General features: G+C 39.8%; 5 protein-coding genes across 8 annotated transcripts; 4 read left to right on the top strand and 1 right to left on the bottom strand.

Annotated features, from left to right (window-relative positions):
• The first annotated feature begins 16,748 nt into the window (after positions 1-16,748).
• On the top strand, positions 16,749-46,171 carry LOC122012155 (probable CoA ligase CCL8). 3 transcript variants are annotated; one of them, XM_042568604.1, is made up of 17 exons: positions 16,752-16,964; positions 18,134-18,312; positions 18,490-18,687; positions 19,350-19,551; positions 19,789-19,877; positions 20,712-20,781; positions 20,996-21,048; positions 21,308-21,415; positions 22,016-22,114; positions 23,684-23,776; positions 23,927-24,004; positions 24,527-24,631; positions 25,370-25,460; positions 26,360-26,433; positions 45,074-45,253; positions 45,642-45,695; positions 45,804-46,171. In XM_042568604.1, exons 1-17 carry the CDS (start codon positions 16,796-16,798, stop codon positions 45,846-45,848), a joined length of 1,887 nt encoding a protein of 628 aa, XP_042424538.1. In that variant the 5' UTR covers positions 16,752-16,795; the 3' UTR covers positions 45,849-46,171. The 3 variants fall into 3 exon arrangements, with proteins under 3 accessions (XP_042424540.1, XP_042424538.1, XP_042424539.1); XM_042568605.1 differs by lacking the exon at positions 16,752-16,964 and adding an exon at positions 16,991-17,122; XM_042568606.1 differs by lacking the exons at positions 45,074-45,253; positions 45,642-45,695; positions 45,804-46,171 and adding an exon at positions 39,629-40,068 and having other exon boundaries at positions 16,749-16,964.
• A 757-nt stretch (positions 46,172-46,928) lies between these two features.
• Positions 46,929-48,599, top strand: LOC122012156 (auxin-responsive protein IAA21-like). The gene is made up of 5 exons (XM_042568607.1): positions 46,929-47,268; positions 47,749-47,981; positions 48,099-48,243; positions 48,382-48,449; positions 48,532-48,599. The coding sequence occupies exons 1-5, from the start codon at positions 47,039-47,041 to the stop codon at positions 48,567-48,569; spliced, it is 714 nt and encodes a 237-aa protein (XP_042424541.1). The 5' UTR covers positions 46,929-47,038; the 3' UTR covers positions 48,570-48,599.
• Positions 48,600-52,067: 3,468 nt separating this feature from the next.
• Positions 52,068-54,780, bottom strand: LOC122012152 (E3 ubiquitin-protein ligase SINAT5-like). The gene is made up of 3 exons (XM_042568601.1): positions 54,397-54,780; positions 52,897-53,283; positions 52,068-52,640 (listed from the first exon to the last, which is right to left on the bottom strand). The coding sequence occupies exons 1-3, from the start codon at positions 54,589-54,591 to the stop codon at positions 52,278-52,280; spliced, it is 945 nt and encodes a 314-aa protein (XP_042424535.1). The 5' UTR covers positions 54,592-54,780; the 3' UTR covers positions 52,068-52,277.
• Positions 54,781-55,258: 478 nt separating this feature from the next.
• Positions 55,259-60,994, top strand: LOC122012153 (50S ribosomal protein L12, chloroplastic-like). 2 transcript variants are annotated; one of them, XM_042568603.1, is made up of 2 exons: positions 55,259-55,945; positions 60,833-60,994. In XM_042568603.1, the coding sequence occupies exon 1, from the start codon at positions 55,340-55,342 to the stop codon at positions 55,901-55,903; it is 564 nt and encodes a 187-aa protein (XP_042424537.1). In that variant the 5' UTR covers positions 55,259-55,339; the 3' UTR covers positions 55,904-55,945; positions 60,833-60,994. The 2 variants fall into 2 exon arrangements, with proteins under 2 accessions (XP_042424537.1, XP_042424536.1); XM_042568602.1 differs by lacking the exon at positions 60,833-60,994 and adding an exon at positions 56,293-56,472 and having other exon boundaries at positions 55,260-55,945.
• Positions 60,995-65,460: 4,466 nt separating this feature from the next.
• LOC122011356 lies at positions 65,461-66,507 on the top strand. Its single transcript, XM_042567737.1, has one exon. The coding sequence runs from the start codon at positions 65,529-65,531 to the stop codon at positions 66,414-66,416; it is 888 nt and encodes a 295-aa protein (XP_042423671.1). The 5' UTR covers positions 65,461-65,528; the 3' UTR covers positions 66,417-66,507.
• The last annotated feature ends 5,119 nt before the right edge of the window (positions 66,508-71,626 follow it).

Here is a 71,626-nt window from a genome sequence, read left to right as displayed (position 1 = left end):
TTGTATCCACCTCACTCCACGGGTATTCGGGAGTTGAGAAATTGAGTCAAATCTTATGCTGATCGGCAGGTTAGTTTTTCAGATATAGTTTCTTTCGGACATAAAATTCATCGTAATTTGCCGGAAGAAGGCCCCGAGCCATTCGGCCGGAGGTATAATATCCGAGTCAAGCGCTCGATAATGAAGGCCCCGAGCCGTTCGGCAGGAGGTATAGTATCCGAGCCAAAGGCTCGACAATGAAGGCCTCGAGCCATTCGGCCGGAGGTATAGTATCTGAGCCAAGCGCTCGATGCCGAAGGCCCCGAGTCGTTCGGCCGGAGGTATAATATTCGAGCCAAACGCTTGACGATGAAGACCCCGCGCCGTTCGGCCAGGAGTACAGTATCTGAGCCCAGCGCTCGACAAAGAAGACCCCGAGCCGTTCGGCCGGGAGTATGTTATCCGAGCCAAGCGCTCGACGAAGAAGACCCCGAGCCGTTCGGCCTGGAGTACGTTATCCAAGCTGGGTGAAAGGTGCGCTAAATGTAAATTTATATACATTTCAGTCGCCTATGTCCTTGTAATGCATGAAGCAAAATTATAAAGATGGCAAATATCTTCGTCGAGCGGCTATGTTAAAGTTAGCCTTTAAGGCCGTCGAGCTCCGACGTTAAATATCGAGAGACGAGCCGGCATCTATAAACTTCCGAGCGGAAGACCGTCGAGCTCCGACGTTAAAAATCGAGAGACGAGCCGGCGTCTATAAACGTCCGAGCGGAAGACCGTCGAGCTCCGACGTTAAATATCGAGACGAGCGGCGTCTATAAACGTCCGTCGGACAGTAGCTCAAGTTAAAATCGAGACGAGCCGGCGCCTATAAACGTCCGAGCGGAAGACCGCCGAGCTCCGACGTTAAAAATCGAGAGCGAGCCGACGCCTATAAACGTCCAAGCGGAAGACCGCCGAGCTCCGGCGTTAAAATCGAGACGACCGGCGTATAAACGTCCGGCGGAAGACCGTCGAACTCCGACGTTAAAAATCGAGAGACGAGCCGGCGTCTATAAACGTCCGAACGGAAGACTCGAGCCCGACGTTAAAAATCGAGACGAGCGGCGTCTATAAACGTCCAAGCGGAAGACCGCCGAGCTCGACGTTAAAATCGAGACGAGCGGCGTCTATAAACGTCCGGCGGAAGACCGTCGAGCTCCGGCATTAAAAATCGAGACGAGCCGGCGTTTATAAACGCTCGGAGGAAGACCGTCGAGCTCCGACGTTAAAATCGAGAGCGGCGGCTATAAGCGTCCGAAGCGGAAGACCGCCGAGCTCCGGCGTTAAATATCGAGACGAGCCGGCGTCTAAACGTCCAAGCGGAAGACCGTCGAGCTCGACGTTAAAATCGAGAGACGAGCCGGCGTCTATAAGCGTCCGAGCGGAAGACCGTCGAGCTCCGACATTAAAAATCGAGACGAGCCGCTTATAAACGCTCGAAGCGAAGACCGCCGAGCTCGACGTTAAAATCGAGACGAGCCGACGCCTATAAACGTCCGAGCGGAAGACCGTCGAGCTCCGAGCGTTAAATATCGAGACGAGCCGGCGTCTATAAACGCCCGAAGCGGAAGACCGTCGAGCCGACGTTAAAAATCGAGACGAGCCGGCGTCTATAAACGTCCGAACGGAAGACCGCCGAGCTCCGACGTTAAAATCGAGAGACGGCGTCTATAAACGTCCGAGCGGAAGACCGTCGAGCTCCGACGTTAAAATCGAGACGAGCCGGCGTCTATAAACGTCCGAAGCGAAGACCGTCGAGCTCCGGCGTTAAAATCGAGAGACGACCGGCGTCTATAAACGTCCGAGCGGAAGACCGTCGAGCTCCGACGTTAAAATCGAGACGAGCCGGCGTCTATAAACGTCCGAGCGGAAGACCGCCGAGCTCCGGCATTAAAAATCGAGACGAGCCGGCGTCTATAAGCGTCCGAACGGAAGACCGTCGAGCCGACGTAAAAATCGAGACGAGCCGCGTTTATAAGCGTCCGAGCGGAAGACCGCCGAGCTCCGACGTTAAAAATCGAGACGGGCGGCGTTTATAAACGCCCGAGCGGAAGACCGCCAAGCTCCGACGTTAAAAAGAGACGAGCGGCGTCTATAAACGTCCGAGCGGAAGACCGTCAAGCTCGAAGTTAAATATCGAGACGAGCCGTCGTCTATAAACGTCCGAGCGGAAGACCGCCGAGCTCGACGTTAAAAATCGAGACGAGCCGGCGTCTATAAACGTCCGAACGGAAACCGTCGAGCTCCGGCGTTAAAAATCGAGACGAGCCGGCGTTTAAACGTCCAAGCGGAAGACCGTCGAGCTCCGACGTTAAAAATCGAGACGAGCCGGCGTCTATAAACGTCCGAGCGGAAGACCGTCGAGCTCCGACGTTAAGATCGGAGACGAGCCGGCGTCTATAAACGCTCGAAGCGGAAGACCGCCGAGCTCCGACGTTAAAATCGAGAGACGAGCTATAAACTCCCGAGCGGAAGACCGTCGAGCTCCGACGTTAAAAATCGAGAGACGAGCCGGCGTCTATAAACTCCCGAGCGGAAGACCGTCGAGCTCCGACGTTAAAAATCGAGAGACGAGCCGGCGTCTATAAACCCGCCGAGCGGAAGACCGTCGAGCTCCGACGTTAAAAATCGAGAGACGAGCCGGCGTCTATAAACTCCCGAGCGGAAGACCGTCGAGCTCCGACGTTAAAAATCGAGAGACGAGCCGGCGTCTATAAACTCCCGAGTGGAAGACCGTCGAGCTCCGACGTTAAAAATCGGGAGACGAGCCGGCGTCTATAAACGCTCCGAGCGGAAGACCGTCGAGCTCCGACATTAAAAATCGAGAGACGAGCCGGCGTCTATAAACGCTCCGAGCGGATAGCCATCCACGTGATACATTCCGGCGGTAAGAGCCGACCGACGACAGAGCCTGTTCTTTAAGGCCAGCATACGGTCGAGCGGCTCGCTTAGCAAAAGTATGGGGAAAACCCCTTTGAGGTAAGGTGCAAAGCAAAAGATAGTTAATAAGAATTAAAGATGTGAGCACGTGAACGAATGACGTTCGCTCGCAGAGCGGCTATGCAGTCGCATGGCGAAAGACATTTTTCGAAGACAATCGGCTTGAGCTCATGTTAGAATATGAAGCCGAGCGGAGGAGTTTTAAGGAACACTTTAAACATGACGAAAGAAAAATTTCTTGCCAAAACAAAAGTTGCAAGAACAGAAAGATGATCTATTTACGCCAAACGCTGGGCAAACAAAAGAAGTTACAGCAAAAGTAAGTTGTGCCGAACAGCAAGAGTACAAAAACATAAACACTCCTCACGCGTCAAAATCAAAAAGAGCATCAGGAATGGCGCCCATCACGGTAGCCAGATCCTCTGGGGGGATGGTCAGCTCGGCGGGAAGGTGGCCTTTAGCCTTCAAGTAATCCACCGCCGCCTTGATCGCCTCTTCAAAAGTGAGGGAAATCTTGTCGGTGAATTTCTCTCCGAAATCATCCGAGCGGACAAATGCCTTCCTCACTTCGGCAGAGCGGGCCGACTCCCCATCCTGATACCCTCGGAGAGCGGCTCGAGAAGCATCGTTGGCGGCATGGAGATCCTTCAAGTCTCCTTCAAATTTGAGCAGATCGGCCGAGCGGCTCTCCTTCTCGGTGGCCAGAAGGGCATCCAGATCCTTGATGCGTTGCTCCAGCCCTCTGATCTCCACCTTCATTAGGTCCATGTCATCAATGGACTGGCGCTTCCGAGAGGTCGCCGTCTTGATCTCTTTATCCCGTTGTTTGACCACAACTTCAAGCCGAGCGACCTCGCTCGCCAGATCGGAAGCTCGTTTCCGTTCGGCTTCCAAAAGCTTTTTGCTTTTCTCCAGAGCAGCAGTGGATTGCCCTTGGTTCGCCTCCGAAAGTTTGAGTTTTTTCATTTCGTCCTCCAGCTTAGCCAGTCAATTGCTGACCGCAATCTGCTCTACCCAACTCTGCGAACAAAGGCAGTTAAGTTAAAAGCTAAAATAAAAAGTATCAGTAAAACAGAAAGGCATACCCCGGTCGCCTGCTGCAGGTTGTTGTCCCCTAGCTGACTGGGGGACATGAGCGCAACGCGTACACGCGCGTCCTCCCAAACTTTGGCGAGCGGACCGGTGAGGGCGATCTGCTGTTCGGGAACTGATGGCCGATCGGCGGCCAGTAGGTATTCCTCCGAGGGAAATCTTAGGACAGTTTTAATCACCCTCGGGCCGCTCGAGTCATCTTGAGATGCAGCAGCATGGCCAGAGGACTCGCCGATCGGGACCGGATGGTCGCCCAGTCGCCTAAGACGATGTAGAGTCCGAGAGGTGGAAGGTTGCGCCTCAAGGATGGTCGGCGGCAAGTCAAGCTGAGTCGGAGTGCGCTCCGAGGAGACCGCCTCAAGAACCACATGAGCATCATCGCTCCGCTCGGAAAGCTGCTCTCCTGGTGGAAGCTGTTGAGCGGCTTGCTCTAGCCGATGACGTTTACGAGTCACCAGAGGGATTTCATCAGCCGATCGGCCCTCCTCCTCGGCACGATCAGTAGTAGTAAGATCGAGTGCGGTGTCATCAGTGGAGATAGGGGCGGCCGGATCAGTGGGAACCATCTGAGTCCCCCCATCCCCTTCAGTTGTTGAGCCGGCCAGAACCAAACCCCATTCGGCTGCCTCTTTGTCCTTCACCGCCTCAATATTGGCGGCTTTCAGCTTGAGCTTTTCGATTGCCTTAGCACGCCACATAACTTCAGCTGCAGAAACAAAGAATAAATCAGTTAGCACAACATAAAAAGGGGGATAAGAATCGCTTACTCATGCTGCAAGGCAGATCGGCTGGGATGGGAGACAAGCCAAATATGTACATTACTCCAGGAAGGAGCAACTTGTCGATATCGTAACGTTGGCCGACCAGCTGGTTGGCCGCATGAAGATACGCCGGATGGCTCTTGAATTTGCCGAAACCCGGTTGATTCGGCACCGCCGTCTGCCACTTCGTTCGGAAGGCCGGCCGTTCGGGGAGACGCATAAAAAAGAAATGCTTCTTCCAATGCTTATTGGAGCTCGGCATGTTGGTAAATAGGATGAAACCCGACTGATCCGGTGGTCAAGGCAGGGGACCCCATTGCAAGAGGTCAACGCCACGTGGAGATTAAAGGGCCGGTGGGGTCCACCGGAGGAGGATGAGCCGACCGGATTCGGGAGAAAAGGACAGACCGATCGGCTAAGCCGAGGAGCATCCAACAGTAAAAGGTGCCCTGACCGGGGTCGGGGTTCCGACGCTCAGTTGAAACAATGTCTGAGAGCCGAGCGGAGGGCACTCGCCCGGAAGTCTCCCCAGCATATCAATGCAAGTGACAGGCGAGACATGAGGGGCGTGCCGCCCGGCCAACGCAGGGAATGAAGGCCGTCCGGACGACGGTCTCCGTCCAGCCGGCCGGACGGACGTCCCGGCCGGCGGCGGGTAAAGGAGAACAGGAACATCTTCTGACAACCGTCAAATCCTATGGTTAGGCCATACTCCCAGTCTGACAACAAGGTGTTCTGCTGTCCCATCGAAGACGTGATTGGACTGTAGCAGTATGGCATCAGGTAAGCATTCTGACAGACACATACCGAAGTATGGGCTACGGACATGTATGTGCCTCGGTGGACGCACAGGAACCTTTTCACCATCCTATATAACGAGCCTCATACTTTGCCGGAGGTACGCGTGAGACATCTTTGGAGCTACTTTTTCCACCATCTGCTTACCTGACTTGAGCGTCGGAGGGTCGCCGCCGGGAGCCCCTTCCCGGCCCGACTTCTGTGCAGGTTCGACGGAGGTTCGTGCGACCAGTCGAAAATCCACGCCAGCTGCCGGAAGCGCTACGTGCCCAGCGTCCGTTGATTCGGCATTCGGACAGGATCATCGACCTAGATTGAAATATGAAGGTTCCCCACTCAGATTGTTTGGGGTAGAAGAAATAGTGGAAGACTTGGGGTTCAAGGGGATATCATTCAATTTGAAAAGGACTATCACCCCGCTCAGCAACCTAATCGAGTTCGGGACTAATTGGCCGAGCGGGAGGTGAAAGTGGTTGCATATTTTGATGATGAACGGATGTGGAGGAAAGCGCAGCCCGGCCAAAAATTGATCACGGAAGAAGCAAATGGTGCCGGGCGGCGGGTCATTAGGCCGATCGGAAGGACTAGCCACAACTATCTCATGGTCAGCCGGAATTTCATACGTTCGAATGAGACGCAGTGCGTCTTCTTCATCGAATCGGCTCTCCATAGTCGTATACCAGAGACTAGGAGCGCCGACTGTAGGCGTAAAAGTACTCGCCATGGTCGAAACAGAAGAGATATGAACAGAAAAACTAAAAGAAAATGCCGACAGAATGAAAAAGAAAGCAATACAGGAGGAGGGAAGCTGAAAAGGAAGGCTTGCAGGTACGAGAAAGATCGAGAAAAGGAAGAAGATGGCGAGCATACCAAACAGGCGGGGAGTAAGGATCGCCGGAGCAGAAACAACAGCGGGGGGTCGAAGGTCGATGAAGAAGAAGGCGGCGGAGAGAGGGGGCCGCGAGATTTATAACGTTTGCCCCGTACGACCTTAGCCGTCCGATTCAGGTCGTGAAGAACGAGGTCATCATCCAGCCGTTCATTTCAAACGGCGACTGTCCCATCGGAGGTGACGCCACCGCCATACCCTGACAAAAGAAAGATTGCCACGTGTCAGCAAGATACGGGTTACATTTAATGAGCGCCCTGTATCGCACGCAACGCACGTGGTTGGTAGTAGAGAAGAAGATTCGGCATAAATTCCCAGACAATACAAGGCACGGGCAAGATATCGCCGAACGGATGAGCATCCCTGAGCCTGGCCGAGCGGACTAATGCATCGGTCATTACTCAGTCAGATCGGCAGTCCAGTCAGTCGGACTTCGCCTCCTTCGACTAGACTTGAGGGGGAGGCAAGTGATCCGGCGGTTAGAACAGGGGACCCCATTCTGAGGGGTCAATGCCACGCGGGAGTCAAAAGGCCAGGTGGCATCTCCCGGCCGGCCGACCGGTGAATAGCCGATGGCAAAAGTCGCCCCGACAGAAGTCGGGGTTCCGACGCTCAATTGAACAGTTGCAAAGAGCCGAGCGGAAGGCCTAAGAGAAGGTGACATACTGCTAAACAGTCCCTACATAACACCCTACCGAAAATATCCCCAGCATATCGATGCCAACGACAGGCCGGACGTGATGTGAGTGCCGTCCGGCCGGCGCGTAAGATGAGGGCTGGCCGGACGGACTCCCCGTCCAGCCGGCCTGCCGGACGCCCCGGCCTGTGGTCGGTAGTGAAGGACAAGAACATCTTATGACAGCTGTCAAGTCCTATGGCTAGACTATACTCCAAGTCTGACAACGAGGTGTTCTGCTGTCCCATCGAAAACGTGCTTGGACTGTAGCAGTATGGCGTCAGGTAAGCTTTCTGACAGACACATACCGAGGTATGGGCTACGGACACGTATGTGCCTCGGTGGACGTGCAGGAGCTCTTTCACCGCTCTATATAAAGAGCCTCAAACTTCGCCGGAGGTACGCGTGGGACACCATTGGAGTCACTTTCTTCACTACTTGCTTGGCTGACTTGAGCGTCGGAGGGTCGCCGCCGGAACCCCTTCCCGGCCCGACTTCTGTGCAGGTTCGCCGGAGGTTCGTGCAACCAGTCGAAGATCCACGTCAGCAACCGGGGAGCGCCACGTGCCCAGCGTCCGTTGATTCAGCATTCGGACAGGATCACTATATATATATATATATAGGGTCGACCCTAGAGTTTGAAAGGTCCGGTGTAAGAAAATAAATCTTTTATATTCATATTAAAAATAATAAAATCGTTGCTATAAAAAAAATTTGATTAACAAAACACATAAATTAAATTTGTGTTTAGAGATTTTTTCTTAAGACATTTTTATAAAAGTGTTTTAGTATTTACTATTATATTTTAACCCATCCTTTAAAAAGTGGGCCCGTCGGAGGTGGAGATCGGTGCACTAATCCAACTTAACCATCTAAGATAGAGTCTGTATATATAAAACGCTTTAATATGCATTCCACTGTATGTTGTATACCTATGCACACTTAGTATATATTTTTTTAAAACTTAGGCTAAAGCTTTAAAGTTTAGGGTTTAAAATTTAAAATTTATGTTATAGTATTTAGAGTTTAAATTAAGTGTGCACGAAATGTACAGTATAAGATGGATAGTATATCAATTTTGTTACTCTACTTTATATATATCTATAGTCCAAGTGACTTTCAAACATCCCATGTACTTAATCGCATTGCACACGAGACCTACATAGAATATCAAAGTCCTATATAAGATGTGACTCAGGTATCAAAACCTTTGATATATATATATATATATAGAGAGAGAGAGAGAGAGAGAGAGAGAGATTTGTTCCGCTGCGGAACAAACCTTGCAGACCGCGTGCGGACTGCTGAGGTGGCAGCTGCCACGTCATAAGTGAGAAGCCGGTTTCTAAACATCTCTTTCGCAGCCCTAACGCGTCTCGACGTCTCCGCGTGCCTTCTTCTCGCGTCCGCCGCCAGGGGTTCTGCTTTCTTCCGCTGCCCTTCTTCTCGCGTCCGCCGCCAGGGGCTCCTTCCTTCTCGCGTCGTTCGCCAGGAGCAGATCTGACGCCTCCCGCCGACCTCAGCTTCCTCCTTCTCGCGTCGGACGCCACCAGCCCTCGGCGGCCCCCTCGCAAGCTCTGCTCCTCACTAGGGTTTCTCTTGTATAATTTCGGCGTGTCGGAAACAACTAGCCCTAAAAGATTCGAGCCAATATAACGCAAATCCGGGATCGATTACTCCCTTTACTAGAACAGTAGCACTGGGTTGGATTCAAAGCTATCCCTCACTTCATCACATTGCTGAGATCCCGTCTTCTCTTCTATTCTGCCATCGATTTGAGATTTGGAGGTATCCTTCTTACTTCTGCACCCTCCTTACATTCTCTTATTTTGTTGTTGACTTTTGGTTCCTGCTATCGCTTCCCTATCTTTGTTTATTCCTCGGTTAGGTAATTTTTTCACTTGCATTTCAGGACTTGTCCATGCAAATTTAGTTTGATCTATAAAATTATTGTTTTTAGTCCTCTGGTATATTTTTGCAACTTAATCTTTCCTTAGGTTTCATGGAACTAGATTTGCAAATGATTTCTCATCCAGGGCTAAATTGTTGGCCGATTCATACAACGGACCTCCCGTTTAATAATGTTTTTTGAGAAGTGCACTGATAGAAGAATTTAGTACAAATTCTGTTTTACTAGACTTGCAGTTTCTATTGCAGTTTTTAACACTTATGCAAATTGTTATTGTTTAGATTAATTTTGTTAAATTTTACTGTTTAGGTTGTTAGTTTCTTTTAACACTTATGCAAAATGTTATTGGTCTTCGAAGTAACAGCAGCAGTTTGTATAAGTAACAACAGAGTAATTTGGTCTTCGAAGTTTATATGGAACTTGTCGTTTCTATTGCAGTTTTAATTACTTATGCAAAATTTTATTGTTTAGCTTACTTTTGTTAAATTTTATTGTTTAGGTTGTTATTGAATGGCATCATCAAGTAATAGCAGCATCAACCATATCAAATATGAAACTGTACGATGCAAGGACTGCGGATTAACAGCATTTGTGCTAGTGTCTAGATCCATCAAGAACCCAGGAAGACTATATTATGGATGTAGGCAGCATGGATGGTTAAAGTGGGTGAGGTCCGATACTGGACTAAATGTAGACACCAATGATATATATTATAGGATGCTGCCAAGAGTGGAGCCAAGAGTAGGAAGTGAACATGTTGCTTATCCTGACCATAATATGAGAAATTGGAATGTACCATTTATGGTCTAGATATTAATGATAGTGAACTTAATTCTTTTAGCTATATATTTGTTTTGTTTGTTGGTTGATCTAGTATAGTAGTACTATTGTTGTAATGTGACAAGGAAATTAGATGGGAAATTAAAAACATGTACTTGTATTTTGTTTAGATTATGTAAGTTGTAATGGATCAATTTTGAGTAGCTCTATACATATTTAGTTTTCTGAATTGTTGTACTCTGTCTTTGATGTCTACCCTTTTCCCACTATACATATTTAGTTATGAATTGCTCTATACATATTTAGCTCTAAATAATTCTAATAGCTGTATGTATTTCATTAAAAAAAATCTTGATAGTAAATTTAGAAATATAGATTTATCCTACAAGTGTATTATGATAAATTTTTAGAACTCTCCAAGTGTAATACAATCTAGGTGAGCTTCATTGTCAGCTCATCTGTTGGAGTTCTAATTGATTTTGTTTCACATGGTATAGAATTAAATTTAAATCAGAACCAATTAAACCTGAAGTTTCGATTTTTTGTATAGAAGTACGCTTTCCTGTTTAAGATGTTGGTAGTTTTCCTTCATATATTCTGATATGTTTACAAGTTAAATAGATAAAAATTGATATATAGGATGATGCAATCATATTGCATTCATCAATATTTGCTGTTTTAAGATTATTTTTCTCAACCCAGGCGATGAATTGGTAGGTAGTTTTTCTACCCGGAAATGATTCTGTCATTTCTTATTTTTGAATCTTATGTAGGAGTCTGGTTGAATAAGGATGTGCAATGCAATAACTTTAATCAACTATCGGATTTTTCATTTAACCTTTTCATTATCATTGTTGGGAATTATGGTGCATACACTGTGAGTTCCTATTTTCTTCATGTTGATTATGATAATTATTATCGTAGAAGTTTATTGTCTTTTTTCTAATGGCAGTTAGCAATGTACATCTTAATCGGTGTCATACTGGTTCATTATTTTTCAAAAGTTGTTTTCTAGTTCTAGTCTTGGCTCTAATATTTTCATGCTGAAGTACCTTAACTGCGACATTTCAGAATTTTAACTCAGAAGTGTTAGTGTTTAGCACTCCGGCTGTACAAAATCTTATGAGTTATAAAAAATTTTATTTAGGTGATACGCAACAATTACACAATAAATGTCATATCTTCAAAATATTTCACAATAAATAGTCATTAGAAGAGAAAAGTAAGACAATAGTTTAAGATATCAGATAATACAAGAATTAAGAATACAGATCTTGCGCGGTTTGAAAAAGCAACAGAAAATAAACTTCTAGTTCACTCCCATTGCAAACTCAATTACCAAACTGCTATCTTCTGTGGCTCTTACACAAAATTACATTTGGGAAAACTTTTTCAAGCACTTGAACACCATGCTGTGAATTCCAACCAAGATATCCACGCAGCAAAATATCAACCTAATTGGATAAACAAATTAAACAGTATAAGAGGTAAAAATGATATTGAGTTAGCAATGTAGATAGAAGAGAGGAAGGTAAAAATGATGCAACAGAATATATTGAAACACACTCTTTAACTAAAAGAAGCCAATTACCAATTGTAATACATGATACCATATATTGCCATTGAGTTTTTGTTTATGAAATACTTGTCAGAAAAAACAACAGTAGAGTTATGGGGTCTACAAGTTTATGGCATTTCATTATTTCTTACTCAGGAGGATTCAAAAAACAAAAAACTTGCACTGTCCCGTGGCATATAATAGTTTATCATTGATGGTACTCAAGCTAAACAGAAGAGTGCCAATTCAAGATCATTTGTCCTCCGCATCAAAAGTTATAACACACATAAGCAAATACATTATTCCTTTGCTTTACACGAATGGTGCACTAGAATGTCCAATGAATATAAAAGAATAAAACTCTCTTGTACAATTTGGTTATGGTATTTGAAGTAAGCAATGCAGATAGAAGAGGGGAAGGTAAAAATGAGGCAACAGAATATATACCTTCATTAAGTGTAACCTGAGATCACTTGGGCCGAACTTCTTCCCCAAATAAAAATCATAAACATGAGTTGCAGATAACTGTTTCCAATGAACAAGACACTAAAAAGTCAATCTCAATAATAAGCCAATCAAATAACAACACTAAACATAATGACAACAATAGTTGCACTAAACCAACCAAACATAATGACACTAAACATGACTGGCACATGAAACCAACATTTCCACCAAATAATAATAAGCATACCATACGAAGAGATGCACTAAACCAATCAAACATACAAGTAAAGGAAAAAGATGAATACCAACCATAGATAATTACATGCATCCTAACGCATGTTGTTAGAACCTGTAACAATAAAAATAATTATTAATTTTATTTTGTCAATGAACCACTATAATTTAATATATTAAAACTTTTATAGTACCAGCTATAGATGTCAAATCTAGTTCATATGTGTCGTCAACACTGTTATGATAATTATCTTGAGTTGACCTGATAATTAACACATTGTCATATATAGAAAATGTAATAAAAAAATATGTCCTTGCAAGTAAAATTAGCAAAATTAATCCACACTTACCCTTGCTGTAAATTTGGACAATTACGCTTGTCATGTGACACTCCTCGAAGTCCACATCCATGACATAGCCTCGAATTTGATGTTGATTTCTCCTTCGATGATTTCAACCTCTTCCCACATCCCTTTGTTCTTACTAAAGAAGGATCAATAATACCAAGACCTTCATCCATGGATTTCTTCCTTTGACTTCTATCACTGGATGTTCTACTAATGTTCATCTCTTGAATTTTATTGTATATACAATCAAATTGTTCATCCAAGAAGGTTGTCCCCTCATTAGTTAAAGATGCATCATCAATTAATACTGAAGCTTTATAGGATAACCTTGAGTGTCTCGACATCAAAAACCTTTCTGAATCTGGATCATCACTGAAATTTTGCTCACCCAAACCATATACTGCTCCAACTTTTGCATCTTTTGTCCATCGTTTAAGTATATATGTATCAGGCAAATGAAACACTTGGTTGATACGGAAAAAAGCTAACATATGCCTGCATGGAATGCCCTCAAACTCGAATTTCGTGCAGCTACACGATATGTAGTCCCTTTGTTTATCATGCGTGAGCACCCTTGATTTGGAGGAAGAAGCACTTTGAAATTTCATCACATGGTAAACCACTGAGTCGACACCTGTAAATGCATGTTGCACATAATAACCATGACTCTCGGTCATTTCACTTTGAAATTCCAACCATTTCTTTTTTGTGTACACCTTAACCATTTGAGTTTCCATTGGCCAGTTTGTATTAATCTTAGGATATTCATTCATATCAATATGGTCTGCAACCAACTCATTGTGTCTTTGGTGTCTTAGTGCTCTATTAAAACGGGTGATAAAATCCATCAATGAGTTCTTATTTGAGATGTAACTTTTGAAAAATGCATGTGAGCCTTCAGATCTTTGACTACTTGACATTCCAGCACAAAATATATGGCTGAAATATATTGGCACCCATCTGTGTCGCAATTCATACATCAAAGACAGCCAATCATTATTCTCTAAGTTACCACACTTGATAGCTTCTTCCCATGACTTTTCAAAATCATCAGGTGTTGCAGAATTTACAATGACATTCTTTATATTTTGATAATTGTTTCGAAAAGTCAAAGGGTCTAATTTATCTGGAAATTTATTCAATATATGCCACAACCAATATCGATGCGCTGTTTGAGGGAAAATCTGTGCAATAACTTTTGTCATAGCAGGATCCTGGTCAGTGATAATAATGTTTGGTGCACCTTTAGGCATGTCTTCTAAGAACTTTGTAAGCAACCAAACAAATGACTCAGTTTTCTCATCACTAAGAAACCCGCAACCAAAAAGAATTGTTTGATGATGATGATTAACTCCTACAAATGGTGCGAAAATCAAGCCATATCTGTTGGTGTTATATGTCGTATCAAATACAACTGCATCACCAAATATACTGTATGCCCTTCTTGATATATGATCAGTCCAAAAGCATCTACTAAATCTGTTATCTGAATCAGTCTCGTAATCAAAGAAAAAAGCCGAATTCTTCTCTTGCTCAGATGTAAAAAACTCAATCAGTGTTTCAACATCAATACCCTTTTGTTCATCCCTTAGATTTCTTTCAAAATTTCTAATATCTCTTTCTGTGCAACCTACACCCTCAGGCCCTCCATACTCAATCTCTAATAATCGCATTTGTTGACAAGTTGGCACATTAGCCTCTGAAAATTGTTGTGTTAAAGCTTTCTTTGCTGCAGAAACATTACGATGTAAGCGTAGCAAATGCACCTTTGATGGAGTTGCGAGTGGATGATTATGGGTTTCTATAAAGCTACTGACAACCCAATTAGGTCCAGTTTGTTTCTTGGCAAATGCAATATTTGACTTACATCCCGTTCTAACTGACCCACGTGCTCTTTCCCTTGTCATTTGATCAACTTTTGCATGTTTATTCCACCGCATTAGATCTGTATGCCCTTCTTTAAAGCATACAATTTGTTTCCACGTTACTTCATTTGTTATCTTATTTTTCTTGCTCGTGTGCATCCTTGAACTAAATCCAGCTTCTCGTGCATATTGGTTATAGAACGAATATGCATCCTCTAGTGATGAGAATTCCATTCCAATTTGTGGCTTTCAATCATGTGAAACTTGGGGAATGTATTCATGATCATCAGCTCTATTTTCTTCCATTTCTAGGCACCCTCACATTATAATTGACAATACATAATTAGACAAAGAAACATAACTGATTTCTTATAAAATAAAAACTGCAAATTTAATTAAAAACATTACTTGAAGAAAATAATATCCAATCTAATTGGATGAGTCAAGCTGTACAAAACGCTAAGATCGAACATCAATTAAACTAAATGGTATTCAAGTGACAATATATGGAACATTTGGATGGGCAGATCAGTTATTTAAGACACATTTGCTTTAGAAACCACATGCAAAGATCTAAACATGAAAAGACCAATAACATTTTGCATAAGTGTTAAAAGAAACTAATAACCTAAACATTAAAATTTAACAAAATTAATCTAAACAATAACAATTTGCATAAGTGTTAAAAACTGCAATAGAAACTGCAAGTCTAGTAAAACAGAATTTGTACTAAATTCTTCTATCAGTGCACTTCTCAAAAAACATTATTAAACGGGAAGTCCGTTGTATGAATCGGCCAACAATTTAGCCCTGGATGAGAAATCATTTGCAAATCTAGTTCCATGAAACCTAAGGAAAGATTAAGTTGCAAAAATATACCAGAGGACTAAAAACAATAATTTTATAGATCAAACTAAATTTGCATGGACAAGTCCTGAAACGCAAGTGAAAAAATTACCTAACCAAGGAATAAACAAAGATAGGGAAGCGATAGCAGGAACCAAAAGTCAACAACAAAATAAGAGAATGTAAGGAGGGTGCAGAAGTAAGAAGGATACCTCCAAATCTCAAATCGATGGCAGAATAGAAGAGAAGACGGGATCTCAGCAATGTGATGAAGTGAGGGATAGCTTTGAATCCAACCCAGTGCTACTGTTCTAGTAAAGGGAGTGATCGATCCCGGATTTGCGTTATATTGGCTCGAATCTTTTAGGGCTAGTTGTTTCCGACACGCCGAAATTATACAAGAGAAACCCTAGTGAGGAGCAGAGCTTGCGAGGGGGCCGCCGAGGGCTGGTGGCGTCCGACGCGAGAAGGAGGAAGCTGAGGTCGGCGGGAGGCGTCAGATCTGCTCCTGGCGAACGACGCGAGAAGGAAGGAGCCCCTGGCGGCGGACGCGAGAAGAAGGCACGCGGAGACGTCGAGACGCGTTAGGGCTGCGGAAGAGATGTTTAGAAACCGACTTCTCACTTATGACGTGGCAGCTGCCACGTCAGCGGTCCGCAAGGTTTGTTCCGCAGCGGAACAAATCTCTCTCTCTCTCTATATATATATATATAACAAAGAAATTTCTGACATTTAATTATCAGTTTGATCTCTTCATAATTCTTAATTCCCTCTTGATCCCCTACCCATTTTGGATACTAATTTTTTAGTGGATTCATTAAAAAGGTGAAAAAATCTAAAATACCTTAATTTCGAACTTAAATTATAATTTTTTAATATTTTTTTACTTTATAAATGTATTTAATGAGATTTTTTTTTCTTTTTTTAGAGATCAAAGTTGAAAAAAATCTTATTAAATATATAAGGTAAAGAAAATATTAAAAAAATTAAAATTTATACATAAAATTAAGGCATTTTAAATTTCCATTTTTTTTAGATAGATTTATTAAAAAACAACATCGAAATATATAGAAACCAACGACCGACTTAATTATGAGAGCATTTTTAATGAGAGATTAATAGCATGCAATGTATATTATAAATCTTTCAATATAAATCCCTTTCCCATTATATAGGTGGGTTTATAATTTTTTTTATAAAACTGTATCAAAATAATTTTTTTTATAAAACTGTATCAAAATTTTGGGATCAGATTTATAAAAAAAATAATGAAAAAAAATGATAGAGAGAAAATTTTAAAAGAAATGAAGTTTTTAAAATTAAAAAAATTTATGATACTAGAGAATAATTTTTTTAAAAAATTAATTTTTTAATTTTTGATATGATAAAATGATGTGACATAGTAACCTCTTAATTACGGATGCCCTGAGATAAGATAAAGGCCGTTTCGGAACCTTGCCAAGATGGAGCCTGACGTGTCACACACGCGGCAAGTAGAGGAAGACCGCCCCTGGTGTTCTTTTTTTTTTTATTGATTTCTTTTGTCATGTTCTTATTTCCGGCGGTTTTAACTTTGAATGCGGTGTGCGACCTTCACCGGATGGGACTGGTTTTTTCGGTGAATAAATGGGTGGAGAAGTAGGTGGATGGACGATTATTGTTCCTGCTTCGCTGGGATGCCTTTTGTCCTTGGTTTCTGACCGTGTATCTCGTCTCCCTTTTAGCCGCGTCGTCTCGCTCGCCTTGCGACCTAGAATCGCTTCGCCTTGGCTCGCACGGTCTCGCCTCTTCTCCGGTGCGCACACTCATTTGATCAGTTTTGGGGTTTTGCCTTTCAAGAACCGTTAGCTGTGCGGGCTTCTCGATTCTGATTAGGGTCGGCGTTGTTGGATGTTTCGTCTCTCGTCCGTTGGTGATGTTTGTCCTTTTGAGGATGGAGTTAATGATTTATTGGTTGGTGTTTTAGAAATTGGGATTTTTGTTGACGTGCCTTATCGAATATTCAATCACAGTCGGAACATCCAACGAGGCATTTTACAATTTGCCTTTTTACGGGATACTTAGTAACTTTATGTCGCACTCCAGTAAAAGAACTTTTTTTTTAACAAAAAAAAAAAAAAAGAGAAAGCGAAATCCTTAAATGGTTGAGATTCCGAGATATACAATTTGATTATTCTGATTCTCGATTATGCAAGTTGGAGAAAAGAAAATATTAGTCCTCTAGAGAAACTTCTTTGTCATAAGCTTACAGCATACGTTCAGTAAGTGGTTGGACGATTACTGCCAGCTTTTGTGTTAGTTGCTACCAAAACTTCGTTGTTGAAGGTTTACACCATTTAGTTAGTAGACAATTTTGGATGGACGATCACTGCAAGGGCTAAACTTGTAGTTGCTGCACGAGCTCATTCAAAGCTTACAACCATGTCTCTCTTCTTCCTTCCATCATTCGCAATTTCGTTGCTATCTAGAAACCTCTTGCCGTTGATCTCTCTCTCACACACTCACTGAGCTTCTTTATCTTGATTAGGTTGATGTTTCATTTTGCACAGTTTGCATGATCCTATCTGGTTGGAGATGGAGCTTTTGGTTTAATTTTTATGCATTGCAATTGTTATTGAATCTTTATATCTAATCAGACAAAGTTAGAGCTGCTAAAGAAATACGTAAACAATTGAATAATTTATAAGTCATAAATCAGTAAAAAGAAGCGCTTTTTTTTTTAAAAAAAAAATTAATAGTGAGTGAAATCGTCAACTGATCTAAAGAAAATTCCCAACTGGTCCAGTTTCAGTTTAGTTTAATTCTACACCAGAGTGCTTTACACAATATTTGCCGTATCTTCTTCATTACTCTTATCATATGTGAATGTACCTTTGAGTCAATTAATCATCAACTTTACTAACCAGATGAAATATGTCTTCTTATATGTTGTAACTTCTAAAATTTATGTTGTCTTATGTGTAGTTCAAACTACTAGATCGTCTAGTACGTTGATGGAGGCTGTTAAAGCAATTCTTGCTCATGTCTCTACAACCGAAGAACGTGCTGCTATAAGGGCTGAGCAGAAAAACTATACCCATGTTCAACTCATTGATTCTGCTTTAAACATCTCAGACTTATTGCTTGGTGCAGGCACCATAAATGTAAGTGTCTTGTGATGGATTGCACCTATGCTTGTATAAATCATTAAGGTTTCTATTTTGTCTCCTGACATAGATGAAAGCCAATGGGTACTGGGTCCTTTTAATTGATATCAAATGTATTTGAATTTCTGGTTCTTGTTCTACAATATATTTGCTTAAGTTTAACGATTGATATAGGCAAAAGAAGAGTGCGCAAAATCAATTGGATTTGTTAATGGCTCAAGGGATCTTAATGGTGGCCGGGTGGGGATTGTGGCTAAACCTTCTGCTGAATTTGTTGCAGCAATCTTTGGTACATGGCTGAGTGGAGGAGTTGCAGTTCCTCTTGCACTCAGCTATCCAGAATCAGAGCTTTTGCATGTCATGAATGATTCAGTATGTACCATACCCCTTCTGTTTGTACATTTGAATTATCACCTGGTTAACTTTTTTTTTTGAAAATTTCCTATCTGCCAAAGGTTGGAAGAAACAATAAGTTTAATGAAAGTTCATATATCTGTTCATTTGAATATGATTTGAGATTGTACATATATTCATGTTAGAAGAGAAGCCATCATATCTGTTTTATTTCTCCTGTTAACCTGTATTTGTGTCTATTTTTTCTGTTGTATGTTGACCACTTTTTCTGGAAGTTCTAGAATTTTTTTACATAATTTAGAGAGCGTCTTCTACACTATAAATAAATAATATTTAATTTGTATTTTATGATGGATATCTTGGTTACATGACATCTGACTTCCAAATTGTAGGGCTGTGAATCTGTTGATGGTAGTGCAATAGTTTGATATTAATAACATTAATGAAGAAGAATTGTCTGCTAAAATTTGGCCTAATTATGCTCAAAACCTCAAGTGACCTAAAATCTTAGAGTACCTTTTTTTTCTTGAATGACTTCGTGCAAATTTCTTCTAATGTAGGTGAACTACATGTTAATCTCACATTCTCTTCTTTGTCTCCCTCAACTTCTCTCCTTTTCTTTGAATACCTTTTTGCATATTGATGCTACCATAAGAATTTTAACTTGTTCTCTTTTTCAGGACATATCAATGATATTGAGCACTCAAGACCATCAAGGAATCATGGAGAATGTGGCTGCTAAATGCTCTGCTAAACTTTCTCTACTTCCAACACTTGCCAGTATGTCATCAAGAGATATTTTGAATAAATATTCAGGGGAAACGGCTGCTAATTTGGTTGCTGACTTGATCAGGAAAATTGAGGATTCAAGCTTGCTGAAAGGTAATCAATTTCTTGCTGTCCGTCCTTTTCTTTTATTTGTCTTCATCATGATGAAGTAGTCATCTGTGTGTGTGTGTGTGTGTTTCCTTTTTTCATATTCTTTTAGATAATCCCTGATATGCTTACTAATAATTTTCTTATGGACCCCACATCTATAGATGTTATCAAACATCTGTTGTAGATAGCTTCTGAGACTTGCTCTTAATTCTCCATGTTCACTTGACTCTTATTTCACAGGAGATGATCCTGCTTTGATTCTTTATACAAGTGGCACAACTGGTAAACCTAAAGGTGTTGTCCACACTCACAACAACATAATTTCTCAAGTAAGAAAATTGCTTTTTGTATAACTGCTTTCTGAAAAGTTTAGTTCTGATTTTTAAGGAATTCAATTGTTAGATATAAATGTGGCATATACAAGTCATGAAGCTGAATAGCTGGTTTTATTTTGTTAGAAGGAAGTAATAGAGAGTGCGTTTTTACTAACTACAGAGTTTAGTTAAGTACAACAATTCTGAGTATGATATATGAATACTTCACACTCCTGTATATTAAACGACCGATTGTTTCTTTTTTTAGTAGTAAACATCTATAGTTCCATTGCCTCTTAATATTATCTGTTGATGTGTTATTTGTGATCTTAATTCATTTTTGTGGCTTCAGTAATTCTACTTCATGGGCTAAATAATGTTTATGTTCTTACCTTGATTATTTTGGTCTCTTCCCCCCTTTCTTGGTTTACTCATAATTTCCATGGACATTTTTTAGGCTCCTCACCACAACAAAAGCAGCAGGACATGTTTGTGATTGACCTATCTGGAATATTAGAAAAAGATCCATTTTTTCACATCAACTTCACTAAATGAAGTTTGTTCACAAATTTGCTGGTAGAGTCTAAGTTTTACACTACACGCCATAGCATTGGTACTGGCTCACCATTCACAACTTTACCTCATTATTTTTCTATTTCAAACATAGTACCAATACTTTTAGTGGTTATTATTTCTTTCTGTTGTGAACAGTTCGTTCTAAAAGTATTTTTTTCTTACGATTTACTGAACTAGTTTAATGAAGTGACTGTTGTACGGGCAGTTATGATCTATCCCTCCATTTCCATGACATGACAAAAGTAACTGTTTCCTTTTGGTTTTTTTTTTCAGGTTCAAATTCTGACTGAAGCTTGGGAGTATACATGTCATGATCACTTTCTGCATTGTCTGCCATTACACCATATCCAAATTTTTGTCTACTTTCTGTTGATATAATATGAAACTTGGTTTGAAAATTTTGTTCTTCAAATTCCAGTTTAGTCTTGTACGCAGAAGCATCAAACACATGTTTTCTTTATGATTTCCTTAATATCCCTAGTGCATCAAATTACTGGATGAGTATACCATGTTCATTCATGCTCACCATTCTGTTTCTTCCTTAACCTTTAGTTTACATGTGCACGGTCTCTTCAATGCTTTATTTGCACCTCTTTATGCAGGATCAGTGGTAGGTGCCAACTTGAAAATCCTTTCTGTCATTATGACGGTCACTATATTCTGCATTTCATTCAATTCCAGCATTTCTATAGCTTAACTGTAGTCTTATCTAGCACAATATAATCAAGACACTAGATGTAGTGATGAAGATTGGTGACCACTCTTTGTAATGGATGCTAGCTTCTTTCTTTGGAAATCTAGGTTCAAAAAATGTGTGTTGATCATCTTATCTTGTTAAAATGCTTTTTGTATTATTTTCCTATTTACAGGTTGAGTTCATGCCAAAATTTAGTGTCCGAGGTGTGTGGCAAAGATGGTGTGATTCATACCCTAAAGATGGAAACACTGCAGAAGATGCAATTACTGTCTTTACAGGGGTAAGGGTACATAACTAATCATATATTTTGAAGAATATGATTAAAAAAATGTTACATTTTTCAATTCTTGGAAAATTGTCAGAATTCATATAGTAGATGGATCAAATTTTACTGAGAACAACAAAATTTGATTGAAGTTAAGGTAAAACAATGCTAAGGATGAAATAGTTTCTGCTGTTTAAGACCAATAAGTTCTTGGGCCTATATTCTGTTGTAATTTTGACTTAATGACATGATAGGGCATGTAGATGAACTTCAGAAATTATCATATTGTTGATTGTAATGTTTTGGCCTGCAACCCGAAACAATTGATTTGTACTATGAGATCATATCTTCAGTGCAAACATCTTCAGTACTTTATCTTTAGAAACCAAAAGGGCCTAAGGAAACTTGTGGAATTCTGTATGTGAACAAAATGTGAGGTAGAAATTTCCCTTCAACAGAATGTATAGTTTCTTCATGTAAGAGTGTCTAACTTTATTTTAATCTCTTCTTAAAAAAAAAAACAATGAACTCATGTGAATTAAAATGTGTTTGTGGTAGGTCTGATTCAGAATCTGTTTTTTGCTTATCTATTTCATGTGCATTGTGGATTTTCAGGTTCCAACTATGTATACCAGGCTACTGCAAGGATATAAAACTATGGATCCTAATCAACAAGAGGCAGTTGCTTCTGCGGCTAAACAACTGCGTCTAATGGTAAAGTGATTACTATTAGGATGCAATTTTTTCTTCTTTTTTTTTATAAAATTTTTAAATGTAATTACTGAACTTGATAATTTATGGAAAAATGCATAATTTTTTGCCACCTACAAATGCAAGCAAAAGCTATGAATCTGCCTAAAGTGACTCGTGCATACAAATTTTTTTAATGCAATACTGTTGGGTTTATTGCATTTGCATTAAAAGTTACATTTAGGAAAGTACCTTTTGATAAAATGATTTTATGAAACAGTCCAGTGTTTGAGAATCTTGAAATCTTAGTAAATTCAATGTTTCGAGTACCAATCTTGAAATTCTATTAAGTAGAATATTACTGTTGTAGTGAATCTAACCTGGTCATGACACTAGACATCTCTGGTAAGCATAATAAGATAGGTATGGTAATCAATATTTGACAGTTCTTTGATTGACAGGATCAATATTGGCATCAGAATTAGAATTAGGGTCAGAAACTTTGACAAACTTAGGTTTTGCCATTATGGAAGAATCAGGAAAAAAAATTAAAATCATAAATATTGTGAAAATTACAAGATTGCAATTTTAATCAAATTTTATTTTTATTAACTCAACTTTAATTAACATAATTCACTTTAGTTAATAACATCAGATTTAAAAGTCGATTTAAAATAATGTAACTGTAGTTAGAGTAATTAAAAAGAATCTGATTTAATTTAAGCAAATCAATCTATGATTAAAATTTTATTGATTAAGTTAAATAAATCAAATTTAAATCTGATTTAATAATTTCTGCTTTAAGTTATTGTTTAATCCATGATGTCATCATTTTGAATTAAAATTTGTTTAATTAAATAAATGTAAAAATCTTATCAAAGTCCATTTAAATTAATCTAATTCTGATTTAATCAATCTTATTTAATTTCATTAATTTTAGTTAATTAATTTAAAATTTCTATTTAAACATATTAAGTTATAATTACATTAATCAAGGAAAATGTGTGATTTAATTTAATCAATATGATTCTCAAAAATAAAAAATTATCTTATTATTAATAAATTAATTATTTTAATTATTAGAATTACTCAAAATTCTGACATAAAACCCTAACTTACCTATTTATGTTCCATTCCTTGAATGAACAAGACTTCTCCACACACCCCCCAACTCTCATGCTTCGGTACTAATAGTTTCTAGTACTGTTCCAATTAGTTCCCACGGCATGGCTTGTTAATCATGTCCTCACTGATCGTGCTTGTTATTCTTGTTTTTTTTTCACCTTCCCTTTTAGTAGAAGCATGTAGATAAGATCTCTTGCTTTGAGACTTTAGCATTATCAATTGGATTCTAAAAGAAAGAATAGACAGTGAATGTTAGAATAGATTAGTTCATTTTGTGCTTGCAGTACATTGTATGATTGCCTTGGTCCTTTTATTTGGATTTTTTCATATAAGTTTGCTCTTTGAAGACACAAACACTCCAAGATCAAGTTTTCTATAAGTTTTTCTCTTTTCTGTGTTCGTATGTTTATTTTAAATTGGAATAAAAACAGTGATATCAATTGGGAATTTACACGACTTTTCATCTAGATGTGCGGTTCTTCGGCTCTTCCATATCCTGTTATGAAACAATGGGAAGATATTACAGGTCATCGTCTACTAGAACGCTATGGAATGACTGAGGTTTCTGCTTCATATTCATTCTACCTTTGTATCTTCCACCCTACTATTGGACTCCTTAAAAGATGATTTAGTCTATGTCAGTTGCGCTAAGCTTATTAATGCCAAGAAGTATAAAATATGGTTTGTACTGATTATTGTTATGCTTTATAGTTTGTTATGGCACTATCCAATCCTTTGCATGGTGCACGAAAGGCAGGCACTGTTGGGAAACCCCTTCCTCGAGTTGAGGTATGTGAAATATTAGGTCCGACATTAAAGTACTTCATGCCTCACTATATTACAAGAATGTCATGCATGTTCTATTAAGGTTATAGAGTTGCCTACTGTTTATAATTTTTGAGCCAGAATTGAAACTCTTTGCTTGGTGCAATTGGAAAAATGATCTAACTTAATTTGATGTAAACTTGTACCGATGGTATCTTTAGGACAAAGTTTGAGCAGAGTTCCTAATTTTAAATTTGCTCAAAGTTATAGCCCTCTAACAGATATTGCTTTACATATATTCTGTTTATCTTTCAATTCAAGCTCTTTTCGGCAATTATTCGGATTATGCTTTCCTTAACCTTTTTTCAGTTTGTTCCTGGTTGTGCTCTCCTAGTTATGAAAACCTGACTTATGCAATACTTTGTTGCTTAATTAGCTTTTGCCTAGCTGCTGAGTAGATATTGCTTAACTATGTCTAGTGTTATAATATTTTTAAGAAACTTTATACCAAACAATTTGAACATAACTCTGGCTGCTCTTGTGTAGGTCAAGATTCTTGCAGAAGATGGTCGTCTTGTTGGTGCAAAGGGAGTGGGAGAGCTTTGTGTAAGAAGTCCCTCTCTGTTCAAGGAATACTGGAAAAAACCTGAGGTGTGATCAGTTTAGTTCTTCTTTTGATCAAAGTAATATATTGGTGTTTCATGCCTGCTGATAAAGATGCAGTTCCACTATAAGCAATTGCTGATAAAGATGCAGTTCCACTATAAGCAATCTGCTAGTTATTTCTCTTGTGCATATTCTGATAATTAATATAGTTATCATAGATTATCCATGATTGCCTAATCTCATATGAGCTGCTGGTACAACTCAAATTATTAGGAATACCATATTTTAAGTCATTGAAGTTTACTCTTTTCTTTTATTTCGGTTTTGTATCCATTACCAGAAAATATTATGAGCTACTTTATGTCTTCATTGTGAATAATATTCTCTATTGAACATGAATAGTCAAGTAGTATCCACAAACCTGTTTGCTTCAATAAACCATAGTTTGAGGATGTTCAGTACAACTTTCTGTGGTTCTTTTCTTTTGCCTTCAGAATCACTCTATTCTTTTTCTTCCATCCACTATCTTTCCATGGCACATCTCATCGAAGTTCATCTTTTGTTGATGGCTATGCTATAAGTTGCCACCTGCTGAATGTAAATTATCACCATGTTAAGCCAAGGAGATTTGAACTTGTAGATTGAGTTTACTTAAAAATGTAATGACTAATCATGTTTTCTTGTAGAAGTTTTGAATAAAGCAAACAATAAGCTTGACTAACAGTTTTAGATATTTTGCCTGTAATTGACTTTACCCTTTGTTTTTCTCATCTTTTGATTTAGGCAACGAAGGATTCATTTATTGATGATGGATTCTTCAAAACTGGAGATACAGTCAGAGTGGATGAAGATGGATATTACATAATTTTAGGACGTAAGAAGTTATTGATTCATGCATTTAATTTTATTTCTCACTTTCTTACTTCTTGAGTAATCATTTCTTATCACAAGAAAGGAGTGGCATATACACTAGAAATTCCATGAAATGAATGAGTTTCTCTTGGCCTTTTGTCTCTTTGTTATGTAGCCATGCTATACTGGCAGCATAAGTTGAGAAAAGCCCAATGAATATTTATCTTTGGCACTGGTTTGCACATCATGTTCAACTTAATTCAGTTGTGATTTTTCTTCTGATCCACTATATTCTCGGAGCTGAGGATCATGATGCCATGCTTTATCAAATGACAACAGAAATTTGTCTTACCATACTTTAATTGAGAATAATAGGTATGAATATCAAGAAACACTATTTTATACCAAATATAAAATAATTTTGCTACTTACCTATCTTAATTGCACATTTCAAAAATCACTATTTGCTTGAAAAGAGAGTCAAAATAATTTTGAATTGCATTCTAAATGCTAGTTAAAGTAAGTCAAATAATTCTGGATTGCAGTCTAAATGCTGCATTTGTCAATATGCAGTCTCATTCTTGACACATATACCATAGAAAATCCTTGGATCTCGCGTCATGAATGGTAATAGACAGTCTCAAGCATAAACTTGATGTTCTCAGCCTGTTTCCACACTGTATTCTCATTGACATTTTGTGCCACGTTAAAGAAAATTTTCCTGTGAAGCACTTTGGGCAGTGTAAACCGGTAATTTTTGTTAATCTTGACAAAAAATGTTGTTTTAGGAAAAAACTAGTTTTTTCTTCATATTGATAACAACGACATGCAAGCCAAGTGAAAAGTGTTACAGCATATTTCTAAGAGAAGCTCTAAGCCTACCCTTCTGTGAAGATCAGCATCTGTTTTTACTCTTTCCAGGTACTAATGCTGATATTATGAAAGTTGGTGGTTATAAGTTATCAGCACTAGAGATTGAAGCGGTTCTCTTGGAGGCAAGTAAATCTTACATATCTTGAATAACAATATTTTGCTTCATTTGAAATGTACATAAACCATCTTCCTTTGTAGTGCATCATGCATCTCCTACATCTTGTGTTTTTATACTTCTAAGTTCAAATCATCAAAGCGTTACCTTGCTATTGTGTTTATATGATATGTTACAGAAGTGTTGGATAAACTTATATCATTGCAATAGAACAAAAAGAACATAGCTATCATGCCCCGGGAAAGTCCCTGTCCGAAGAAATTTCGACAACACCTCCTCTATACGGGTGACAATCTGAAACATTTCTACAGACACAATATACATCAGCCACAGGCGGCTGGAACATACACACAACCACGCAGTTTATATGCAGCCTACTCGGCTGATACCACAAAAATACAACCACGCAGTTATATGTAAATCTAACAACCCACTCGGCTGTACCAAAACCAAACACAGCGGAAATCCAATAGACAACACATACAACTATAAACGAAGACTGCTAGCCGGCTAGGCTTACACCACACAACAACACAATACTCCGGAAACAAAACCGGAACACAAAGCCAAATACACACATATCATATACCAAGATAAAAATAAATAAAAAAATATGGAGACTAGTCTTCTAATGTGACGTGGGGACCGACATGCAGTATACTCCAAGCGACTCCATAAACAACCTGGTACCTGAAAAAGATAGTGTCTATAGGGGTGAGTTCAACAACTCAGCAGATACCAGTTGACATGTATAGTAAGCTATAACAGACAGTAATAATTATGGAGTACAGTCTCCTGAACAAAAGCTGGAATGCACAATAGAAAAGGGCTGAAGAGAACTGTACTCACCAGGGCCTCCTATCAGAATAGTCAGGTCATCAGACCAAGAGTATCATAAATCCTGTATGCATGTCAAACATATGCATCCATCCAAATGCAGCATATAAGTGCAGCAAACACAATCAGTAAATGCATAAATGCATATGATGCCAATGACATGGTCACCCCTGACGCCAGTCAGCCATCTCACACACGATGGTGAGATCGAGTGGGTAGGGCTGTGACAACCGTGCACTCTGCCATCACTGCTCTTGATGAGTGACCGAGTAGACGGGATGTTGTTGGAGTATACCTATCCTCCTACCCCAAATCATAAATGGGGGAGCTCCATGCTCTCATCTCCCGGTACACGATGACGGGGAGGAATCTCTGCCGGCTACCACGCTGCGTCACACTACCCATGAACGGACCAACGGAGCCAAACAAAGTCCAACCGCCTGCCGGCTACCACGCTGCTACACTAAACCAGCGGAGCCAAACAGAGTAGAACTGTCTGCCGGCTACCACGCTGAGTCACCAGACCAACGGAGCCAAACAACAGAATTGCCACACACCCGTCTGATATACCACTAATCCATGTGTGGTGGTGTGTCAAGATACATGTAACTGGCAATGTGCTCGACAATAATGGAGCAGACTATCGCACAGTATGCAATCATGCGAGATGATGCATGACACTAAGCATGTCAATAACCTGATCGGCATAACAATATCCATATATATAAAATATGTACCGTAGTATCGATGGTCAAATCTGAAGACCTAAGGTACACAGGTCAGGTAGGGTATAAAAAACCTAGGTCCTGAGCATAATGAGGCATGGTATGTCACTACCATATGAGCATATATATAATCATGTGGGTACTAACATAAAATGCATAACAGGTGAGCAAACAAGCATGTAACAGGTATCCGGTAGTGACATATCGAAACAAGAACGAGCATAATTATTACTAAAGGCTATAACATACTAAACATATCAACATGACATTATCAAAGATAAGTTAAGGAACCGCCTCAATATGGATCGAGCTAAACAACCTCTGTGTCGAAGTGCTCGTCCCGCATCAAAGTCCCAACTCTGAAACCTCAGCCGATGATCCACACCCGAAGCAAAGGATCTGGTGGCAGCGGCTATCCACGAATGGCTAATCTCCTCGTCGGAGCTACATCAATAAGTCACACCACTATGCTTAACATTCCAAAATAGAAAATACAACCAGATCCTACTAATCTAGAACCAAACACATCTCACCCGAATTCAAACTCGAGCTTCCTCTTTGATGCATTCCGGATGTTACTGTGATGCAGGAAGAAAGGCTCAGCACCAGGAACTAAGGCATGGGAAGTAGATGGAAGAGGATCAATTGGCAACCGGTGGTGATTGCGGCTAGATCAACTAGTCTCGGCAAGGGCAGATCGCCGATGGCGGATCATCCGCTAGGGTTCTGCTCAGCGAGGTCTGTGGGCAGCCGACGCATCAACCAACTCCTAGTGAGATCGGCCGGTAAGATTAGGGCAGAGGGGAGGTCGGTGTCGACGTCAATGCTGGGGCAAAGGAAAGCCCCGGCCTTCTCTGGCGAAGATCAGTGCGACAAGTCCCCTACCGTCGTCGGGTACAGAAGCTAGGGCTCGGCGATGATGTCGACAGTGCTGTGCAGAAGCCGATCTAGGGCACGGTGGTCAGTGTCTGCACACAGATCAGAAGGGGGAAAGAAGTAGAGGAAGAGGAAGGATCGGGAGGCGGCTTGAGGTTTCCTTGGCCATGGCTTTTGTACCGGGGAGAAGCAACCGTCGCCAAGCAGTTAGGGCAGAAGATCGGGGGGAGAAGAAGACAATCGTCGGCTCGGGCATGAGGAAGGACTCGGGCGCGCACGGGTTCGGCGAGGAAGAAGGGATATAAAGAAAGAAAAAGAAAAAGGAATTAAAAAGTAATCATTTTCTCGCTTAAATGGGTAGCCTAAACAGGTTTTTCCCGGGACCTAAATTTTATCCCTCTAATCGAAGTCATACGGTCTCTGAAAAATTTTAGAAAAATTTCTAAAAATTCTGGAAAATTCCCTTATCATTATTCGCCATTTTTCGGTATTTTACATTCTCCCCCACTAATAAAAATTTGTTCCCCAAATTTTGTTATCTACCATTAGCAAATACTAACAATAGGTAAAGAGTATAAATGTTGAACGGTAAATTAAATCACATACCTCAAGTGAAAAGATGAGAGTATCGAGCTCGGATAATATCCTCGAGCTCCCAGGTAGCCTCCTTGTCCGAATGATGCTGCCATCCGACTTTAACAAGCCGGATAGTCTTGTTCCGCAGCTGACGCTCTTTCCGGTCTAAAATCCGTACCGGAACCTCCTCATAAGTGACGTCAGGCTGAACTGGCACTGAGATATCTGTCAGCACATATGTCGGGTCGGATATATACCTCCTCAGCATAGATACATGACATACGTCGTGCACGTCTGCCAGGGACGGTGGTAATGTCAGACGGTAAGCTACCGCTCCAATCCTCTCCAAGATCTGGAAAGGTCCAATGTATCGCGGAGCTAGCTTACCTCTGAGGCCAAATCTCTTCACCCCTTTCGTGGGTGAAACTCGCAGAAATACATGGTCGCCAGTGGAGAACTTCAGGGGTCTGCGTCTCCGATCAGCATAACTCTTCTGGCAGTCTTGCGCCTCTGGCATCCTCCGTCTGATAGTACGGACCAACTCTGCATCCTGCTGAGCTCTATGAGATCCCAACAGCTGGGCCTCCCCAACCTCATCCCAGAGGGTGGGTGTTCGACAAGGCTTACCATACAACGCTTCAAACGGTGCCATCTGGATAGCCAAATGAAAGCCGTTGTTGTAGGCTAACGCTACCAATGGCAAGTGGTCCTCTTAACTACCTCCTAAAATCCAATACACAAGACCTCAGCAAGTCCTCTAGAGTCTGAATGATCCGCTCCGACTATCCATCTGTCTGCAGATGGAAAGCTGTACTGAATCGGAGCAGAGTGCCCAAGGCCTGCTGCAGACTCTGTCAAAACGAGACGTGAACCGGGGGTCTCTATCCGAAATAATAGTCAGAGGGACACCATGTAATCTGATGATCTCCCGACAATATAGATCTGCCAATCGATTCAGGGAATCAGTCTTCCGGATCGCTAAGAAGTGCGCCGATTTGGTTAATCGATCAACGATTACCCAAATCGCGTCATGACCTCGTCGTGTCCTAGGCAAACCCACCACAAAGTCCATGGTAATACGTTCCCATTGCCACTTAGGAATAGGAATCCGCTAAAGTAATCATGCAGGTCTCTAGTGCTCGGCCTTCACCTGCTGACAGACAAGACATCTCGCTACAAATTCCGCGATGTCTTTCTTCATACCATTCCACCAGTAGGAATGCCTCAAATCTCGATACATGCGAGTCCCGCCTGGGTGGATCGTAAATTGAGAGCGATGAGCCTCCTGAAGTAGCTCCTGTAAGACTGGGTGAGACCGGGTGAGACTGAGGTACGCATAATCTGCCTTGGAAGTATATAATACCCTCCTCATCTAGTGTGAACTCGGTCTGCTGTCCAAAAGCTATCTGGCTGCCAATAAATGGCAAATGCAAATCACCGACCTGGGTCTCCTGAAATTCTCATCCTGATCGACGACTGAGCAACCATGGTAACCAGAATACCCTGCTCTGTCTGTCCCTGCTCCGCAAGACCTAACTCGGAGAAACCCTGAACCAAGTCCATGACGAAAACTCGGTGGCAAGCCAAAATCCCTCTGGACTTCCTGCTGAGTGCATCGGCAACCACATTAGCTTTCCCAAAGTGGTAGCTATTTGTACAATCGTAATCCTTCAGGAACTCCATCCATCTACTCTGTCGAAAATTGAGTTCCTTCTGGGTGAACAGATATTTGAGACTCTTATGATCAGTGAGAATCTCAACTGTAATACCATAAAGGTGATGCTGCCAAATCTTCAAGGCAAAAATAATGGCTACCAGCTTCAAATCATGTACTGGGTAGTCTTCTCATATTCCTTCAACTGTCAAGAAGCATAGGAGACTACTCTGTCATGCTACATCAGAACAGCGCCCAAACCCTGTAGAGACACGTCGGTGTAGAGCACAAATCCGTCCTCTCCAGCGGCCAAAACCAAAACGGGAGTCGACACTAATCTCCGCTACAGCTTCTGAAAGCTGATCTCACATCGTGAACTTCACGCCTTTTCTAGTCAGGCGTGTTAGTGGCATAGCTAGACGGAAGAAACTCTCGACGAAAGGTCTGTAATATCCTGCCAGTCCCAAGAACTGCGGATCTCCTGCACTGATTTCGGCTGCTCCCAATTGGTGACAGCCTCGATCTTCTGAGGGTCTACTGAAATACCTCGGGTAGAGATCACATGACCCAAAAAACCGACTGAAGATAGCCAGAAGGCACACTTGCTGAACTTCGCGTATAGCTTATGTCTTCAAAGAGTCTCCAAGACTATGCGAAGATGTTATGCCTGTTCCTCCTCGGAATGCGAGTAGATCAATATGTCGATGAAAACGACAACGAACTGATCTAGATACTCTATACAGATGCGGTTCATCGGATCTATAAATACCGCTGAAGCATCGGTAAGCCCAAATGACATTACCAAAAACTCATAATGTCTGTACAACAAACATTCTCAACCAGAGATCCCTGATAACAAGTCCGAAATCTGATCACTAACTACAAATCACCAAAGAATAGATCATCTAATATGAGGGCAACGCTCCATCACAAGAAATACTACATATGTGGGAGCAATGCTCTACCACTAACAAGGCAACCTATATGGGAGCAACGCTTCACCATCACAATCCAAAATATGTAGAAACAACGCTCCACCACAAACAATCCATAACATGTGGGAGCAACGCTCCACCATAACAATCCAAAATATATGGGAGCAACGCTCCACCACAACAATCCATAAGTGAATAAGACATCTAACTATCCAACTAGTGACTGCACGAAATCACTCTATCACATATCACTGTGACAGCCAGGGGTATCACAACCCAGTAAGCAAATCAAATCCATCGTCAACTCCATCAACATCGTAGTGAGTCACCCACTAATAGAAGAATTAGTTGGCAAGGCAATACAATAAATGACATAATGTAGACACTCCACATAAGTAGAATCATCATGATGCTACCAACAATACACCTGACACACATGCACACACAACATAGGTATAATCGACATAATCCTCCAATTAGTACACACCTAACACTCATAACACAGGTATAAATCAGTGTGATACCTCTAACAATGCATACCGAACTCGTGTATATAAATCAACGTAGGTATAATCGACAATACACCTCAAACAATATTCACCCAACATATATCCACATATACCATGAGGGTAATCAACATAATACTTATGTCCATGCATTGTTGGATCCATGGTCATAGCCACTAACACATATGGGTACGAAGTGGCCTCCATATTGAGAAGTGAATGAGAGAAAAGTTCTTGCACTTATTCCAACACTATTATTCTCAAAGCATCAATAGAAGCTTGCATCTCAAATTTCTCGATGGTGTTTGTCATGACACTTAAACTTATTCTAGCCTTCTTGCTTGAAAACTCTATGTTCATGATCCTCTGGTTGCTCATCTTTCAATCATTTCATAGCTACTAACAAGATGTTTAACTCTTGTAACACCTCTAATATAGCAATCATAAGCTACAGTTCTAACTGAACTGGTTGCATCTCACGTCTTCATGTATGATCAAGGACGATAGGATTAGACAGCCATCATCAAATGAGTAAATGTGAGTGTATAAGATGTTACAAACTAGAATATTGAATCATGCTTGTCCCACTTACAACAGAAATAACTGTACTGGTCTCTGATAATGGGATCCTTTTTTTTTTTTCTCTCTAAATGAGAAAGTATGCATAGAAGTATTTCATCTTACCTCTCAATCTCAAATGCATATCCTTCTTATAGTTTCTTGTTAATGATGTCATCACCTAACAATTTTCTGGAATTGTACGACTGAAATCATACCTTCAACCAACACTTACAAATCTTGGCAAGTTGAAGTACACCCTTAAAATAGAGGTTGTATGATTGAGAGAGTTTCATCTCTTAATGAAAATATATGCTTAACATGCTCAATGACGTTGGTATATTAGTAGTAAGGACAAAGATACTCCTGTAGGCTTGAACTAGTGGGTTTATCATACAAGGAAGTACACGAGGCCAGTTTGATAGTTGATCTATCTTACATCCATAAAGTTCAACATCTCATTCATTATAAGGATGATTAGCAAATTCAAGGAACCTCCAATATCTGAGTCTTCTATGTTGTGATTATGGATATTTGAAGATTGTGAAGTACAAATGCAGATCAACCAAGCACTTGACGTTAGAATAATGATATTGGAAGGCAAGATGCTAATTATTGTGGTCAAGTTAGGTGCAAAGATAGAATACAGAGGCATGACTACAATATGTACGACAATTACTACCACAAGATCCAACCAAAATTGAACCACATTGTAAGGGATGTAGTGAAAAAGTCTATCAGGCATCAGCAGTTAAACATTTATACAGAAGTTCATAATATGAAGACTAAAATTAGGAGTAAAGGTGGCAGCTATATTACAACAAACCTGATGTAGTGAAAGGGATGTAGTGAAAAAGTCTATCAGGCATCAGCAGTTAAACATTTATACAGAAGTTCATAATATGAAGACTAAAATTAGGAGTAAAGGTGGCAGCTATATTACAACAAACCTGATGCATCCATATCACTTGATACAATTTTACATACAATCAACGAGCAACATCCCAATGGAATAGGATACATCGATCCTCTAAACTGGTTGAGTCAACAATAGTATACGGCTAATTCAGTCTTTTCCACATCGATACAAGCCAAGTACTCAAATGTGCTTGTAATATCTAACTAAGCACAAATAACCCAAAGATCCGAACCTCTAAAAATAAAGTATGACGGTCCCCTACTGATCGGACCAACATAACTAAATCGGTCATCTATTAACTAATCAAGAATACATTAATTCTCCATAAGCAACTAAGGTATATCGATCCACGATTACCCAAATCAACAAGTGTAAATCAGACTTCTACTGACCGATCTAACAAGAGTAAATCAATATTTACTGATGAAATTAACTAAGATAAAATGGTATACTACTGGCTAAGTCAACATGAATATATAGATACTATCCACTACTCAGCTAATAATAGCAGAGGCTGGTATGTGCCTCAATCTGCTAACCAATTAGTAGTAACAGAAGCTAAAACTACTGGTGTATGATATGAAAAATCACCAGAAACTGTAATCCTTGATCTCTAATAGGGTCGATCATCATCAGTGGCTAACCCATCACATGTAATATGGGCTACAACATCAGACAGATACCAAATACAAAGTGTTAATACATGTCATAACTATCATAGTCAACAATGCATATATTAACAAAAAGGTAGGATGACAATATACCAACATACCTCCTATAACTTGGAGATGTCCTGCCGCTGCCAGGTCCCAAAACCCGAAAAGTCACATCGAGAAGACTAAAACACGAAATCCGAAACACGAGAAATAAGACTCGTAAACCGAGCTCTTATAATACCACTAAATTGGTATCAGATAAATTTCGAAAATCCAAAACACATAGCAAGTATCGTATACCTGCTCTGATACCACTAAATTGTCACGCCCCGGGAAAGTCCCTGTCCGAAGAAATTTCGACAGCACCTCCCCTGTACGGGTGACAATCTGAAACATTTATACAGACACAATATACATCAGCCACAGGCGGCTGGAACATACACACAACCACGCAGTTTATATGCAGCCTACTCGGCTGATACCACAAAAATACAACCATGCAGTTATATGTAAATCTAACAGCCCATTCGGCTGTACCAAAACCAAACACAACGGAAATCCAATAGACAACACATACAACTATAAACGAAGACTGCTAGTCGGCTAGACTTACACCACACAACAACACAACACTCGGGAAACAAAACCGGAACACAAAGCCAAATACACACATATCATATACCAAGATAAAAATAAACAAAAAAAATACAGAGACTAGTCTTCTAATGTGACGTGGGGACCGGCAAGCAGGATATTCCAAGCGACTCCATAAACAACCTGGTACCTGAAAAAGATAGTGTCTACGGGGGTGAGTTCAACAACTCAGCAGATACCAGTTGACATGTATAGTAAGTTATAACAGACAGTAATAACTATTATTACTATGAAGTACAGTCTCCTGAACAAAAGCTGGAATGCACAATAGAAAAGGGTTGAATAGAATTGTACTCACCAGGGCCTCCTATCAGAATAGTCAGGTCATCAGACCGAGAGTATCATAAATCCTATATGCATGTCAAACATATGCATCCATCCAAATGCAGCATATAAGTGCAGCAAACACAATCATTAAATGTATAAATGCATATGATGCCAATGACATGGTCACTCTTGACGCCAGTCAGCCATCTCACACACGATGGTGAGACCGAGTGGGTAGGGCTGTGGCAACCATGCACTCTGCCATCACTGCTCCTGATGAGTGACCGAGTGGACGGGATACTGTCAGAGTACACGTATCCTCCTACCTCAAATCATAAATGGGGGAGCTCAATGCTCTCATCTCCCGGTACACGATGACGGGGAGGAATCTCTGCCGACTACCATGTTGCGTCACACTACCCATGAGCGGACCAACAGAGCTAAACAAAGTCCAACCGCCTGCCGGCTACCACACTGCTACACTAAACCAGCGAAGCCAAACAAAACAGAACTGTCTGCCGGCTACCACGCTGAGTCACCAGACCAACGGAGCCAAACAACAGAGCTGCCACACACCTGTCTGATATACCACTAATCCATGAGTGATAATGGAGCAGACTATCGCACAGCATGCAATCATGCGAGATGATGCATGACACTAAGCATGGCAATAACCTGATCAGCATAACAATATCCATATATATAAAATATGTACCGTAGTATCGATGGTCAAATCTGAAGACCTAAGGTACACAGGTCAGGTAGGGTATAAAAAACCTAGGTCCTGAGCATAATGAGGCATGGTATGTCACTACCATATGAGCATATATATAATCATGTGGGTACTAACATAAAATGCATAACAGGTGAGCAAACAAGCATGTAACAGGTATCCGGTAGTGACATATCGAAACAAGAACGAACATAATTATTACTAAAGGCTATAACATACTAAACATATCAACATGACATTATCAAAGATAAGTTAAGGAACCGCCTCAATATGGATCGAGCTAAACAACCTCTGTGTCGAAGTGCTCGTCCCGCGTCAAAGTCCCAACTCTGAAACCTCAGCCGATGATCCACACCCGAAGCAAAGGGTCTGGTGGTAGCGGCTATCCACGAATGGCTAATCTCCTCGCCGGAGCTACATCAATAAGTCGCACCACTATGCTTAACATTCCAAAATAGAAAATACAACCAGATCCTACTAATCTAGAACCAAACACATCTCACCCGAATTCAAACTCGAGCTTCCTCTTTGATGCATTCCGGATCTTACTGTGATGCAGGAAGAAAGGCTCAGCACCAGGAACTAAGGCATGGGAAGTAGATGGAAGAGGATCAATTGGCAGCCGGTGGTGATTGCGGCCAGATCAACTAGTCTCGGCAAGGGCAGATCGCCGATGGCGGATCGTCGGCTAGGGTTCTGCTCAGCGAGGTCTGTGGGCAGCCGACGCATCAACCAACTCCTGGTGAGACCGGCTGGTAAGATTAGGGCAGAGGGGAGGTCAACGTCGACGTCAACGCTGGGGCAAAGGAAAGCCCCGGCCTTCTCTGGCGAAGATCAGTGCGGCAAGTCCCCTACCGTCGTCGAGTACAGAAGCTAGGGCTCGGCGATGATGTCGACAGTGCTGTGCAGAAGCCGATCTAGGGCACGGTGGTCGGTGTCTGCACAAAGATCAGAAGGGGGAAAGAAGTAGAGGAAGAGGAAGGATCCGGAGGCGGCTTGAGGTTTCCTTGGCCATGGCTTTTGTACCGGGGAGAAGCAACCGTCGCCAAGCAGTTAGGGCAGAAGATCGGGGGGAGAAGAAGACAATCGTCGGCTCGGGCGCGAGGAAGAAGGACTCGGGCGCGCACGGGTTCGGCGAGGAAGAAGGGAAATAAAGAAAGAAAAAGAAAAAAGAATTAAGAAAATAATCATTTCCTCGCTTAAATGGGTAGCCTAAACAGGTTTTTCCTGGGACCCAAATTTTATCCCCCTAATCGAAGTCATACGGTCTTTGAAAAATTCTAGAAAAATTTCTAAAAATTCTGGAAAATTCCCTTATCATTATTCGTCATTTTTCGGTATTTTACAATAGCACTCATGTATATTGGCTCTCACATATCACCAAATAACATAATAATTTATATGAGGCTCAGTATTGAAAATCTTGATACGTGGTTGAATCCTTGTGCTCGGAACTAAACATTGGCATCTCCAACTCTTTCTTTGGTTTTTTCCAATGTCTTTCCTAGTACCCTCCTACCTCCACTTCTTTTGTCATGGTCACCACTGTGCTGGCAGCCTAGTCCCTCATCCTTCTTGTTCTTATTCTACTATAGCTGCCATTGCTGCTATGTTTCCATGTGAGTCCCGCCTTTTTTTTTCTTCCCAGATTATACATTTGATAAGTGCCACATGTGTAAGCACAAACACAAAATCATTCTTGGCCAGAAGAAAATTGTTTCTGATGCTGAGATTATAAACTTGGGTGAGACAATACAATAACTCAAAAAACCACATATTGCTATTAGTTTGACACTCCCATTAAGATGTAGCATGGATCAACACTGACAAAAATCTTAATATAGTAAAATAAGACTGACTAAAATACTTGATGGAGATAACAAAGACGCAACACTGGTGCCATAGTTGAGAAACTTTAACAATGCAATGGTCTGGACTGAGGTTGGTGATGATCTTTGAAAGAGACCTTAACTGAATTGATATATCTTGAAAGAGTTGACAAAATCTTCCTTTTAACAACCTCAAACTAGAGATGCTGCAAGATATTGTCATTTATGAAGAAGTTTCAAACTGTGAAGGGTTGCTTAGAAAGTTAGTTAAATAGTTCTATTATCTTTTCCTTGTGACAAGGAGTTTATATTGAGAGACTAATATCCAATATTATTCCAAGAGATGAGATATCAAAGAGGAGAGTGAGAAATGTTCTCTAGAGAGTAGAATGAGGATAAAAGAATATGAAAAACCTATCTTTTAAAATTTCATTCAAAGAACAGAGATAAAAGTATCACAAACAAAGTGTTTAATAACATTCAACATTTACTCTAAGAGCAGAGAAATAGGTGAGAAAACTGAATTATTGATATTTTACTCTACGAGTGGTGAAGATATTAGGATACAGTAAAAGTTTGACATCCACTCTGTGAGAGATATTGAATTACAAACATCAACTACATTTTAGATCATGTAGATAATTTACCAAAAGATGCCTGGAAGACCAAAAACTGATGGCAAAATGAAGAAGGGAGGGGCTATGCACACCTCCACGTTAACTAAACACACCCCATTTTCTAAATACACCCATCAATAATTTTTTTTAGCATAATTTGCTAAATACACCCCATAATATTCCTATTTTACCCTTTCTAAAAACCCTAAAGAAACATAGCGTTAAAAATCTACATTTCCAACTTTTCTCTTCGTCTCTCTCTCGTCCCTTCAGCGCACAAACTGGGCAACTCGATTTCTAGAAATGCCATCAAACAACGGTACTTGAATTTTACAAGTACTAGCTCGTTCAGCCTTTCATTGTGTTCTACATTATCATTACATAGTAAATTTTTGTTTTTGTTAGATTTGTGTTTAGTTTTCATTTATAAGTGTAGAAACTTACTTGAATATGATATTTTTTACATGAAAAGACTTTAGGGTGTTGGGTTGTTGAAATTGCAAAATGTATGGCAAAGATATGATGAAAATCTCGAATTTTAGTTGCGCGTCGTTTGGCCCTAGTCCGCCGAACACATTGCTGCCTGGTCAACCGAATGCACTAGGATATGTTCGGCCATGGTCCACCGCAACACAACGTGTTCGATCAATGACCACCGTACCTAACCGAATGTGTTCGGTTTCTGTCTACAGAACGAAACACAAAACGTTCGGCCTCTAGAAGTTGAACATCGACGGATTTGTTCGGTTGTGTTTTTCCGAACACATTTTGTTTTGTTCAGTTTTGAGTGGCCTAACAACTCCGTTTCCTTTCAACAACACATGTTGGTTGTATATCTAATTCACTTGTCTTATGTGCAGTAAAAATACTGAAGGCATTTCAAGGAGGAATAGACCAACAACTTTTGTAAGAAAACGCTGAGAAGAGAGACTTGCACGAGACGTACAATCATCACAAGAAGAGGTACAATCATCACAAGTACCCCAAGAAGAGGTACCACCACAAGTACCACAATAAGAAGATGTGCATGAAGAGCTACCTCCACAAGAAAATTTACCTTAAGGAATGAATGAGAGTGAAGGAGAGGAATCTCCCATTGGAGGGAACAATGAAGATGATGAAATATTGTATGAACCATTTCCAGGTGGTCCACATAATCCATCACTGTTGTGGGATTTTAAAACGCACAAAACGTTAAAAATTTAGTTTGGTGAAGAGCGAGACGTACTCAAATGTCTATGTCACAAACCAAATTATTGTAATGAGACGACTTCAATTCAAGATTAGTCCAAACGTGGAGGAGTCTCTTGGATACATTTTGATGTTATTTAATGTTATATGAATACATTTTGAACTTTATGTAGTTCTTTGGATTATTAATATGATTTTTGTACGTTTAATGTTATCTTAACAATGAGTACGTTTGTTGCAAAAAATTGTTATTTAGAGTTTGCTATTTTGGATTTTAAAATTGTTTCTTCACTAGTCATGATGTTGAGTTCATTTTTTGGAGCCATAGTTGCTATTTTTTTCATTGTTTTTGATGGGAAAGAACGCTCATGCTTTGTCAAAGTGTATGTGTTTTCAGATCTTCAATGCTTCAATGACATATGAAGCTTCCAATCAGTGGATGTCAAAGGGGTGCCTAAATACTTAATCTACCACAAAGTCATAATGTGTACTCCTTTAAATGCTTGGTCTATCGCCTATAATTGTTTTTCTTGTTGTAGCAGCTACAGTTGCGTAGCTGCTACAACTACGACCTTCAAAAGTTTGCTACATAGTTATAACAGCTACGAACCCATAACTGCTACACAGTTGTAGCAATTATGAATTCGTAGCTGCTACAACTGTGTAGCAAACTTTTGAGTTCGTAACTGCTACAATTGTGTAGCTGTTATAATTGTGTAGCAAACTTCAAAAAAATCATAACTTTTGACTCGGATATCAGAATGAGACGATTTTTTTTTTAAAAATTATAGATCTCTGAACAAGATTTAATTTAAAAAAAAAGATCGTCTAAGTTTTTGATATCCGAATCAAAAGTTATGGTGTTTGAAAGTTTACCACACATGTTATAGCAGCTACACAATTGTAGTAGCTATGGTTTCGTAGCTGCTACAATTGTGTAGCAGCTAGGAAACCATAGCTACTACAGCATGAAAACTAATTGTAGTTGTACTAGCTACAAAACCATAGTTGTTATAACATGAAAAACAATTGTAGTTGCAACAGTTACGAAACCGCAGCCTGCTATAATTATGTAGTAAACTTCCGAAAACCTTAACTTTTGACTTGGATATACGATCTTTTTTTAAAAAAATTATTGATCTTTGAACGAGCTTCGATTCAAAAAAAGATCGTCTAATTCTGATATCCGAGTAAAAAGTTATGATGTTTGGAAGTTTGTTGCATAATTATAGCAGCTACATATGTTGTAGCAGCTACACAATTGTAGCAGCTATGGTTTCATAGTTACTACAACTATGTAGCAGCTATGAAACTGTCTCTGCTACAACATGAAAAATAATTATAGTTATAGGAGCTACAAAACCATCGCTACTACACCTTGAAAAACAATTGTAGTTATAGTAACTACGAAATTGTAGCTGCTACAACTATGTAGCAAAGTTTTGAAGGTTATAACTTTTGATTCGGATATCAGAATGAGATGATCTTTTTTTAGTTATAGATCTATGAACAAACTTCGATTAAAAAAAAAGATCATCTAATTTTGATATTTGAGTCAAAAGTTCTGGTTTTCGGAAGTTTGCAACACAATTGTAGTAGCTACAACATGAAAAACAATTGGAGTTGTAGCAGCTACGAAACCGTTGCTGCTACAATTGTGTAACAAACTTCCGAAAACCAGAACTTTTGACTTGGATATCAAAATTAGACGATCTTTTATTTTTAATTATAAATCTTTGAACGAGCTTTGATTCAAAAAAAAGATCGTCTAATTCTGATATCCGAGTCAAAAGTTATGGTGTTCGGAAGTTTGATATATAATTATAGCAGCTACACATGTTGTAGCAGCATATGTAACAGCTATGGTTTCGTAGCTGCTACAACTGTGTAGTAGTTACAAAATTATAGCTGCTACAACATGAAAAATAATTATAATTGTAGCTACTACATTAATTTAATCATTCTTGTCATTTAACTTAAAGGAACCTATTGCTCTCACTATAGGCACACTAGTTAAGCCATTCAAGAGTTACCATACCTTAAGTGAGTAAAAGTTAGAAAATTTTAGAAAGTAACTAAAGCAGAAAATCCATACTCGGCTTCTCTGGATATCCACAAGAGTTATGAGTGGAATAAGGTTCAAGTGTTCAGTAATCTCAGACCGTGCAGTCCTAAATTGTCGGATGAGATTTTGTAAATATGAGTACATTAACAATCTTAATGATCATCTAAACGAACATCCAAATGAACAGTCTCTATGCTATGATTCCTAATATATGATTATACAATGCAAGTTGATGAGTATACACAAGATCTCATTGTTACTCATGGAAAATGGCATCTATACCACTTATGAACAACAGGAGGTAATGGATGACCCTCACGCGAAAAAACCTATACACGAAAAATGAATAATTAGCAACGCAACAAATTATAAATTAAGAAATATATATTGTTGAACTGAAATTACACGTACCTGAATAAAATGATTTCCATTTTACATGTGCAATACAGATACACTTTGGAGGCTTAACCATAGGGGTCCTCAAAGACAGAAATGTATAACATAATTGAGCAAACAAATTAACAAGGGCAACATTATATCTTGATGCAATAAGATAACCCATTTCTGGCAAAGTCATCCAATGTGAGAGTGACGTTGCTTCATTAAAACAATTCAACTTGTGCTTTACTACAAACGACCATCTTCATTGAATATACCTTCATATAATATTTCGAAATGTGTAATCTCCTCAAGAAAGTCCCGTTGCACCCTCGACCATGCATCCTCACCAAAACCAAGTAGGCCAACAATGAAATGAAAACCGCAATGACCATCTGTCGTCACATCTTTAGTGCCAACAATATGCCCCCAGGGCGTAGTGCAGACGGTGGGCGCATGACATCTCTGGCGTAATGGCCAGGGGTCGATTATCAGTAATTGACGACCTGGGGTTTATCCCACCATGCACTTATGGTCTGTGTACCTGCAGGTACCTCCCTCCATATTCGTAGGGCCAACACTAGGGGGTCGCTAAGGTAGCGGATCTACCTTTATAGTGCCAACAATATACTCGTGGAGATGAGATGGTAGTTGATCAATATAACCAACGGCGGACAATCTATTCAAAAGTGATATAAGAAAGTCAATCACATCTAAAAAAATAATGGTTATTTAAATGTATTGAAAAAATAAATGTCGTTACCTTTTGCTGCTGCCTCCTCGTTGTAGACAATCCTATAAGTTGTGCAAATGTCGGTCCACTAACAATTAAAAGATTTTCAACCGGTGAACAACTATCTTTGATAGACTTGACATACTCAAAAGCACTCAGGTTATGCTTGTTTCAAAGTTTTTGGTCAACCACGAGTGCGAGTGTTTACCTCTGGCACTTGCAATGAGGTTGTTGTTGGATTGACAATCTCCTTAACATTAACAATTCTGTGAATCGTTCACCATTGAAAAAATCATGTTAACATCACCAACCGCCTCAAACCATCGACTACCAATGTCATCCCTAACATCAATCCCCTTACTCGACTTCATATTCAACTTTCTCCAAAACTTGTCAACGCTATCTAATGGGATTGACATGTCCACCCGAGCATAATCGGCAAGCTCATGTGCACAAGGTAAACCACATGTCTTCCACAATACACAACCACACAACAAAGGATCTACGCCAGTCGCATTTATACTCTTTATTTCATAAAAAATCTTTTCCAAAGATGTAATTGAAACTACACCTCGTAGAAACTTGAATATGGATGGTTTGTATCGATGTTGGACTACATTAATACTCTTTTCAAATGAATCTTTGACTACAGTGTGATATAACTCAAGCAAGAGTGAATTTTAGTCCAACATGTCTCAAAGTTATCCTGGCTCGATCCAAGTTGCCTCTTCAATTTTGCATGTGCACTCTCGACCCTATTTGTTGTTGTGTTGACAAAATGCTTAACATTATTTGTCCAACAAGACACAAATCTTTCATTGAAAGGATGTATCCACTAATTTGTTGTATATTGAATAACATCTGAATGGTCTGAATAATCTTGTTGGAATCTCCTAGGCAACTCATAAAATGTAGCTTCATTTTTAGCTAACACCAATACAAGATATAAAAGAATCCCACTTCTCCTTGGTGTGAAATCCCTTTTTGCAATTTGCCAATATATTCCTATTAATATGCCGCTAACACAATAAATGCTTTGAAGTGGGAAAAGTACTTTCCATCACATTCATCAATGCAATCTCTCGATCAGTTATAATTACATTGGGTAAAGATGAGTCGTCCATCAACGATCTTAAGATACGCAATGACCATAAGTAGTTATCTTCACACTCGAACTCCAAATACACGCAAGCAACGGAAAATGTCAATTTCATTGACGTCACACCAACTATTTCAAATAGTGGTAACCTATATCGATTTGCCTTGTACGTACAATCCATCAACAATACACTTGGAAAAGCACGCAACAGGTCAATACTCGTCGGGTGAGCAAAGAAAACATCGTTTGCTGTGTTGGTTTTCTCGCACCGCCTGTGATGGTAGAAATAGTTATAGTCCATATTTGCCATAAGGTATTGCATTCGTGATCGACCTATATGCTCGATTGTTTTATGCTTTTGTCGTGCATTGTAAACAGTCTTCATTATCGACTTATTTTCAAAAAATCCCACCTTTAACACACTTAATATGTCTTTCAGTCGATTGTGGCTCTTTGACAGGTCAACCACCAACTCCTCAACACGTGACAAGCATCCAGCAAATGAGTGACCTTCCAAATACAGCGCATTAGGATGATTATGCACGCTGCAAACAACATTTAAAACTCATGGCCCGTCAATGGATATTTGCATACCTTTAATTAAAAACGGATAACCACATTTCTTTGTTCCAGTAAATCTCTCCTTGCTCGCTTTTCGGATCATATTCTTTTCATCCATCACATTCACCTTCCTATTTTGTACTTTCTTTTTAAACAATTGTGCCTTTTCCTTTTTTAGGTAACACAACTTGTTCATTCAAAGATGTGTTTATTGGATGAATGTTTTTCTTAACTTGGTATTGTTGCACTAAACATTAGTTTTCTGCTTTGTTCTCCAGCATGAGGCTGTGTTAGAATGTTGTGTTTTGGGGTTACCTGATGAGGATTACGGGGAAGTTGTGAGTGCAGTAATTGTGCCGCACACAGATGCAAAGAGAAGCACAGAGCAAGAACTAGAGCCAATTATTACACTAGAAGATCTACGTAATTGGGCCAAGGAGAAACTAGCTCCATATAAGGTACTTGTCCTTGAGTAATGCAGTGCTTAGCATTTTCTGTCTACTCTGCCATAAGCATTGAACAGGTTGCTTACAGCTATTAAAGACATTTTGAGTACATTTGTATTGTAAAAAATCCTCTTCTTCACAATTCGTTTGTTCTTTTTTTCCAAATAATATTTCATAAGCTTTCTTTGGTGGGTTTACGTAGTACCAAACATGGCAAGTCTTAAGTTTTCTTTTTGGTGTTAGTCATATAAAAATTAATTTATAGTCTTGGTTGATTATACTTAATCAAATCCCAATTAGAATAGATCCATGATACAGCAGTAGGATTAGTGTTATAGCTTATGATTTTAAATAGATGCAGCCTATTTCTTATTGATTTATATTCTTTGCATTCATTCAGCTACCAACAAAGCTGTTCTTATGGGATTCTCTTCCTCGAAATGCTATGGGAAAGGTTAGCATTCTCTCTATTGAGTTCCTTGCGGTTTTATTTTTGTGTGAATATCCAAAATAAGCTGTACTTTGTCTTCTTTGGCTTTTTGGCCCCTCCAAAATTCTCCAGGTAAACAAGAAAGAGATAAGGAAATTACTAGAACAAGAACCATGATCAGACTGACTCATTTAGGGCTGTTGATGTTGGAGTATACACAAGTATAATCAAGAAGATTCTCGCTTGCTCCATCAAATTATCTAGCTACCCAGGGGGTCCTTTTCTTAAATAAATCTCGTTAAGAGTAAACCATCTATTCTTGTATATTTATGGCCGGCATCCAGGAAAGCATCTGTATCCTCCAAGTTTCTTTATACCACCAGGAATATTAAAAAAAATAAAAAAACATATCATATTTGTGTATTTGTGTTCTCCAAAAGATTGCTTAATTTCCATGTAATCTGCATCAACAATTGGAATTGGAACTTTTTTCTGGGCAACTGGACATAAAAGACCTTGGAATTGAAGGGACATAATGTTGGATATGTCGTCCCATCACTCTCACATTTGTCCGTGACATACTGATTGCCTCTTTTTGTGTGTGTTTTTGTTTGATTTTTGATATACATAGAATCTTTGGTGGCTTTATTCAGCGTGAGTGTTGCAGAGTAGGCAAAAACAATAAGAGAACCAATAGAACTGTAGCTGAAGCCTGAAGGGCGTCACCGGACCATGCTCTGCTGCCTGAAACCAGGACAAACCTCATCGATGAGTTGACTACAACAAAACAGGTCAAGTAAGGATGTATACTGTTCTACACTACTCGGATTGGACTTATTGGTTGACTCTATTAAACTGCTAAAGCCTGTGCTCAAAGACAAGTCGATGAATGCCTGCAGCATCAATTCTTTCTCCCTCGATGCCCACGAGAAACTTGGTCGTTCTCGTTGTCATTTAACAGCGTGTTTCCTGAACTGACTCAGATGCGGGCGGATAATGATAAATTTGAATTTATCGAGTGAATATGAATGAGTGCCACCCTATGGCTGTTGGGGGTAAGAAACAACGTATCTGTCATAGATTCTGAAAGATGAGAACAGCAGCTGGGAAATATTTAGTTGGGAGTTGTCTGGCACCCTGTCGGGAAATTAGATTCCTTGTCGGAAGGTGTGCGTGTACTCTTCTCCTAACACTCAACCACTCTCAACGTATCATCTAAACTTCACAGCATATGCATTCATTCATAATAAATATGTACCGCACGCACATCTAGTTTCTCCTATTCGATTCATCATTCATTCACCATTATTCTCCTCCATCTTTGCCTCACGCAGCTGTCTTCAATCTTCCTTGTATAGTTTCATTTCATGACGCCGCCAACGGAGCACGACTACATGGGCGTCAACGATACCGAGCTCCGGCTCGGCCTGCCCGGCTCCAACGGACGGGTGGTGGTCCACGGAGGCGCAACCGCCGGCCTCACACTGGGCGGCGCGAAAAGGGGTTTCTCTGACGTCATCCACGGGGCTTCCTTCTCTGAGGCAGGGGAGGACGCCGGTGGAGCAACCAAAGCGGCGCCGCCACCGCCTCCGGCGAAGTAAGTCCGCTTTTATATATATATATATATATATATATATATATATATATATATATACACACACACACATTGCTGCTTTATGAATTGTTGATCTTCTTTTGAGGATTTCTTCATGTTGACTGTTGTCAATTTCTCTGATTCACGCTATGCTTATTAAATCCGTTTGTTGCCCAAAAAGAATAAAAACAATTTTTTTTAAAGAAAAAAAAATAACAAGATTGAAATCCTCGAAAATATATCCAATTAACGAGAGCTTAGAAAGAGGAATAGAAGTGGAATATAAGAGTGTGCTGCTTGTAGATGCGAAATTGAAGAAGACCAATTACTCGGGTTAAAAAATTTGTTTTCCTTTAGCTAACTAGGTTTATATATTTTCTCCTTCCTTTTTGCTGTCTAACACGTATCATATATGTCTAATGAGTTTTATAAAACGAAATCATTCATAAACTGGTTTCTGAAATTAATTTTTATATATGATAGGACACAGATTGTAATTGGTTGGCCACCGATCCGTAGTTACCGAAAGAATACAATCGCATCAAATAGTTCAAAGAACAATGATGATGCCGATGCGAATGGAGTGAGTGAATGCCACTACGTGAAGGTCGGCATGGATGGAGCTCCCTACCTGAGAAAAGTCAATCTTAATATGTACTCCGACTACAAGGAGCTGTCACTGGCACTAGAGAAGATGTTTACTTGCTTCACCTTCGGTGAGCTCTTCTTCTTTATCGACATTCTCTAGGACTGCAAGCGTTTTCTGTGAGATTGCTGATTTCAGTAAACAAAGGACAAGATTAATGTCGTGGGTTGACTTGATTTATTTTCAGGCCGGTGTGGTTCATATGGAGTACTGAGTGCTAGAGAGATGACTACTGAGGGCAGAGTGTTGGACCTTCTTCAAGGATCCGAACATACCCTTACCTACGAGGACAAGGATGGGGATTGGATGCTCGTCGGTGACGTTCCATGGCCGTAAGTAAAAAAAATTTAATCACAGGGAAACTCTTCCTCTAGTCGCTCCTGTTAACATACTGAATGACCAATTAGTTTGCCCATATTGCTTTCTCTCTATATATCTTTAAAATTGTCTTCTTCTCCGATCCATTGCAGTATGTTTGCTGACTCTTGTAGGAGGCTGAGAATTATGAAGGGTTCAGATGCAATTGGAATCCGTAAAGGTAGTCAAGATTTCTTTGAAGAATATCCTGATTTGTTATTTGTATGCTAATGTGTTTAATGGTGATTGTAAATGTGTTGCAGCTCCAAAGGCCATGGAGAAGTCCAGGATCAGGAACTAAGAGCAAGATGTTGTTGAACCCCTGAAAGAAGAAGAAGAAGAAGAAGAGAAATCAAAGCCAGAATTTGTAATATAATGTTCTTCCAGTTTCTATCTTGACTATGAAGGAAATCGTTGTTAATGTACTACTAGCCTGTTCATCGTATTCCTAATGTTATTGATCCTGTAGAGTTCACTTTTGAATGGAAATAGTGGTTTTACACTTGAGGACCAAAGCTCGAAATCTAGTACAAGGGGATGTATATACAGATCATGGTTGCAACACTCGTCTGAATGTCCAGCATCTCACCTTCTCTTTGTGAGCAAATCCTAGTTCATATGCATGCTTGATTTCTTAGCATCACTCACACCTTTGCGAACCTTCCACGTACTCGAGGCTGGTTCTCCGCAAGAACCTTCCTAGAAGCGTACATCTCAAGTAAATAATCATACCAGAAGAAGAATTAAGAAAGTAATACCAAGATCTAAAATTTTGTTTAAACCTGAATATCTCCCTCGCTGAATGCCCTCCTCAGACCAAGTGCAGTTTCGAAGTCAAATCCTTGGAAATCAAGAACGTCCGGTCCCAAAGTGCAATTCGGGAACCATTCCAGTGCACGTAAACATCCAGAACTAGCACTTCTCTGCATTGATCCTTCAGTATGTTCTTCAAGTGCGACAACTTCATCCATTTGTGCTATTGCTGCATTTGCGTCTGAAAGTTGTGATATTGAATTTTCAGTTTCTGATTTTTCCAGAAGGTCCTTGCGCTCATAGAATATATCTATCAGATGATCTTCTTTGAATCTGATTGACTCTGTATCTGCTGCCTTAATTGTTTCTGTAGTCGCGTATCCAGGAGATAGAACAGATATGACATCTGCCGTGCTATCAAGTTCAAGTGTCGGCTCTTCTGCGAGGAGTTCTGGAGCTTTGAAGAGATCCCATTCAGCTCCTAGATCATATTTTGAAATAGCAGGAGCTTGCACGGTGCTTCTCTATAATGAAAAACCAACATCTCAGAAGAAGAATATTCTATGATACGGTGATAGAGAGGTGAAAAAGAGGGCCACCAAAAAAGGGTCAAAGGGGAAAAGACCTACTAACATGGAGGTCAAGGTTAAAAATTATCAAAGGCTTAGTCGGCTGATCGAATCAGACGATGGGGAGCCCCTGGTCGTCCGAACAAGGATGTCAATTGACCATGCCCCGATAGCGGCTACTCGAGTTAAGAGGTAAGCGACAATCCATGAGAGGCCAGTCTTCACCGATTGAGTGGTATGACTGGTCGAACAAAAGTAACCACTAACAGTCGGGAAGTAGAGAAGGAGATAAGCCAGCAGCTCCGATCAGCACGACTGAACGGGGACATCTAGTTTGAGCGGGATCCGGTCGACCTATAGGGGGCCCAATTGTATATCTCATCTAACCCTTTTTGAAGTTTGTGTCACTGACAATGGAGCATGTTCAGCAACTAGACTGACCTTTAAAAGCTTCCCGCCTATCACATCAAAGATTTGTGCACTCGTTTAAGGAAAGATAGTAGGGACAATTTTTGACTTGTCTTTCCTTAGAACGCTTTGAAAAACATTATGCACTTGAAAATACGTGCACAAACATTACAGTGATACTATAAAAGGAGTTTCTATCTACAAGTGGAGGTATGTATAACTTTACTATTCGACATGTTCTTTGCTATAACATTCTTACTATTTTTCACTGTGTCGGAAATTGACTTGAACGTCGGAGGATCAACGCCGGGAACTCCTTTCCAACCCGACACTAACCCCTTTTGTGTTGTAAGGCTGCACGGAGTCTTCACCCCGTCAACCTTTGAGCCACATTTTTAACCTACCACCTTCTCCGCCTTTAGACAGGGTTATTCTAACCATAAGGAACACACTAGTTCTACAAATAAAAATAGTTTTCTGCAGCTCTTCCAGAAGGTAGCTTCTGTCAAAGCTTAGATGCTCCAGTTTTTGCTATAAGATCATCATATTTAATTTGTTCAGATAGATTTGGTCATGTATGTGTCATTTCTGTTTTCCGCTTGTCAGGTCGTAGATAACTATGGGATCATCATCTCATTGTATGCATCAAATCCCCCAAATCTAGAGAACTATGGGATCTCACCCAAGAACATTAACACTGAAAAAAAATCAAAGAAAATTCCTTCAAAAAAAAAAAAACTTGCCTTGCAGCCAAGAATATATGGAGAAACCAAGATATTCATGCTTCATGGCGTTCAAGCAACAAGTCAATGCCTTCTTCGAACAGTCGATACGAGATTACGAGATCGAAGGCAAGTATTACCATGAGCTCATCATCAAGGATGCTGACATGGTGGGAAGAGGTAAAGATGTCTTCCAACAGCTTTAGGCGGCGACCATGGGAGTTGGCATATGGCATGGGCGTCAACTGAAGCGCAAACATGTCTTCTCCTATTGCTGCTGCTATATTCTCTTAGTAGAATCAAAATTCTACGTGATGCTACTTGTTCTTGTCTATAACTATAGCACCGGAGGCAGAGGATGTCTGAAGATTGAAGGGCAGGACAAAAGAACTAGAAGAGAGAAGGGTAGTGGTTAGTATGCATGCAGATAGGTGCTCAATATATTCTCTATATCTCGTCGGTGGCTCTCTCATATTTCCTCTGCAACTCATAAAAAATGAGTTACTTCTACCTAGAATCCGAGGCTCCTAAAACTGTTAGCCAGCTAAAAATATGGAGCTGATTAAATGTCAGATGGCTTAATGCTGAAACCAGAAAAACAAAAGGCTGAAAGAGATGGTCATTGTCTTAATCAAGTCTACTTCAGCAACAAAGTATTGCAGAATGAGAGAAATGTTATTGAATCTGACACAGCGAGGGACATGAACCCCGAAAGAATGATTCAGATTCTTTCGTCCATTAGAGACCGATGGCTTCAATTATTCTCCTCCAATGAATTGGGCAAAATAGTACAAAATGGTGGGAGCATTCAATGGATCTTACAAGTTACAGGCATTATTGTTGCTACCTTTACTGAGGCTCTGTGTATGTACGTCAAGGTTACCTAGCCATCAGACCTGCTTCTAAAATTACTGATTGTGTTATTGGTGAGCCTCTGCTGCTACTGCTGATCCTGCAATCTTTAAACTTCCACTGAAAACATGTAAACTATTGATTACTTGTTACTTTCTCGTATTCTGAAATAGTACCATTGAAATCTCCAGTGAGTTCTTTGAAAGCTTAAGTTGCAGGGAGCCGTGTGAGTTTGGGCCCACGAAGAACAATTGATTTGGGGCCATATCCCACCCCGACACCTATTAGATCGATGGAGACAGCAGTATGGGTCTTATGGAATCTTTTTATCTACTTGGATGACGCATCTACTCATCATTAGGCAGGCTAACTAGACATAATCATGGCAATATCAGCAAATATAATAAAAGATTTTATATAAAATTTGTGGGTCAATGATCTTGGTTGATCCATGTTTGACAGTTTATTTTTTAAAACTCGCGAGGAACTCACGGATAAGATAATCTTCAACTTTACTTTGAACTTGGGTCATTTTTCTTGGCAAAATTTGACAAGCTTGGCAAATTGACTTCTCAAATACATCAATTGCCTCTTAAAAACACACACAGTTCAAATTCACTAGGGGAAAGAATTTAGCTGAAACTTCCAGCATGAGTTACGAAAGCATCTTGAGCAGATCGAATAAGCACAAAATACAGCAGGATCTCAGCTGCAGAGACTTGGCATGCAGACTCCAGCATCATTGTTCTGTTGCTCCTTCCATATCCTGCCGGTGACCCTCAGTTTCAGCTCTTTCCTATCACCACCGGAAAAGAAGAGAGCCATGTTTCTCTGAATGATGAGACCGTCATGACTGTCCCGAACTTTCCGGTGACTATCACGAATACTTCGGGGTGTACCTTCCCATATTAGCTTCCTTCCATTGGCCCCAACCTCGACACTGTAGCTAAAGTTTCTTGCTTCATTCTCATCTCCCATGAAGCGCAGAAATGCCATGTACACGGGAGCCATTCCCAGCTGGAAAGCCTCGAAGTGCAAGCAGAAGTAATGACCAAAACAGTTAAATACCTGATTATAGAGAAAGAAAATGAAAGATTAGCATGGAAACCCACAGAAGAGCGACAAGTAACCATGAGGGTAACTCAGGTTGATTTTCTTATAAAACTGAAATGAGAACTCTAATATGGTTTAGAGTGAATTTAACTTCAGCACAATTGAGTTTAAAATAAAGTAGATAAGCACCATATTTCATATTTACTGGGTTAGATTAAGTTCACGCAACAAAATAATCTGAAGTCTTAGTATCATGGGTTAGCAAACTTACAGTCAGCATCCATGTAGCATTTTCAACCTCTCTAGGGTTGGATTTGACATATCTATGATTAAATGTGCAACCACTGTGCATATCTACTTTGTGGTCATCTCTTAAATGTGAAACCAGAAAAGGGATATCCCCCACAACTGAGCATTCAGAGCCAGCATAAGGGCAATTGTAAGGCCTATAACTGCACTGGGCTTCATGCTTCAGCTTGCTGTAGTACGGGAAGATTTCAGGGCAGCCAAGTGAATTATATTTGCAAGGAAGCTCAAGTGATTCGGCTACTTTTTCCAATGCTAAGCACCTAATGTCTCCAAGCTCCTGCCGACAAGTAGGGCACCGGTTGTGCACCCTCGCTTTGCATGTTGAACAGATTGTATGCCCATTTTGACACTGAAAAAGCAAGCTACTCTTGAGTCTTGAGAAACAATGTTAATGTGAATGCAAAGAATGGAGCGTATGCTCCTTCAAATCATAAAATTATGGTTTGATATAAGTGCATTTCAACCTGTAAACTAGAGAACCGGTCTTGATTGCTAACAAATTATGCATATAAATTGGGTATGTATTCTCAGATATAATAATGTTTGCACAAAGTTAGCTCTCATTATTATAAGAAGTGGCCATAATTTCAATGTGGCATATAACGCCGGTTGGACCAGAAACTATGAATTGCACTAGTTTTACAGATTCAGATAAAAAAAAGATTCAAGTAATAAATGAATTTAACAGATCATGCGACCTATGAAAAAACAAATACGCATATCTTTAGTGAAAATCGAATATTGGAATCCCATCTAAATTATGCACACAACAAGAAATGATGAATAGATTTACAAGAATCAAAGAATTCTTTGTGCCTTCAGCTTTAAGTAAATTTAGAGTTGTAAAGGCTTCGTAATGACAATTGTCAAATTACAGCATAAAAGGAACAGAGGAATTATGATGCCAGCTCATGTTACGTGGATTGTTTGTTTTCATATTCTTAATTCTTTTCACAAGGTCTGTAGGTCTAAGCCAAGGTTAGGTATCAATGAAAAGCCTAAATCTAAAATTCTTTATCGCTTGCAATAATTCATACAACCAATCAAATTCATGATATGTGTCTATGACTAACATGAACGAAGACCATAAAAACAAGACCTCAGTTTATGAACTAGAAGCATAGTTCTGGAGCATCAAAGAGAACCAAAACTGATCAATGAAATTCTACAAGCGCACAGCAACTATTACTTACCCCATAAACCGTCAAGCATATAATTGAAAAATCAATTCCGTGATAGAATTAATTTTTCTAGCAGTCACTAGTCAATTGCATAACGAGTCCCAAAAGGTAAAAATATCAAAATACACACAAAAATTCCGCTTTTACCCAAGTTATCCCATCAAAAATAGAGTATCAAATAATGATTTCCGTTCAAACCAAAATCCAACGATTAACGAAGAAAACACCTTAAAATCGTGGCATCACTTAAAAGCCATACACAAGAAAGAACAAGAAACAACCTGGTGGATTGGGGGATACATGGAGTTGGTGCAGACAGGGCACTCGAGAAGCTCGTGGACGCTGGTGGCAGCGGGAATTCCAGCGGGAGTAGCGGCGCCGGGGTGGAGCTTCGACGAGGCGGGATGGAGAGGGGATGTCTCATCCTCGTCCAATCCGTCAATCGACGACACGCATTCCACGCTATCCGACTCCATTGCAATCGACGGCGAGGGGATTCGGGCCCCTCGCAACTCCCTCCCTCTCCCCTCTTGTTCTCCGCTTGCGAACAGAAGAAGCCGAAGCCCAAGAAACAGGAGCGACAGAGCCAGAGAAGAACGGAATCAAGAGAGAGGAGAGGGCAACCACCCTTTCCCAAGTCTTTGCTGGTCAACGTTGCCTTTGCGGTGTCTGGATCACCGTTTTATTCTCGGAACAAAATCCATAACCTGCTCGATTTGCTCACGCTAATACCTGACTTGTTATTGGGCAAAATCATTAGGGCCCGCTCGTTTTATAAATCTGTTCTGAAAGGGTAACTATATTGTTATCCGGACAGGGAAAGTTTTATTTTACTCCCAAAGTTTGGTCTAAATTGCATTTGTTTCTTTTTTTTAAAAAAAATTGCTATGTAACTATATTGCTATGTACTCTTCAAATTTTACAGATGTCTGGAATTAAGTTGGGCCCGGCTCGGTCGAACCGAATTGATCAACCCTTGCATTGACTTATATTCCCTCCTATCACAATCTAAATAAGGCCCAATAGACCCGGTCCATTAATCAAATCCATGAAGCGGTCAAACCAAACCAACACAACTAAGCCGAAATTGCAAGTGAACCGGAAGCTTATCCGAAGAATGAGACCGCTTTATTCGCCACAAACCTTATATTTGTAGTCGCCGCCTGATCCCCTCCTGTCCTACCGCTCCCTCCACGTTCCTCCCGATCGCCCGAGGAGCAAAAAATGGCGGCCACACTCACCTCCGCTCTCTCCCTTGTCTCCTACTACTCCGCACCTTCCTCCTCTTCGCCTGAAGTCCCCTCCAAAGCCATAAAGTTCGCTTCTCGGCCTTTCCCCGTTCGCCGCCGCCGCCGTGCTGCCTTCCTCCGCCCGCCCGCCGCCGTAACCCCCAAGATCGAAGAGCTCGGCACCCTCATCTCCAACCTCACGCTAGAGGAGGCCAGGAGCCTCGTTGACCACCTGCAGGACCGCCTCGGTGTCTCCGCGGCCGCCTTCGCCCCCGCCGCCGTTGCCGTTGCCCCAGGAGCCGCTACCGACGCGGCTGCCGGAGGAGAGGCTGTGGTAGAGGAGAAGACCGAGTTCGACGTGGTCATCGAGGAGGTCCCCAGCAACGCCAGGATCGCCACCATCAAGGTGGTTCGGGCGCTGACGAACCTGGCGCTGAAGGAGGCCAAGGACTTGATCGAGGGGCTTCCGAAGAAGTTTAAGGAGGGCGCAACGAAGGAGGAGGCAGAAGAGGCCAAGAAGAAGCTCGAGGAAGTTGGGGCAAAGATCTCGATCGTATGAGCTCGGAGGAATCAAAAGACGAGGCGAAGGTTTCGTGCTTAGGTTTGCAAATTTAAGCCTTTCCTCTTCTTTATCTGTTCAAATTTTCAATTAAATTAGCTTGGTTATCCATCCGTGTTCTCTGTCTTGGTGAATTAATGACCACATTCTTATGTTTTCTTTGTGAAATGGCTAGTTATCACCGTTGTACCATGGTGAGCGTTATGACTGATTAATCTAAGTCAATAGCAAGAGCTTTGTTTAGAGTTTGTGTCTAAAACCGATTCCTTTAGCTAGCAATTAAATTTTAGTTTATGTTTGTCTCTAACTTTCAGAGCTAAAAGATGGTCAAACTTGATATGCAACCTTAATTTTTCTAGTTTCATTGATGATCAATTTCATATTTGTAGGTTATCTTTCTGGAGTGGCCATTTTGTGATCCTCTTGTTGTTTTATGCCTTACCTATTTATTGTGTTTGTATTCGTTGGAATCTTCCTGTATCATTGGATGTTGGCACAGCAAACATTGATGCATGTATTTTGGAACTGACAGGGGTGAATTTAAATAGAAGATTTATTATTTCAAATTACGTCTTCTACCTACCTTGATTATGTCAGGTTTTATTTCAAAACAAATGGATTGCATTATCTCTCAGTGATTTTATTAATTGTTCCTTTTACATTAGCTTCTTTCGGAAATAATTTTGATAATTTCAGTTGCTTAATATTGATGTTGTTCTCAGGAATAGCTACTATATTTTTTGTGAGTTGTCATGTAATAATTGTTTTAAAAATATGAACTTGAAATATTTATTCTCAACAAAATTTATTATTCTCTTATGATCATTCTTAGCAATTCCTTTCGCCATTCTAATGAATACACATTATTCCATCCTCTAGGAAATATAAATCCTAAACTTGTGAGACTGATAAGACATGACAGATTGATCAATTGAGCAAATCTAATAAGTCAAGGGAACTAGCAAGGCTAAATGGCTAAATAGGTTAGGTGGACTGAGTGGAGCAAACTTGGGTAGTTTGAGTAGGGCAAACTGGTCCGGTAAAATGAATGAACCAAGCAAGTTAGAAAAAAAAATGGTCCTGTTGGGTAGGTTGAGTGCACTGGAGCAGATGAGCGGATGGAATGGGATGACAAATTGTTTAGTTGGACAACTTGAACCATACCAGCACTATACATGCTCTAGCAGGTCACGTGGATGAATTCTATATTTGGCTTAAATGGATCAAGCATGTTGACAAAATGAGTGAGCTAGATTGGGTGGATTAAGCACGATGTGTGGATCTAGTAAGTCAATTGGATCAAGTGAGATAGACAAATTAGGTGGACTGAGTGGATAGGTGATGGAGACAAATGACAAACTCCATTAAAAGTCAATAAGCGCAAAAATAAAGATTCTAAAACTCCATTATTCATTTGGCATGTCTTGGAAGATGATAAACCTACCTAGGAAATGATATAAAGTTCATCAATTCCTGAGGATTGAAGTCAAAAGTCAGCATTAAATGACCAACAATTCCAATATGCTTTAATTTCCCATGCTTGGAAAATTGTAGCATATTTATAAGTCTTTTAAGTTCCCTCTGTGTGAGTCTTTTAAGGTTCCTATGTGTCTTTATGAAGCCTTTATGTTTTCATTGAGTCTATCTACTAGCATTTAGGTTGCTTGAGCCATTTGTAAGTCCTAGTATAAATATGTGTACTAGTGTAATGCTGGCATATGGAATAGATATCAAAGTTTTGAGAGTTCTCTTTGGTTGTGTTAAACAATCTCCCTAAGGTGTGATGCCTAGGAATCTTAAGTGTGATACCTAAGTTTCTACATTTTTTTATACAATCTTCCTATGGTGTGATGCCTAGGAATCCTTAGGGTGTGATACCTAAGTTTCTACAATCGCTTTACCACTTCATTCCAAATGTCTACTTCCCAAACCTCCCAACCCTCAATCTCCGCTTGTGTTGCATCAATTGGTATCAGAGCTTTAGGGCTTTAATATGTCTACAAGATCCGGGAGGAACTTTAGAGAGGAAAGTTGACATAATCAACGTGATGAGATACTTATTCGCATAATCAAGTAACTTGATGGCATGCAAATTCGTCTAAATGGTGTTGAAACCATGATTTCTCAATCTAATGGTGATCAAGTTCAAGGAGAGCAAGGAGAAACACTTCGAGCAAACAATAACGTGATTCAAGAAAGATTCCATGCTTTTAACTCACCAAAGACGAGTCTTCTCACCCAGGGAGAGTTGATGGAGACAAGTGGCAAACTCCATTAAAAGTCTATAAGCGCAGAAATAAAAATTCTAAAACTCCATTATTAATTTGGCATGTCTTGGGAGATGATAAACCTGCTTGGGAAATAATATAAAGTTCATCAATTCATAAAGGTTGAAATTAAAAGTCGGCATTAAATGACAAACAATTCTTTTAATTTTCCATGCTTGGAAAATTGTAGCATATTTATGAGTCTTTTAAGTTTCCTATGTATGAGTCTTTTAAGTTTCCTATGTATCTTTATGAGCCCTTTATGTTTTCAATGAATCTATTTACTAGCATTTATGTTGCTTGAGTCGTTTGTGAGCCCTAGTATAAATATGTGTACTGCTATAATGTTGGAATATGAAATAGATATCAAAGTTTTGAGAGTTCTATTAAGTTGTATGATACAATCATTGTTGTTAAAGGCGCGCCCGAGCCTCTGTTTGGGAGGTGGTTAGGGAAGGGGAGCTAAGGGTAAACAAGGGGAAGTGGAACTTTTAATATCGTTTGAGAAGAAGTGAGTTAAGGAGGTGACGGGGACAGAAGGGTAAGCTATAACCTTGCGAGGGGGAAAAGAGGCTGAATTCCTTACACTCCGATTTGGGATGTAAAGAAGGGTAAGGGGAATCAAAAAAATAATTATTGCAATTTTATTCTTATTTCTCAGCTTGCTGTCTTCACAAGCTCTTCCCTCTGTCACACTGCACACACTCACCCCATCTTATCATCCTCGTTGTCTTTTCTCTATCTCTCTCGGTGTTGGTGACGACGGAGGCTTTGTTTTTCTCTTGTCCCTAATGGTGCTCCTCTTGAAAGGGGGAACTGAAGTCGTGCTAAATCATCGACCAATCTCATGGCAGTGAACTTTGCAACGGCAAAAACTGGTAATCTAAGTGGAAGCCTCATCGAGATTACCCTCTCCAATGAGGTTTTGGTTGCAAGTGGCAATCTTTCCACCAATGGCTCGGTGCCCTACCTTACAAAGGAGAAAAGTTGCATCCTTGGATTGATTTCAAATTAGTGAACCCCCAATTCGAACTCTTGTATGCTTGCCATCCAGGTGGCTTTGTCGTGGACGATGCAGCCAAGGCGAAGGGAGCAAGCTTCTGCACAACTCTGAGGAGCATCAGCGAGGATCTCAGTTCAGGGGAGATGGATTGGGATTCCATGAGGTCAGGATGCCCAAGGACTCGCAGATGTGTTGCTCCAGGATCCAATCAATCGTCGGATATGGGATTGAGTGGTGGAGGTGATGAGGTCGGTCGTAGGTTCGGCGGAGATGTGCAGGGAGGTGACTGGAGGCAGTGGGAGGGAGGGATACAACAGTGTTGTGGTGGGGCGGAGGCGATGACAGCTGCCATCGAGTGGTCGTCCGAGAAGCGGCGAGAGAGGATTGCAAAGCCAATGGTGGTGATATGTTAAAAAGTAAGGGTAATTTAATAATTTTATATATTTAATCATTCCCTTCCCTTTCCTTCCAAACAAGTAATAAACCTTCCCTTCCTCCCAATCAAGAGAAACATAAATATTTTACTTCCCTTCCCTTTCCTTTCCTTCCCCTTCTTTCCCCTTCCGTTAATGAACCTTCCTTCACCCCATCCAAATATAGAGTAAGGTGTGATGTCTAGGAACCCTTAAGTGTGATACCTAAGTTTCTACATTTTTTTATACAATCTCCCTAATCCTTAGGTGTGATACCTAAGTTTCTACAATCCCTTTACCACTTCATTCCAAATTTCTACTTCTCAAACCATCCAACCCTCAATCTCCGCTTGTACTGTATCAATTCAATAGGTGAGTAATATGGGCTGTGCTGGAAGAATGATATCATGTTGGTCGAGCAAGACGTAGAACTGAGCTAATTGATCCCACTGAGTTGACTGGGCAAGTATTTCTTTTAGCAATATGGCAATGTTTTAGAATTATGAAGAATATGCCCTGTCTATTATTATAACATTCCTATAAATCAGAGAGATATGATAATGAGATTTTATAATCTACATTTTATTTCATAAATCAAATAAAAATATACATTTTTATTCTTTTCTCATTCCATGTCATTCTCTAGGAGTTACTACTTTTTGCTGTGAATTCCATCCATGAATCAGAAAGCACCATAATTATTCTGATGAAATTTGCTATTGACGAATGGATATGGGATGCGTTTACTTGTTCTAATTTACCGAGTTCTACTTTCATATATTAAATCTTAAAACTCCACCATAAGGTGCACTTGTTATGTGACTATAGGTATCGATCTGGAACTTGGATTATAGTTAAATGCCAACATTTAGTTCTATGCTAATGGACAGCACTGCTTTAAGATTTGAAACGTTCAATGGCTTGTGTAATTAAGATGAGATTAAAGAAAGCTAAGTGTGAAGTTGATACTCTTTCATTTTCCATATGTTTTCACCTAAAACAATTGGCCAAGGATAGGATTGCCTTTGTGCATATCTGAGTATACTGGTTAGCTGGATCTTGATAAAGATTGCATGCTTTTTACTCATAAGAACGACAGAGGCGTTAGAACAGTATGTTGGCCAACAAAGAGTATGGAATATGGATGGCCTTGGTATTCGTCCTTGCCCTTTTTTTATTCTGCTGTTTCTTTCTACTTTTCATAGTTGGAATCCAACTAAAATCTAACTTGTTACTTGTCTTGCAGTGCCTGAAAAGATCTTTTTGAGAAATTTGCCATTCTAGTATCCGACGTAAAACAAATGTTTTTGCTCCAAAGTATGAATGGATATGAATGTTATGTTCAACTATAAGATATATGCTGATGGTGGATATATTGCCAAGTAGAAACTACTTTTTTGTGCCTGAATTGTGTAGACTTTTGATGGATTTTTTTCTTGCGAAATTCATTCTCTACATCTCATCGATCCCCTGAAACTATTGGCATGGTGATCGTGATTGATAGAATGTTAGTAATCGTATTTCACTGAAAATTTTAAAACCTTGATCACATTGTTCTATTTTTAAACACTGAAATTTTCTAGAAAATTTTACTCTGTTTAAACAACATATTTCACGTACTCTAGAACTTTACAGTCAATTTTGCAAGGTTTTCATTGCCTTTTCTACGACTATGATTCTTCTCACTAGCACAGTGTTGGCTAATACAGTTCTTGAGAAGTAGAACTGGTTTTTGGAAAATGTTAGAAGGCGAAGTAAAAAATTTGCATCGAATTTATTAAAGTATATAATTTGAGATCGTGAGATTTAGAAAGCCATGTTACAACGATCTTCGAGTTTATAAAATTGTAATTTTTGAGGTCAAAGATTTTACTTCATCTTTAAAAGAATACAAGATTCTTTATAGGAAACGATAGTTATGACGTATCCTGTCTCATCTCAACGGATAGATTAATTAATTGACCTAATACCAATTTAATTGTGCATGTGCAAGTTCACGTGGCACTGGGAGTTAGCTGCGATGACGATTTCAAAAACAATTCTGAAAGGGAAAAAAAATAACGAAAAGTTGCACCAAAACAAGATTTACTCAGATTATTTGATAGTTATGAATTAAAAACCATGGGTTCGTTAATTGGTCAAAGAAGTGGTTGTCTTTTTTATTTCCACTTAACATAGATTAAGAGATACTATAAGATTTATATCTATTGATTGAGTCAATTAAATTCCTTTCATACTAATTAAGTTGGTATGATCAATTTGCTGGCCAACTATGGAACAGTTCAACCGAACAAATTGACTCAAATATAGTTTTTGTTCCACTAGCTATAATGTTGATTTGAGAAACATATGGATTGGAATTGATTAAGCTAATTGATTACCCATCTTCTTAAGTTGATTGGGATGTCTGTATTAATTGTTCACCTTATTGATTGGTCGATTATTTGATTATATAAAAATGTTTGGACTTGTTCACCTGACTATGTTTCACATGATTGATTGAAATAGTCCTCTCAACTTATTTAATTAATACAACATTAAGAATTTGACTAGATCTATATAGTGTCAAATTATGTCTGATAAAAATTATTTTCAAATTTATAGGAACATCATCTTGAAGTTGAGTTGAATTTACGTGATCAATATATATAAGTATATACCAGTTAATTAAAGAATTATTATATGCATGATACTGGCACTGAAAATGATGTCGCATACTGAACAATTTATGCGTGCACCGCGCATGTGATATTGTGACCGAAGTTTACAGTTAGCATGCAATAGATTCTGTACGCAACATTTACCAAAGCACCCTTCTGAGTTTTTGTATTTTCTGTAAAAGCACCCTGATTTTGAGCATGTTAAATAAGAATAAATATATATATTTAATAATATATATGAATGTTTTTTTTTCCATCTCTAGTGTTCTGAAACCTTCTTAAAGTGTTAGTTACGTTATCATATCATGCAATTAATTACCAATAATAACAATAAATATGATTACGAGTACAAGTAAAACAAATACTAAATTCACGGTAATTGATAATTGGAATTGTTTTAGTTGGCATTTGGTACACGAATGAACTAGCTGTAGCGAATCGTATGAATGCCCAGTCCATTACGCAGCTTGAATATGAGATGGGAGACTTTGATTGGTGACTGTCCATGCAATTTCATCTTCCAACTTTATTGAATTTTCTTACATACTATGAATGTTTTTTTACCTGAAATTTATTTATTTTTATTCAAAATAATTAATGTTTTAATATAATATAAGTTCATAATATAATATACCCTTAAACTTTACTTTAGTTTTTTGAGAATGCACTTGATCTTATGTTAAATCGATGGAAATGAAGCATTGGGTAAATAACTCTGTTATTGACTGTGACAAGATTCTAAGGTGGAAGAAGATCGCCTCGAGCGCTCCCATTCGAGGCCCTCCCATTTGCGTATACTAGAGAGAGTAAATAGGAACGTTAGAGTGAAAATTAGAGAGGGAGTCCTCGGCGCAGACACTTCGACGCTCAAGTCAGAACAACAACTAAGTGAAATGTAAAAGAAGATGGATAATAGAACAGTAAATGCGGATGCGTATATGCGTGAGTGCGTGTAATATAGCATAACCTAGTATTTCTCAGCGTATTTGACCAACGGAGAGGATCATTTTTATACTAATTCTCATAACCTCCATAATAAAGAGAAGTCAAAGAATATCTGGTATCAAAATATGTCGGATGATGGAGTAGGTACAACAGTCCCCCTTTAAGCAGAGGAAGATTCCATGCCAGAATAAGGGAATATTCTCTGTCAAGTTATTGTGATTCTCTGACAATATATCTCCTAGAGGAGATCTTAGGGCGGGGTGGATTTATGTTGGGAGATGTGCCTAGGAGAATGAGGAACTGAATCTAGAGATTCGACCAGCTCTAGGGTTGCGTGGGTGTAACTAGGAGACACGCCTAAGAGAAATGAGTCACTGAGTTTGAAGGTTCGACTGGCTTTGGGGTCGGACAGATATATGAGTAATTGAATATGGAGATCCAACCGGCTCTTAGGCCGAGCAGCTGTATACTAAGGGACTTGTGCTAGATCGACCAGCTCTAGGTCTAGGCGGTTGTATGTTGAGAGACTTGTTCTTGAGAAGTGAAGAACTGAGTCTTGAAGTCTGGTTGGCTCTAGGGCTAGGCGGTTGTATGTTGAGAGACTTGTTCTTGAGAAGTGAAGAACTGAGTCTTGAAGTCTGGTTGGCTCTAGGGCTAGGCGGATATATATACTGCGGGCTTTGCACATGAGTGGGAAGCTGGGTCCTCAAGGTTCGACCGGCTCTGTGTTCGATCGAATTTATGCTGAAATCTCTATTCATGAGTGGGCAGCTGAGTCCTGTAGGTCCGACCGAATCTTTGTTCGACCAAATTTATGCTAGATACTCTTCTCATGAGGAGTGGGGAACTGAACCCTGTAGATCCGATCGGCTCTTTGTTCGACCAGGTTTATATTAAAAGTTTTGCTTTTGAAGAGCGGGGAGCTGAGCCCCGTAGGTCCAGCTGACTTTATGACCGACCGAGTTTATGCTGGAAGCTTTATTTCTAAGAGGTGGTTTGTTTGGATACTTACATTCTACCTTTTACTACTACCTCATCTTAACTTTAACTATCATATCATCTTAACTTTGATCCTATTTCGGAGGCCTACCTATGGCACATCACTACCTAAGCTCTATTCCTTACTTTGATGTTTCCATTGATCACCTATTGGTCGATGAACGTATCGCTGGTCTCATAATAAGATACATATAGATTAAATCATGGGAGCATTTTATTCGACTGCAACAACAGTCCTTTAGACGAAGAAAATACAAATTATCTTCTTTTAGAGCAAAGATAATATCATTAATCCTAAACATACATTTTATCCTAGCATAGCAGTCATTTACCGTCATTTACATGACGCAGGTCAGTCACTTGACTAAAAATTTACCCCCATTAAAAATTAACTTCAATACCTATTAAAATAAACACCCATATAAGTTCAACCGTGCGAATTCATGTGTATTAGAGAGAAAAAAAACCAAAAGCAATAGCACGTGCGAATTGTCTTCTTGAAAATAATTAAAAACGGTAACGATTCATGCAGATGCAGTGCGAATCGACGATTTCGCAATTTGGACTGATATTGCATTTGACATCCGCGTCGCACTCTCGAGGTTGGAAGCATTCTCATTTCTAGCACCATCTGTGCGATAATTTCATATTTTGCCCCTACTTAATATATACACCGCCCGTATTATGAAAATGCCTCCATCCGCTAATCCAGTTTAAGTGGAAAAGGTCGTGGAATACGACACATGACTCATCGCCTTAAATAATATATATTTTATAGGGTAAGCAAATCACATTGTGTGTCGTAACTGCGACCATTTCCATTTGAGGTGCATAGTTGCGCATTTAACATGGTTCGTGGTTACTAAAAAAAACTCACATGTTCTCACCAAATTTTTCTTAATTATACATATATTTTCTTTCTGAATTAATCCACCAGTTTCTAAATTATTTCCATTTCAACTAAGATAAGATTCCAAGTCAATTATTTCTAGAACAAAAGAATTGGAAAAAGGAAAATAATTTCCCCCCAGGAAAAACAAGCTTCCAGAAGATAAGAATAAAGATAATGGCGTCCAGCCAGCAGCCATTCGACGTCCTCCGCTGTTCTAAGCCGAAGGGTCCCAAATTAGCACTATACTTACCTGACTTTACCCACCCACTCACACAGTCACACGCATTCACGCAACAAGAGGGGCCAATGGGGCTGCCCTTCTAGAATGTCCTTTGCTTATCCTTTGCCTCCGCTTGTCCTTTATTAACGACGCCGAAGTCTGCTGGACCTTTCCTTATGTTCTCTACCGCATTTGAGCAAACAGGTAGCCGGCAACCAGACAAGCGATGAGACGAGAAGAAGAAGAAGAAGCAGCCGCAGCAGCCATGAAAAAAGAAGAAGAAGAAGAAGAGAGCGTGCCTGTCGTCTCGGCTTCCCCCAGCTTCCGGGCGCCCTTCGCCGCCTTCTATGAGTCACGGCCGCTGCCGGGGGATGGCGGATCGAAGGACGTCGCCGTTGACGACGACTTTGAGTTCGTAGTCAAGGACCCCGATGCCCGCCAGGGCCTCGCCGCCGAGGAGATCTACTCCGGCCGCCAGATCCGCTCCCCCATCTACCCTGTCTTCGGCCGCGCCGCCCCTGCCCTCGAAGACGGGGAACGTCTCGAGTCGCAGGTGGATGAGGAGACCGAAGCGGTGCAAGGTACTCTCCTGCAGCTCTTAATGGAGGACCGGGCGGAGAATCCCGGCCTCGCCTCGTCGTCGTCTTCGTATTCCGCTTCTTCGGGGATGGATGAGCTGGAGGGGATCCCGCCGGCGAGCTACTGCGTGTGGACCCCGAGCCCGTCGGCGTCCCCGTCGCCGACACGCTGCAAGAAGAGCAGCTCCACGGGGTCGTCGCTGCGGTGGCGGCTGCGGGATCTGGTGGTCGGACGGAGCCAGAGCGACGGGAAGGAGAAGTTTGTGTTCCTCGCCGCGGAGGAGAAGAAGGGGAGGGGAAGTCCTAGCCGCGAAACCAAGCGTCGCGAGGCGGTGGGCAAGCAGGAGAGGACCGATGCGGGGGCGAAGAGCGTGAAGGCGGGAACGGACCTAACCACGGCGCATCGGGTTTATTACGGGAAAGGCGTACCGGCGGCGAGCGGTGCCGGCCGGCGATCGTTCCTTCCGTACAAGCGGGATTTGCTAGGCTTCTTCGCTAATGTGAACGGGATTACCCGGACGCACCATCCTTTTTAATTATTTTTATATGTTTTTCGGTGTTAATTTAATTTTTATAATTTAATTATATTTGAGTCTAACAACTTACGATGCGGAATTGGTTGTCCAAGTTACTTATTCGAATTAACGTAAACAAATCGTACATCTGGTGCATGCGGTGTAGTTTGTTTAATCAAATCTCTAATTAATGTAATGAAAAAAAATGTTATTGGCAGAATTGCATGGCACTCAACCGGATCATCCAAGTTGATGGCTCTCCCATTGGAGTTGAATTCGGATTATTTTAATTCTAGAGTTATTCAAACCTGACAATGGAATCACTATATATAATCAATTAATAACCAGATCCAATAAAATCAATAGAATTTTTCTTAATATGTGATTAACTTAAAAATATTAGATCACGGTGAATATTTTCTGATTTATCTTGATAACTAGTAGTTAAGATACATTGTAGAATTTTTTTTTCCCATGGGATGATAAGTCTGAGAACATTACTAGTTTGGATAGGTCACCATGAACGTTTATCTATTTGTCCTAGTTGTTAGTGATAAATTTCTATGAGACTGGATCAGATACTTCAAGAATTAATTGATTCAAATAGCTAAATAGCTAGATACTTGAATTATCAAAAAATAATAATAATAGAAAATTCATTGATACATGTGGACATTATGTGGTAGCAAGAGGCTTGGCATTTCTCTCAAGCAGCAAGGGTTCCATTCCCATGTAAGGTGCACTTACGAGTTACGACAATCAAATTTATGATGATGCATCGTGCCATGTTAGGAGCTACTATGCTTTCTGGATTTACTTAATTAGTGGGCAGAATGTAAGGTCTGACCGTTTACTCCAAGATTGGTTTAGTTGTAAGAGATGGATACCCGATATAAAATAATAAAACATTCATTGTTGCCCTAGAGCTACGGTGTAGTGACAACGACGTTCCAATGGTTTCCAAGTACTCACTGTTCGATTCCCCTCTATGACACACTGTAAGGTATTTTCTCCAATAGAATGACAAATATGAGACGTTGGTTGTTGGGCGATGACAAGGGTTTCATTCCCATGTAAGGTACACTTGCGGCGATCGAATTTCTAATAACACATCAATGTCACGTTAGGAGCTACTATACTTTTTGAATTTATTTAATTAGCGAACAGAATGTGGGGTTGGGTCGTCTACTCCAAGATTAGTCAAGTTTAGAGCTATAAACAAGCCGAACTGAGCCGAGCTTTGGGGTGTTCAAGCTTGTTTGATAAGATAATCGAGCCGAGCCGAGCCGAGCTTAAAATGAATCAAGCTTTTGAAATGAGTGTTCAAGCTTGACTTGGTTTATTTTTTATGAGCTTGAGCTTGTTTGAAGCTTGACTTGAGCTTGGTTCGTTTAGATGTTATCAAGCTCTCAATTCAAGCTTGGCTTGAGCTTGGTTCCAGGTTGGCTTGAGCTTGGTTCAAGCTTAGTTTGAGTTTGGTTTGTTTAGATGTTATCAAGCTCTCAATTCAAGCTTGTTTGATTGTTTGAAACTTTTAATTATTTGATTGATTATTAAGATTGATAATTTAAATTTATTTTATTTTATTATTTATTTAACATATTGAAAAGAGTTTATTTAAATATGGTTCGTGAATATTGTTCACGAACGTTGTTCATGAACATTGTTTATGAACGTTAATGAGCTGAATACATATGTGTTCAAGCTTATTTGTTTAGCTTAACGAGCTGTTCAAGTTTGTTTGTTTAATTAATCTTATATATATTGAACGACCATAAACAAGCTCTTGCCAAGCTGAACACCAAGCTTATTCACGAACACTTGGTTCATTTACAACCCTAGTCAAGTTATAAGATTTGGATATCCGATATATAAAAAAATAAAATGTTCACTGCTGCCCTCGAGCTACGGTGTAGAGACAACATCATTCAAACGGTTCTCAAACACCCATTGTTCAATTTCCAACTACGGTGCACTGTAAGGTATTTTTCTCTAATAGAATGACAAATATGAGACATTGGCTATTGGGCGATGAGACATTTATACTTTTAGATTCATGCTTATGGTCGATGGAAAACTTATGTGGAGCCAGGCCGATCACCTCTAGAATTAATTTGTTGAAAGAGGTAGAAACTTGGATTATCAAAAAATAATAATACTCAATGTTGCTCCCGGGGAATGGTGCAACGATCTAACACTCTAGCCGTTAACCAAGTAGTTTGAATCCTAGCAATGACGCATTACATGACATTTTCCTCCAAGAGGATGACAAACCTAAGAACATTTAACCAAACATCTAAGATTTGAATTTCATCCACGTCGCATTACAAGATATTTTTTGCTAATGGGATGACAAACCTAAAAACGTTGGTTGCTCAACATGGGCAACCGCGAGCACTTTTCGGATTTATCCTGATGCCGATAGGAAACTTTCGTAAGACAGGGTTAGTCTCTTCTAAAATTTGTCGGTTCGAAGAGCTGGATACTTGGATTATAAAAAAAAGGTCACCTCCTTGATTAGTTGGTTTGAAGAGTTAATTAAATACTTAGATTATAAAAAAAACTATTAAATCAAGGAGTTTGAAATTTTTGTGACATTGGATCGTCCACTACGATAGGATGGTTGGTGAGAAACTTCCGTGGGATAGTGTTGGTTACCTCCAGTATTAGTTGGATCATAAGAGTTAGATACCTAGCTAGATTACTAAAAAGATAATATTAAATCTTAATTTGTTTGGTGCGATGGTAAGTGCCTAAGCGGTGGAATGAACGCCCTAGGCAATAAAAGTTCGAATCTCACCTAGGGTGCATTACACAAGGAGTTTGAATTATTTGCGACGTTGGGTAATCTATCATAAACTATTTGCACTTCTCAATTTATTCTTGTAGGAATTAAGAAAATGAAAAAAGTTAGTTATATTATTGAATCCAAAATATATTCTTAGAAATACAAAATATAAATCCTTATATAGTTAAATTAAGAAATCCTAAACACTAAATAAAAAAGGAAAAAAGAACAAATTACCCAAAAAGTTATAAACAAATAAATAAATATATATATATATAATCTAACATCTCCCCTCAAAATCATGATGCTACATCTAGAATTATTGAGAGTTTATCATATAAGAAGTAAAAAATGTGAAACAGAATGTGTCTTGGTAACATATCAATAATCTGTAGATTTGAAGGAAAAGGTAATGTGATGGTGTCAATCTGAAGATGATGATGAGTAATGTGACAATCAATTTCAATATGTTTTGTCTGCTCATAAAAAAAATGAATTGTGCGTAATTTGAATAGCACTCTGATTATCACAATATAACGGAGTAGGTTGATGAAAAGAAATACCTATATCTGCCAGCAACCAATGCAATCAAATTGCCTCAGTAGTTGAGGTCATAGCACGATACTCAGCTTCTGTGAAAAATCTAGAAATAATATCTTATTTCTTGCTCTTCCAAGAAATGAGGAAATCACTAAGAAAAATATAGAAGTCTATAGTAGATTTGTGATTCGTAGGATGACTTGTTCAATCAGCATCAGAGTATACACGCAGCTTCAGAGATGAAGTAGAAGGAAATAAAATGCTTTGAAATTGAGTGTTCCGAAGATACCTAAGAATACGAAGAACAACAGCCTAATGAACTGTAGTTGGTGCAAGGACAAATTGACTAACCACATGAACAATATACGCAATATCTAGACAAGTCATGATGAGATAAACCAAGTTTCTAACAATAATTCTATACAAACTAGGATCTGCCAAAGGTGAGCCATCAGATGGAGAATATCGAGCATTAGTCTCAATATAAGTATCAATGACTCCATTATCAGTAAGACGAGTACGCTCAAACAGATCAAATATATACTTTGAGTAGGATAAAAGATAACATTTTGAGAAATAAACGACCTCAATGCCCAGAAAGTAGCATAGTAAACCCAGGTATTTCATAGCAAAACAACATGTCAACTCAGATTTCAAGGAAGCAATTCTATCAAAATCATCACTAGTAATAATCATGTCATCAATATATAATGATAAAAGAATACAACCTGCACTCGTACATCTGACAAACAATGTTAAATCATAATTACCAGGATACAAATCAAGCAAAGTAAGCACTATAGAAAACTTCTTAAACCAAGCATGAGGTGCTTGTTTGAGACCATAAAGTGTTTTACGAAGCCTACAAACTTCACCGGGTTGGTGTGAAATACTAGGAGAATGTGTCATTTAAACTTCTTCATGAAGATCCCTATTTAGAAATACATTATTGACGTCCATCTGAGATATTCTCCATCGACAAATAGAAGCAACAATAATCAAAGTACGAACATTCATCATTTTTGTAATGGGGGCAAATGTTTCCTCATAATTCATGTCATACTTCTGATAATAACATTTAGCAACAAGACAAGCTTTGTATCTTTCAATAGATTTATCAGATTTAGTTTTGATCTTATATACCAAATGAAAACCAATAGTGTGTCTCTTGGCGGTAACGATACCAAATCTGATGCATGAGTCTGATGCAAAATAATTAGTTTCTCAACTATAGCACTATGCTAAAGTGGGTTATAAATAATTTCTCTAGAGGATACAAGTTCAGAAAGACAATGAACAAATACAACAAATGAAGCAAAAGAACGAGAATAACAAGAGGAAGCAAAATCTGATAGTTTAGTAGACTTATGAACATGAGTGGATTGACGACGGTGAAGAGAAGGATCATCCACAACCTCAGGAGATGATTGAGTAGTCGTAGAAGGAGAAGTGTGTAGGATATCTCGAGAGATGATTGAGTAGTCGTAGAAGGAGAAGTGTGTAGGATATCTCGAGAACCAAAGTACCAGATTTAATTAAATTACCAGTAGGAGCTGTGGGTGAAGCTTCCTTAGTGTCGATATTAAAAGGATCAATGCAAAGTAGATCTAACTTTATCATATTATGGAAACTAGCCAGAATATAAAAGAATGGAATATGCTCAAGAAACTCAACATGACGAGAGACATAGAAATTTTGACTAATAGAATCAAAGCAACGATATCCTTTTTAACTAACATCCTAATCCAGAAAGACATAAAGAGCAAACCGAGAGGCTAACTTATTACACTCTACATGTGGATGATGGACGAAGCAAGTACAACCAAAAACACACAAAGAGAAATAGACAAGAGCATGCTCATATAATTTTTCAAAAAGTGACAAGTCTGAATTGTGTGAAGTT

The sequence above is a fragment of the Zingiber officinale genome, chromosome 8A, assembly GCF_018446385.1.
Source record: "Zingiber officinale cultivar Zhangliang chromosome 8A, Zo_v1.1, whole genome shotgun sequence".
NCBI classification, from domain to species: Eukaryota; Viridiplantae; Streptophyta; class Magnoliopsida; order Zingiberales; family Zingiberaceae; genus Zingiber; species Zingiber officinale.
Note: the sequence above shows the minus strand (reverse complement) of the source record. Positions and strands in the feature narration are given on the sequence as shown.

What these genes read in the sequence shown, in the direction of transcription:
- LOC122012156 (XM_042568607.1), top strand. Translation starts at nt 47,039, where the DNA reads ATGACGCCGCCAACGGAGCACGACTACATGGGCGTCAACGATACCGAG. An exon ending in GTCGGTGACGTTCCATGGCC is followed by an intron (nt 48,244 to 48,381) that starts GTAAGTAAAAAA and finishes GATCCATTGCAG; the next exon opens with TATGTTTGCTGACTCTTGTA. An exon ending in TGCAATTGGAATCCGTAAAG is followed by an intron (nt 48,450 to 48,531) that starts GTAGTCAAGATT and finishes AATGTGTTGCAG; the next exon opens with CTCCAAAGGCCATGGAGAAG.
- LOC122012153 (XM_042568603.1), top strand. Translation starts at nt 55,340, where the DNA reads ATGGCGGCCACACTCACCTCCGCTCTCTCCCTTGTCTCCTACTACTCC.
- LOC122012152 (XM_042568601.1), bottom strand. Translation starts at nt 54,591, where the DNA reads ATGGAGTCGGATAGCGTGGAATGCGTGTCGTCGATTGACGGATTGGAC. An exon ending in TGTATCCCCCAATCCACCAG is followed by an intron (nt 53,284 to 54,396) that starts GTTGTTTCTTGT and finishes TTGCTTTTTCAG; the next exon opens with TGTCAAAATGGGCATACAAT. An exon ending in ATGCTACATGGATGCTGACT is followed by an intron (nt 52,641 to 52,896) that starts GTAAGTTTGCTA and finishes CTCTATAATCAG; the next exon opens with GTATTTAACTGTTTTGGTCA.
- LOC122011356 (XM_042567737.1), top strand. Translation starts at nt 65,529, where the DNA reads ATGAGACGAGAAGAAGAAGAAGAAGCAGCCGCAGCAGCCATGAAAAAA.
- LOC122012155 (XM_042568604.1), top strand. Translation starts at nt 16,796, where the DNA reads ATGGGTGGAGAAGTAGGTGGATGGACGATTATTGTTCCTGCTTCGCTG. An exon ending in ACGGTCTCGCCTCTTCTCCG is followed by an intron (nt 16,965 to 18,133) that starts GTGCGCACACTC and finishes TCTTATGTGTAG; the next exon opens with TTCAAACTACTAGATCGTCT. An exon ending in TTGGTGCAGGCACCATAAAT is followed by an intron (nt 18,313 to 18,489) that starts GTAAGTGTCTTG and finishes CGATTGATATAG; the next exon opens with GCAAAAGAAGAGTGCGCAAA.